General features: G+C 45.9%; 3 protein-coding genes across 4 annotated transcripts; 1 reads left to right on the forward strand and 2 right to left on the reverse strand.

The window, feature by feature from the left end:
* The first annotated feature begins 19,916 nt into the window (after positions 1-19,916).
* On the forward strand, positions 19,917-23,151 carry LOC136484964 (protein NRT1/ PTR FAMILY 1.1-like). Its single transcript, XM_066481920.1, has 5 exons — positions 19,917-19,998; positions 20,376-20,593; positions 20,706-21,256; positions 22,006-22,901; positions 23,026-23,151. The coding sequence occupies exons 1-4, from the start codon at positions 19,917-19,919 to the stop codon at positions 22,871-22,873; spliced, it is 1,719 nt and encodes a 572-aa protein (XP_066338017.1). The 3' UTR covers positions 22,874-22,901; positions 23,026-23,151.
* LOC136484965 (uncharacterized) lies at positions 23,042-24,003 on the reverse strand. Of its 2 annotated transcripts, XR_010766283.1 has the most exons (4): positions 23,850-24,003; positions 23,631-23,665; positions 23,278-23,469; positions 23,042-23,245 (listed from the first exon to the last, which is right to left on the reverse strand). XR_010766283.1 is itself a non-coding variant. In XM_066481921.1 (3 exons), exons 1-3 carry the CDS (start codon positions 23,920-23,922, stop codon positions 23,341-23,343), a joined length of 237 nt encoding a protein of 78 aa, XP_066338018.1. In that variant the 5' UTR covers positions 23,923-24,001; the 3' UTR covers positions 23,042-23,340. The 2 variants fall into 2 exon arrangements, 1 of the variants encoding a protein (XP_066338018.1); XM_066481921.1 differs by having other exon boundaries at positions 23,042-23,469; positions 23,850-24,001.
* Positions 24,004-26,192: 2,189 nt separating this feature from the next.
* LOC136484966 (small ribosomal subunit protein uS7) lies at positions 26,193-30,448 on the reverse strand. Its single transcript, XM_066481922.1, has 4 exons — positions 30,293-30,448; positions 28,511-28,782; positions 27,390-27,593; positions 26,193-26,551 (listed from the first exon to the last, which is right to left on the reverse strand). Exons 1-4 carry the CDS (start codon positions 30,359-30,361, stop codon positions 26,497-26,499), a joined length of 600 nt encoding a protein of 199 aa, XP_066338019.1. The 5' UTR covers positions 30,362-30,448; the 3' UTR covers positions 26,193-26,496.
* Between the last annotated feature and the right edge of the window lie 41,398 nt (positions 30,449-71,846).

Below are 71,846 nucleotides of genomic sequence, written 5' to 3' on the forward strand. Positions count from 1 at the left end.
AAAAAAGAGATTCATCCAGGACAACTTCATGCTTGTCCAACAGACGGCAAGGTTTCTCCAACACCAGAAACAGCCCCGGGTTCTCATTAAACTGGATATCATGAAAGCTTTTGATTCGGTGTCCTGGCCATTCCTCGTAGAAGTCATGAAGAAGATGGGTTTTGGTGTAATTTGGTGCCACATAATTTGTGGACTCCTAGCATCTTCATCAACACAGGTCATACTAAATGGTGTCCCCGGTGAGATAATTTCTCACAGGCGAGGACTACGACAAGGTGATCCATTGTCTCCCATGCTCTTTATATTGGTGATGGATGTACTTGCTCGTATGGTGGCAAAGGCCTCAACCGAGGGACTTCTGCAGACCCTTGCAACTCGGGCTTTGTCTCATCAGATTTCCTTGTACGCGGATGATGTTGTTTTATTCCTTCGACCCACTTCCAGTGACATCAATTTGATCCTAGACATTCTGCAACTTTTTAGTGAAGCATCTGGTCTTAAAACCAATTTATAGAAAAGCAGTGCTTATCCCATCCAATGCTCAGAGACAGATATTATGGTGCTGCAAGATAGCTTGCCGTGTGCAATTCTGGATTTCCCATGCAAGTATCTTGGTATACCCTTGTCTATGCATAAATTAACTAGAGCACAAATCCAGCCGATAATTGACAGAATTGCAGACTTGCTACCTGGCTGGAAAGCAGACTTGATCTCTCGAGCTGGGAGAAGAATACTGGTCCAATTTGTACTCACATCAACCTTGGTCTATTTGGCAATGGCCCTAGACCTTCCAACATGGGCTCTAAAGGCAATAGATAAAATAAGAAGGGGATTTCTCTGGAAGGGACGCAAAGATGTGAAAGGTGGGCATTGTCTTGTGGCATGGCCCAAGGTTTGCCGACCACCAGATCTTGGAGGGCTTGGAATCTCTGATTTGCAAAGGCTGGGATGGGCACTTAGAATGAGATGGCTGTGGCTACAGAAAACTGAGCCCAATAAACCATGGTCGGTCTTTCCTATATAGGTTCATCATTCAGTAAGAGCTCTCTTCTCTACGGCAATCATTTCAGAGGTGGGTGATGGTGCTTGCACATTATTCTGGAAAGATAGATGGATCAATGGACAATGAGTGGCTGACCTTGCTCCACAAATTTTTGCCATTGTTAGCAAAAGAAGAGCTAATAAGAGGACTGTCCTGGAAGCCCTTACTAACCATGGTTGGATTGCGGATATCCAAGGAGCTCATACTGTCGGAATCATCATTGAATTCTTAGCGCTATGGGATATTCTCTCGGAGGTGGTTTTGCAGCCTGGAGTGGAGGATGCTCATATTTGGCGTCTATCGACATCAGGACAATATTCGGTAAAATCTGCATATGAGGGTTTCTTCATTGGCTCCACTGTATTCAGGCCTCGGGAGCGTATTTGGAAAACTTGGGCCCCAGGAAAATGCCGCTTCTTTATGTGGTTGGTAGCACACAACAAATGTTGGACAGCAGACAGGCTGGCACGCCGAGGTCTCCCACATCCTGCTCGCTGCCCCCACTGTGAACAAGAAGAAGAAACTATCAATCATCTACTAGTCTCATGTGTGTTTGCACGCGAATTTTGGTTTGTTTTGCTGCGAAGAATGGGTCTACAGGCCCTTTTGCCACAAGATGAACCCTCCTTTGATGATTGGTGGGCCAAAGCAGAGTCTAGAATGGATGGTTCACACAAAAAAGGACTCAACTCGCTTATCATCCTTGGTGCATGGACAATTTGGAACCATCGCAACCGGTGTGTTTTCGATGGGACTCCTCCTAGCCTGGCTGGAGCATTGCTGCTCGCAAGTGAGGAACATCGTTTCAGGAAGCTTGCAAAGGCTCAGGGAAGCTCCTTCCCTTCTCTTGAGCCTGTAGATAGCCAGTAGGATCCTTTTGTGGAGGTGAAGTCGTTTCCTATATTAGTAAAAGGCACGTGTGTTTGTCTAAGAGCTTAGGAGTGTGAGTGTGTGTTGTAAGGGCTCTTGCCCCCCTTTTTTCTTCTTAATATAAAGATACGCAGTTCTCCTGCGTGTTCGAGAAAAATTTAGCACTGTTAGCAAGCATAGCTCGAAACAAGCCTTTGCATTTTAAAATTAATTGCAAAAGAAATATGCAGGCAAGAATAAGTCCAAATATATAGTCTTCAATCTGAGAACGATGAAGCACATCTCAAAAGTTGTGTTGCTGTTCACTCAGAGCCCCGGTGGCCTCTTTGCAAGTATCATCAAGAATTAAAGCCTGCAATGAAAGAGATTCCTTTTTTTAATAATAGTGCATTGCATAAAAGCTGACCTGATCTCTTCACTTGCCGGGTCAAGCTCCAGTGCCTCCATGAATGCATTAGCTGCTCCTTTCTAGTTCTCTGAATAAAAAAGAAGATACTGGTGAGATTCAATTTGAGTTTGCAAGGGGCTGTTCAGTGAAAGAATGGGCTGGTAAGTAACTGAAAATTTCCAAGCTACATGTATATGCAGCAGCGCAAGGCACTGAATCTTTTTTTCGAAAACCTGGCAGGAGCTCTGCCTCTCAATTAACTGCAAAGCACTGAATCACAATGCAGATCCATATAACACATCCGGTTTCTCTCTATTGTTCTCATTTTAGTTCTACAGATCTAATAATGAGTATAAGTAATTCCATGTCAGCCTACTCATCCATTGTTCCTACAGTTGTGTAGCCTTGGTGCTACACCCAAAAATAGTTATTTTTTTGCGACAGCCAGCATTGATGAAACATTCTGTAATTGCAAGTTTGTTCAGTGGAACAAAATCAAAGGCCCACCATTCCAAAAGAAAACAACCACAATCTATTGACTGAACCAAGCATCGGAGAGTTTTAAACTCGGTAGTAGGGAATTCCATCTAAAACCTTGCACGCATATGCCAACCGACCAAGAGACACAGTCACAGACATAGACGGGGCAGCATACTAACGTACCTGTTGGTGCGGCCAGCACATCCTTGTCCCATGAACATCCCATCGCCCTCCGCAACTTCAACCGCTGCCACCACCACATCTCCGCCCTGCACTCCGGCCTATGAGTAAGAGTGAGAGAGGCGCCGCCGGTGGTGTGGGGACGCGGCGCAACTGGTGGTGTGGAGGCACGGCGCCGCCGATTTAGGGGCGCTGCCATCACGGTTGGGAGGGCGAGGGCGCCGCTGTCGCAGCCGAGAGGGGTGAAGATGCGCTCCATGCTGGATCGAGCCGCTCGATGCCACCACCGCCGCCCCACGTAACCCTAGCCCCGTGACCTGCGGCCGGCGGCCTAGCGGCGTGGGGAGAGGAGTCGTGCCGCATGGGAGAGAGGAACACACGTGGGAAGAGGATCGCGCCTGGGGGAGAGGAGTCATGACGGGATGAGATGCGGGATCGGAGAGGAGTCACATGTGAAAAAGAGACGGAAAATAAGACAATCTGAGCAAGGATCGAACCATGACTGCATGGTGCGGGCTCAGGTGTGGGAGATGAGAGGGACGAAGAGGATGATACACGTGATCCTAGCCATTGGATTTGAGTGAGTAAGGAGAGAGAAGGTTTAGAATAAATCTGGACAGTCTATTTTAAAGATGTCAGGTGTGGGAAATGAGAGGAACGAAGAGGATGATACGCGTGATCCTGGCCATTGGATTTGAGTGAGTAAGGAGAGAAAAGGTTTAGAATAAATCTGGATAGTCTATTTTAAAGATTTAGGGGCGCTGCCATCACGGTTGGGAGGGCGAGGGCGCTGGCGTCGCAGCCGAGAGGGGTGAAGACGCGGTCCATGCTGGATCGAGCCGCTCGACCTGCGGCCGGCGGCCTGGCGGTGTGGGGAGAGGAGTCGTGCCGCGTGGGAGAGAGGAACATGCGTGGGGAGAGGATCGCGCCTGGGGGAGAGGAGTCGCAGCGGGATGAGGTGCGGGATCGGAGAGGAGTCACAGATGAAAAAGAGACGGAAAATAAGACAATCTGAGCAAGGATCGAAGCATGACTGCATGGTGCGGGCATAGGTGTGTGTAACACCCCGGTGTTATGCCTGCATTTAGGCACTACTAATCATACATATCGTGCATCATCAAGCATCCTAATCATACATGCATAATCTTGCATATAACAACTGAAACATTACTTCGAAACATACGAAACATGTTTGTGAAACGTAAATGATGCATACACTTATTAGAGTTGTTTTGCTCTGATTCTTGCTTGCTAGTTGAGTAGAAACTGTTGGTTATGCTTGTAAATCATCTAGAATTGTTTAGCACAATTTTTAGAGCAAGGTTTGTATTCAAAATTAATTCAAAATTTTGCTTCCAAAGTAATTTCCCAAAAATTAAGGTTTTGAGTTAAAATTTAACTTTGACTTTATAATTTAAAATCTAGATAGAATTGGACTTTGGTCATAAAAGCAAAGTTGTAAGGAATTAAATTCTAATCAACTTTCATTTTTGGTCCATTTTCAAAAAATGTCATTTTCTTGCTCAAAATGATATTTGAAAAAACTGGTATTGAAAATTTCTTGAAAATATAAATTGAAAATCTTCATTTTTCCTTAACGGGCCGCCGCCTCGCTTCTGGCCCGTCAGCCGAAGCCGGCCCAGCCAGCCTCCCGCGCGCGCGCCTCGCCTCGCTCGGCCCAGCCCCACGCGCCGGCTTTTTCTCCCGCTCGCCCGCACTCGCGCGCCCATCGCTGCGCCACGCCGCGACCGCGGCAGAGAAATCCCGCCGCGTGGCGACCACGCGCCGGCGTCGCCCGCCGCGCGGCAGCCACGGCCTGACACCGCGCCCACGCGCCCGCCTTCACCTGCTGGTGCCCGTGCGCTCTCTCACTCACGCCCGCGCTTCCTCTTCTCCCCCTCCAGAGCCGAGAGCCCGAGTTTCGCCCTCATCGCGCCCGCAGCTCCGCCGGCGTCGAGCTCCCGCACCACCGCGCCATTCCTCGATTGCTCGCGCCCACAACTCCGCCTCGCCCTCCTTCAAGCAGCGCTCGCGCTTGCGCCGCTTTCCGAGCCCGGGGTGAGCTTCCCCGCGCTTCGCCGCCGATGGCCATGGTGCCGCCGTGCTCGGCCGCCATGGAAGCCGTCTTCCTTCTCCCCTCCAGCCTCGCCTAGCTACCCTACCGCACTCGCCTTCTCCTCGCACATCTCCTGCGCTCGCTTGCTTGCACTGCCGTGGCCAGAGATGGCCGCCGGCCGCTGGCCGAGCCGCGCCGCCGCGCCAGCGCGCGCCCCGGCGAGGCACCCTGCCTCGGCTGGCCAGGCCGAGCCAGGCCGTGGGCTGACGCCCTGTTGGGCCATCTCCCCTCCCTCTCGCTCGGGCCGCGCAGGCCGGTTGTGGCCGTGGGCCAGCTGTTCCCCACGGGCCGGCCCAGTATTTCTTAAACGATTTGATTTCCATTTATTATTTGTTAATTGAAATCTGAAATGGTTTGAAAAATATTTGGGTGATCGAACTTGCTCCAAATTTGTTGAAACAAAATTTGCTAGGTTCCTTATCACCAGATCTACTTGGGAAAATTATTGCATGTCATTTTTGGGATACTTTTCTGTAGGATTTTATTTGATCATTGATATTGCTGATAACTTGAAAAATGTGTAGAAAAATCTATAGGCTTCAGAAAAATATGATCTCCAAGTTTGTTAATCTTCTTACGTCATGTACTTCCTAGGAAAAATATGTTTCATGCATGTGCTGTGGAAAACTTAGGAGGTGTAGTTCAAGTGTCTTTAATGGCTGATTTTTGTTATTTTTGCTAGAGAGCAAACTTTGTATAAAACATGCATGTGGTAATTTTTGGACAGTCATTATAGGCTATGAAGAACCTAGGAAAAATATTAATTCTGTTGTTTGACACTTTTCATAGTACAAAGTAATTTCATGCTCGTTTTTATGCTATAGCTTGTCATTTTTGTGTAGGATAGTTTACTTATCCAAATGCCATGAAATTTTTATGGTAGTCTGTTTAGAGTAGTACTATACTACTGTAATTTTCTCAGAATTTTATAAGCACCAGAAATATAGATTGCTGTTGTAGCCCTAATTTAAAAGGAAATAACACAATCATCTTTAATACAAGATTAGTTAATAATAATATCTTTGGTGTATCTTTGAAGCATTTGATAAGGGTGTTGACTTTAACATATTAGTAGTAGAAGAGAATGCAGTAGATGACATGTGCTTGTAGTATAGTTTCTTGGATGATGTTGACTACCTTGCATTTAAACATATCCATTGCATTCATCTCCTTCAATGCACCGTTTGCATAATCACTTACGCGCATTGCATCATATAGGATCGCAAACCGAGAACCCAGTCGTCATACCCGAGGAGCCCGAGGAGCAGCTCGAGGTGCAGCAGCAGGAAGTGCCAGAAGCCGACGAGGAGGACGTTGAGGAACTTCCGGAGTGCCCCGATCACTGTCCGAGCTCCTTCGAGAGAGGCAAGCCCCGGAGCATTTTTCTCCCGGTTTGCAATAATTTAATTAAATGTTTTACTTTAATTGATGCATTACGTTCAGGAGTTGTTTGCAACTGTTGCTGCATTATACCTTGCTTACCTTTGTTATACTACATCCTTGTTACCCAGGTATCCGCAGTCGAGTCAATGCTTAGCTGGCTTAGACCGGTAGAAGTCGGGTGATTTCCTGTCACCTGCGAGCTATAGGTGGTTACCTGGATCTGCTTGGATGACTATGAAGTCATGGTATAACTAAGTGTTAAATGAAGTGGAGACCGAACGGAGACTTGCAGAGTTTTGGACTGTAGTGTTTCCGTCTGTGTCGATTAAGGACCGACCGTTGTTGGGCCTCGAGTCATGTTGAACGTATGCCTCACATTTAGCTGGCCGGATAAAGTACCTTCCGACCGCGAAGCTGGGAGATTTTTCGGGCCGAGTGGATTGCCCGCAACGCACTGTGCCGGAGCAGGTGTAGTAGGACACGGGGACGGGATGATAAGGCCAAAGTGCAGTCGGTCGGCCCCCGGGTACATGTGGTTCCTGGCAAACTCGAGATTCCTAGAAAGTTGACTCGGTGATCAATATCTCACTTTAGCGGGTGAGTGAGGTTTGTGTAAGGAATAAATCACCAGCTGGTTAGGAATCGATTCGAATCGCCATCGCTCCTGGATAGTGAGCACTTGACTTGAGTTACTTCATCGTAGTAAATGCTATGGAACACTTGGACAGTTATAAGGAATATGACAGTATGGAAGTTGTTTAATGATCATTGGTTATCATTATCTGCTTAAGCACATGTTTACTTTAGTATAGGTGCAAATCTAGTTGACAGGTTAATAATAATTAACTTGGCAATAATGCTTTTAGAAAGGTTCTTGAAAGGCTAAAAATGCTTCTTTTTGCAAATGAGTCAGCTACCCTACTATAAAGCCCTTCATAATCCTTGGTGTCAATTATTTTCGGTTATGTCGGGTAAGTCTGGCTGAGTACCTTCTCGTACTCAGGGTTTTATTCCCACTTGTTGCAGATGGGCAGATGTATTACGGCTACTGTATCAACTGCCTTTATCCTGCGATGGGTGATGCTTAGGACCATGGGCATGGTCATTCCTTACGTCTCATCTGATGCTTTTGTTGGAGATGATCATTCGCTGGCACTATATTTAAACTCCGCGTGAGTGTGTGTGTGGTTTGAACAAATGACTTCCGCTACTTTTATTCGAACTGGTTTGTAATAACTATGTTGAAACTCTGATGTATCTGAGATTGTGAACTTTTATGTAATATGTGATGGTGACCGCTAAACTTATTACGATCTTGGCTGGAATGGAATTTGGTTTGAAATCCTTCATGATTTCATGGACTACCGGGTTATACGGGCTTAAGTTTGCTAAATTGTCTGCTCTGGCGGATGATTTTCTTACTTAATTTTGTATAATTGGTTGGTTCTGTTACAGCTGGCATCAGAGCATGGTTTAGCGTGTTACTGTTCACAAGTGTATTTAAAACAAAAAGGCATTTGGAAAACGTGATTTTAAAACTATGAAGGGTGCCAGTGATCATATCCTTTATGCCTAGTTAAGGACTTTAGGTGGCTTAATTAAGTACTGACTGGGGTTCTTGCATCATATTTCTCTTTCGTCGCTCATACGGCGTGCTATTGTATGAGTGCCACTTGGTTGAGTGGTAATGAATGGATCATTTGCCTCTACGCCTCGGTAAGTGTGAGTTGTGAGAGCATGATCGGATACACCGCCGATCTAGGGTGAATGCTTATTTGATGCTGGAGTAATTACATGTTCTACGCATGTTTTACAAAGGTATCTCATGTATGGGTCTTCCGTCTGTGGAGGCGATGCCGTCAATAGGACGATGGTTCGGGTAGTTACTACCGTTGTACATGTATCTGGGGATTCGTGTAGAGCGTGTAGATAAAACTTTACTGCTTTTATGCATTCATTGGAAATTGGGCTGAAATGAATCTTCTGCAGGTACATAACAACGCTATCATGTAGAACGTATTAGTTACGTATTTGAGAGATCGTTGTATGCCACCGAATTCATCGTTAGAAATTAATTATTTCCAAAGTTTGTGAGAACGTACGGCACGTACATACATCATGTTACTTGTGCATTTCATTCATCTCATGCATTCCTCCCCTTATAAATTGATTATCTCATTTTGATAAAAGATGTATCACCAAAAATATGTTTCCCCGAAGTAATAAAAGAACTTTTGCTACAGATGGCCTGCACGAAGCAGACCGCCCGTAAGTCCACCGGAGGAAGAGCACCTCGATGTCCGTTGGCCCTGAGGGAGCACCGCACCACGGACACCTTCTTGAGCGAGTTTGGCATGCCGACTTTGCTTTGGAGAGTGCTCCATGATGTGGGGTACCTAGAGGGTCAAGAGCTGGTGTACTCTTGGAATGAGAGCCAGTTAACAGAGGATGGACTCGCAGTGGTGGAGATCACGGTTCCTGCTCTCGGTGATGCTCCAGATTGGGATGGTTGGCATTTGGAGTTTGAGGGTCGCACTCCAGCTGAGGGTGCAGAGGGAGCAGCCTTCCGTGTCATCAGGGACATTATGAGCAGATTTCCTAGTGAGCTTGCAGCAGCTCTAGCTGGTACTTTTCCTAGGGATGATCCTCGTGATGCCATTTGGGTTCAGCCTCAAGGAAGTGCATTAGTCAGAGGTCCAGCTGAGGGACAGGCTAGTGACAACCAGGCAATGAGTGCTATGTTCGCCGCCATCAGAGCGTATGAGGGTCTCGAGAGTACCTACTGGACTTTGACTGGCTTGCGTAGTGAGGATAAGCTCAAAGGGAAGAAGCAGAAGAAGAGACAGGCACGAGCTATAGCTAGCTTGCAGGAGCAGTTGGCTAATATGAACTTACAGCGAGATCAGGCGGTTGAGAGAGGTGATAGGGCTATGCAGCGAGTGCATACGTTGACTCAAGCCAACAACAATGCAGACCGCATGATTGGACAGTTGGTTCAGGAAAGGAATGAAGCCTGGAACGCAAGAAACCTTCTGTTGCAGAGAGTCGATGAGCTAGAGGAATACAACAGCAACCTGCACGAGGAGTTTCACGCGCTCTACAATGGGGTTGGCCCATATGCTCCACCGAACGCCGCTGGCATGGACATCGACGACGACAACCAGAACGAGCCTGTAGTTTCACCTGGAGGCGATGGTGACGTCTCCGATCCCGACGATGGCCCCGAGGAGTAGGCTAGTTGCCTTGTGCTAGTATCTAGGTCTTGTCACGATGACCTTTCTTTTGTTGGCATGTAATCTATCGTATGTTGCTTCGAACGTATGAGACTTGGCATGTGGTTGGAACTTAATTTTCAAATGCGATATCTGAACGCATAAAAAGTCCAGTGTATGTATGCTGGCAATGTGATTGTATGGACGCGATGTTTGCCGTTGGAGTAATTTGATTAAGTGCTGTTGTTTTAATTGGGATGCGATTGTTGTGCCTCTGTTTTATTGTATGAATTTATTCTCTCCAGTAAATTCAGTACGGCATAATTTTTCCTTCACTCACAATTATTACAGCTTCACTCAATCGTTACTTGTTGCTGAAATATGCAGATGACAAACACTCGCCAAACCACGTATGAAGCCGCTGAGCCCGGTGCTAACGGTGCAGGGACTGGTGGTGGTGGTGGAAACCATGGCAACAACAATGAACCTCCCCATGAACCACATTTGCCACCTCCTCCCCCGTTTACCCCCGAGATGTTCCTCGCACAGCTGCTCGGGAGTCAGCGCAACACGGAACAATCCCAGAAAAACATGGAGGATTTTCTGCGCACCATCGCCAACAACGTTCAACGTGGTAATAATCAAGGTGGTGGTATGGGAGTGAACCAATATAGCAGCTTCAAAGATTTCATGGACACCAGGCCGCCAGTATTCAAGGAAGCAACAGAGCCACTCGATGCTGAGGAATGGATCAACACGATGGAAGATAAATTCCGTGTGTTGAGGATGACTGAGGTTCTAAAAACGGAGTATGCTGCACTTCAATTGCAGGGACCGGCGGGAATGTGGTGGAAGCACCATCGCACCACCTTCCCTCCAAATGCTCAGATTTCTTGGAGAGAGTTTGCTGAGGCCTTCCGTGGAGTCTATATTCCACCAGGGCTGACCGAAATGAAGCTGGGAGAGTTTCTGGCGTTGAACCAGGGCACCAAGACCGTGACGCAATACCTGCATGCCTTCAACAACTTGTGTCGCTATGCTCCCGACATGGTTGACACAGATGCTAAAAGAATAGCCAGCTTTAAGAGGGGTCTCAATCCAAAAATGATGAAGCATGTTGGTACCAACAACCGCGTCAGATTCAATGACTTCATCAGCGACTGTCTGAAGCAGGAGAAGAATAACAACGCTAGCACCACAGCTAAGACACGCAAGAGAGCCTTTGAAGGTGGGCCGTCTCAAGCTAGAGCACCTATGGGAGGTCATCCTCCTTATCGCCCATCGGCACCTGGCGCTAGGTTCAGGCCACCTCAGCCAAGAAGTCAGAATTTCCGTGGGCCTCAAAAGCCGTACAAGATGGCAGTACAATCCAACAAAGCAGCCGCAACTGCGGTACAAGGCAATTCTAAGGGAGCTGTGGGATCTGCCGGGACAGTAAGAGGACCCTGCTATAACTATGATCAACCCGGTCATTTCTCGAAGTTTTGTCCGTACCCGCCCAAGAAGAAGCAGCAGACTTATAACGCTAGAGTGCACAGTACAACAGTGGATGAAATTCCAGAGGGAGAGCCCATCACTGCTGGTAAGTTTCCTGTCAACGAAAACCCTGCAGTTGTTTTATTTGATTCTGGATCATCGCATTCTTTTATGAGTCAAGCATTTGCACAGAAACATGAACGACTATGCACAGAATTGGGTTATGGTTACCGTATAAGTTCAGCAGGGGCTGATGTTTTGACCAACCGGATGGTTCGAGGGGCAACCCTTGAATTAGGTAGCAGGAAGTTCCAAGTGAACTTGATAGTTATGCCTGGGTTAGTCTTGGATGTCATTATAGGGATGAATTGGATGAAGGATTGGGGGGCAATCATAGATACTGGAAGTCGAGTACTTACCCTTAAAGATCCACTAGGAGAGGGTACTTTCCAAGTACCATTGCCTCAAAGAACAGACCTTATAAGTGTTACATGTGCTATGGCAGTCATTCCTATTCATCAGACTCTGGTAGTGTGTGAATTTCCGGATGTATTCCCAGATGAGCTACCTGGTCTTCCGCCAGATAGGGAGATTGAGTTTGGAATTGAGTTAGTCCCCGGGACGGCTCCGATTTCAAGGAGACCCTATCGGATGCCTCTAGATGAGTTAGCTGAGCTAAAGAAGCAATTAGAAGATTTGTCAAAAAAGGGGTTTATTCGGCCAAGCAAGTCTGAGTGGGGATGTCCCGCTTTGTTTGTGAAGAAAAAGAAAGAGGGCACGTTGAGAATGTGCGTAGATTATAGGCCACTCAATGCTGTGACCATCAAGAATAAATATCCCTTGCCACATATTGATGTTCTGTTTGACCAATTATCCAAGGCCAAGGTGTTCTCAAAAATAGATTTGAGATCCGGTTATCATCAAATCAAGATTAGGCCACAGGATATACCGAAAACTGCATTTTCCACCAGATACGGGTTGTATGAGTATCTTGTCATGTCTTTTGGCTTGACAAATGCTCCCGCATACTTTATGTTTTTGATGAATATAGTTTTCATGCCAGAATTGGATAAGTTTGTGGTAGTGTTCATCGATGACATTCTGGTGTACTCCGAGAACGAGAAAGATCATGAAGAGCATCTGAGAACTGTCTTGACCAGACTTAGAGATCATCAATTGTATGCTAACTTTAGCAAATGCGAATTCTGGTTGAAGGAAGTTCCTTTCCTTGGTCACATTCTGTCAGAGAATGGAGTTTCAGTCGATCCAAGTAAGGTGCAAGAAGTTATGAATTGGAAAGCACCGACCACAGTTCCTGAGATTAGAAGTTTCTTAGGACTAGCGGGTTATTACCGTCGCTTTATACCAGATTTCTCGAAGATCGCCAATCCGATGACGAGTCTCCTACAGAAGGATCACAAGTTTGTGTGGACAGAGGAGTGTGAAGCAGCTTTCCACACTTTGCGGAAACTGTTGACCACTGCTCCTGTTCTAGCACAACCAGATATTGAGAAACCATTTGATGTGTTTTGCGACGCATCGAAGACTGGATTAGGCTGTGTTCTTATGCAAGAAAGGAGAGTCATTGCTTATGCATCACGACAATTGAGAAAGCACGAGGTCAACTATCCAACACATGATCTTGAACTTGCTGCAGTTGTGCACGCCCTAAAAATTTGGAGACATTACCTACTTGGTAATGTGTGCAATATTTTCACGGATCACAAGAGTCTTAAGTATATCTTTACCCAACCAGAGCTAAACATGAGACAGCGTAGATGGTTGGAATTGATCAAGGATTACAACTTGAATGTGCAATATCATCCTGGAAAAGCCAATGTAGTGGCAGATGCTTTGAGCAGAAAGTCACATTACTTGAATGTGCAGCCATTACTTGAAGATGGGTTCGATCTAATGCATCCTGCTGTGTTACATAGTATTCAGATTAGTTGTTCTTTGGAGAGTAAGATAATAGAAGGCTAGAAAACCGACAAGGGGATATTCCACATCAAAGAGAAAATAAAAGAAAAGCCGTCTCAACACTTTAAAGTGGATGAACAGGGCGTGTTGTGGTTTGACGACCGTCTTGTGGTTCCCAAAGATCGAGAGCTTAGAAATAAACTCATGGATGAAGCTTACCTTTCTAAGCTATCTATCCATCCCAGAAGTAGTAAGATGTATCAAGAATTAAGATCTCGCTATTGGTGGACCAAAATGAAGAAAGAAATTACAGCATATGTTGTCAGATGTGACACATGTTGTCGAGTGAAAGCAATTCACATGAAACCTGCCGGTATGTTGCAACCCTTATCAGTCCCTAGTTGGAAGTGGGACGATATCAGTATGGATTTTATCACGGGTTTGCCCACTACTCAAAAAGGACATGATTCGATTTGGGTAATTGTGGATCGTCTTACCAAGACCGCTCATTTCTTGCCGGTCAAAACAGATTATCGACCACCTCAATATGCCGATAAGTATATCGCCGAAATTGTGAGGTTGCATGGTATACCAAAGACCATAGTATCTGATAGAGGCTCGCAGTTCATGGCTCATTTTTGGGAACATTTACACAAAGGCTTAGGAACTAGTTTGATTCGCAGTACCGCTTATCATCCTCAGACAGATGGTCAGACTGAACGAGTGAATGCTGTTTTGGAAGATATGTTAAGAGCCTGTGTATTGTCTTCTAAGGGATCATGGGAGTCATGGTTACCGTTAGCTGAGTTTTCTTATAATAATAATTATCAAGAAAGCATCAAGATGGCCCCATTCGAAGCTTTATATGGCAGAAAATGTAGAACACCATTAAATTGGGTCGAGCCTGGGGATAGAAGGTATTATGGCATTGACTTTGTAGAAGAAGCTGAGAAGAAAGTTCATATTATTTAGCAGAATATGAAAGCTGCCCAATCACGTCAGAAAAGCTATGCAGACAAAAGAAGGAGACCCCTTGCATTTGAAGTTGGTGACTATGTTTATCTGAAAGTCACGCCGATGAAGAAGAAAAGGTTTGGAGTCCGAAGGAAGCTTGCCGCGAGATTCGTAGGACCATACCAGATCCTAGAACAAAGAGGTCCGGTAGCCTACAAGTTAGAGTTACCTAAGACAATGAGTACCGTTTTCCTAGTTTTCCATGTATCACATCTCAAGAAATGTTTGCGTGTTCCGGAGGAAAGAATAGAACCTCGAGGTATCCAACTCAAATCAGATTTGGTATATCGTGAACAACCAGTCCGGGTGTTAGACACTAAGGAACGTGCTACTCGGAATAGTGTGGTGAAAACATACAAGATACAGTGGGATCATCAAGATGAGGGAGATGCAACTTGGGAAACAGGAGAGTATCTACAAAAAGCTTATGAAGAAATTTATAACAAATGGTTCGTAACCCAAATCTCGGGACGAGATTTTTATAAGGGGGGAGGGCTGTAACACCCCGGTGTTATGCCTGCATTTAGGCACTACTAATCATACATATCGTGCATCATCAAGCATCCTAATCATACATGCATAATCTTGCATATAACAACTGAAACATTACTTCGAAACATACGAAACATGTTTGTGAAACGTAAATGATGCATACACTTATTAGAGTTGTTTTGCTCTGATTCTTGCTTGCTAGTTGAGTAGAAACTGTTGGTTATGCTTGTAAATCATCTAGAATTGTTTAGCACAATTTTTGGAGCAAGGTTTGTATTCAAAATTAATTCAAAATTTTGCTTCCAAAGTAATTTCCCAAAAATTAAGGTTTTGAGTTAAAATTTAACTTTGACTTTATAATTTAAAATCTAGATAGAATTGGACTTTGGTCATAAAAGCAAAGTTGTAAGGAATTAAATTCTAATCAACTTTCATTTTTGGTTCATTTTCAAAAAATGTCATTTTCCTGCTCAAAATGATATTTGAAAAAACTGGTATTGAAAATTTCTTGAAAATATAAATTGAAAATCTTCATTTTTCCTTAACGGGCCGCCGCCTCGCTTCTGGCCCGTCAGCCGAAGCCGGCCCAGCCAGCCTCCCGCGCGCGCGCCTCGCCTCGCTCGGCCCAGCCCCGCGCGCTGGCTTTTTCTCCCGCTCGCCCGCACTCGCGCGCCCGTCGCTGCGCCACGCCGCGACCGCGGCAGAGAAATCCCGCCGCGTGGCGACCACGCGCCGGCGTCGCCCGCCGCGTGGCAGCCGCGGCCTGACACCGCGCCCACGCGCCCGCCTTCACCTGCTGGTGCCCGTGCGCTCGCTCACTCGCGCCCGCGCTTCCTCTTCTCCCCCTCCAGAGCCGAGAGCCCGAGTTCCGCCCTCGTCGCGCCCGCAGCTCCGCCGGCGTCGAGCTCCCGCACCACCGCGCCATTCCTCGATTGCTCGCGCCCACAACTCCGCCTCGCCCTCCTTCAAGCAGCGCTCGCGCTTGCGCCGCTTTCCGAGCCCGGGGTGAGCTTCCCCGCGCTTCGCCGCCGATGGCCATGGCGCCGCCGTGCTCGGCCGCCATGGAAGCCGTCTTCCTTCTCCCCTCCAGCCTCGCCTAGCTACCCTACCACACTCGCCTTCTCCTCGCACATCTCCTGTGCTCGCTTGCTTGCACTGCCGTGGCCGGAGATGGCCGCCGGCCGCTGGCCGAGCCGCGCCACCGCGCCAGCGCGCGCCCCGGCGAGGCACCCTGCCTCGGCTGGCCAGGCCGAGCCAGGCCGTGGGCTGACGCCCTGTTGGGCCATCTCCCCTCCCTCTCGCTCGGGCCGCGCAGGCCGGTTGTGGCCGTGGGCCAGCTGTTCCCCACGGGCCGGCCCAGTATTTCTTAAACGATTTGATTTCCATTTATTATTTGTTAATTGAAATCTGAAATGGTTTGAAAAATATTTGGGTGATCAAACTTGCTCCAAATTTGTTGAAACAAAATTTGCTAGGTTCCTTATCACCAGATCTACTTGGGAAAATTATTGCATGTCATTTTTGGGATACTTTTCTATAGGATTTTATTTGATCATTGATATTGCTGATAACTTGAAAAATGTGTAGAAAAATCTATAAGCTTCAGAAAAATATGGTCTCCAAGTTTGTTAATCTTCTTACGTCATGTACTTCCTAGGAAAAATATGTTTCATGCATGTGCTGTGGAAAACTTAGGAGGTGTAGTTCAAGTGTCTTTAATGGCTGATTTTTGTTATTTTTGCTAGAGAGCAAACTTTGTATAAAACATGCATGTGGTAATTTTTGGACAGTCATTATAGGCTATGAAGAACCTAGGAAAAATATTAATTCTGTTGTTTGACACTTTTCATAGTACAAAGTAATTTCATGCTCGTTTTTATGCTATAGCTTGTCATTTTTGTGTAGGATAGTTTACTTATCCAAATGCCATGAAATTTTTATGGTAGTCTGTTTAGAGTAGTACTATACTACTGTAATTTTCTCAGAATTTTATAAGCACCAGAAATATAGATTGCTGTTGTAGCCCTAATTTAAAAGGAAATAACACAATCATCTTTAATACAAGATTAGTTAATAATAATATCTTTGGTGTATCTTTGAAGCATTTGATAAGGGTGTTGACTTTAACATATTAGTAGTAGAAGAGAATGCAGTAGATGACATGTGCTTGTAGTATAGTTTCTTGGATGATGTTGACTACCTTGCATTTAAACATATCCATTGCATTCATCTCCTTCAATGCACCGTTTGCATAATCACTTACGCGCATTGCATCATACAGGATCGCAAACCGAGAACCCAGTCGTCATACCCGAGGAGCCCGAGGAGCAGCTCGAGGTGCAGCAGCAGGAAGTGCCAGAAGCCGACGAGGAGGACGTTGAGGAACTTCCGGAGTGCCCCGATCACCGTCCGAGCTCCTTCGAGAGAGGCAAGCCCCGGAGCATTTTTCTCCCGGTTTGCAATGATTTAATTAAATGCTTTACTTTAATTGATGCATTACGTTCAGGAGTTGTTTGCAACCGTTGCTGCATTATACCTTGCTTACCTTTGTTATACTACATCCTTGTTACCCGGGTATCCGCAGTCGAGTCAATGCTTAGCTGGCTTAGACCGGTAGAAGTCGGGTGATTTCCTGTCACCTGCGAGCTATAGGTGGTTACCTGGATCTGCTTGGATGACTATGAAGTCATGGTATAACTAAGTGTTAAATGAAGTGGAGACCGGACGGAGACTTGCAGAGTTTTGGACTGTAGTGTTTCCGTCTGTGTCGATTAAGGACCGACCATTGTTGGGCCTCGAGTCATGTTGAACGTATGCCTCACATTTAGCTGGCCGGATAAAGTACCTTCCGACCGCGAAGCTGGGAGATTTTTCGGGCCGAGTGGATTGCCCGCAACGCACTGTGCCGGAGCAGGTGTGGTAGGACACGGGGGCGGGATGATAAGGCCAAAGTGCAGTCGGTCGGCCCCCGGGTACATGTGGTTCCTGGCAAACTCGAGATTCCTGGAAAGTTGACTCGGTGATCAATATCTCACTTTAGCGGGTGAGTGAGGTTTGTGTACGGAATAAATCACCAGCTGGTTAGGAATCGATTCGAATCGCTATCGCTCCTGGATAGTGAGCACTTGACTTGAGTTACTTCATCGTAGTAAATGCTATGGAACACTTGGACAGTTATAAGGAATATGACAGTATGGAAGTTGTTTAATGATCATTGGTTATCATTATCTGCTTAAGCACATGTTTACTTTAGTATAGGTGCAAATCTAGTTGACAGGTTAATAATAATTAACTTGGCAATAATGCTTTTAGAAAGGTTCTTGAAAGGCTAAAAATGCTTCTTTTTGCAAATGAGTCAGCTACCCTACTATAAAGCCCTTCATAATCCTTGGTGTCAATTATTTTTGGTTATGTCGGGTAAGTCTGGCTGAGTACCTTCTCGTACTAAGGGTTTTATTCCCACTTGTTGCAGATGGGCAGATGTATTACGGCTACTGTATCAACTGCCTTTATCCTGCGATGGGTGATGCTTAGGACCATGGGCATGGTCATTCCTTACGTCTCATCTGATGCTTTTGTTGGAGATGATCATTCGCTGGCACTATATTTAAACTCCGCGTGAGTGTGTGTGTGGTTTGAACAAATGACTTCCGCTACTTTTATTCGAACTGGTTTGTAATAACTATGTTGAAACTCTGATGTATCTGAGATTGTGAACTTTTATGTAATATGTGATGGTGACCGCTAAACTTATTACGATCTTGGCTGGAATGGAATTTGGTTTGAAATCCTTCGTGATTTCACAGACTACCGGGTTATACGGGCTTAAGTTTGCTAAATTGTCTGCTCTGGCGGATGATTTTCTTACTTAATTTCGTATAATTGGTCGGTTCTGTTACAGTGTGGGAGATGAGAGGGACGAAGAGGATGATACACGTGATCCTGGCCATTGGATTTGAGTGAGTAAGGAGAGAGAAGGTTTAGAATAAATCTGAACAGTATATTTTAAAGATGTTGTTTTTCTGGGTACAATTTTGTGGATGAATGGATGGGTGGCTTCTCAGCGGGGGGATGTTTTTTTGTGTGGATTTAGCAAAGAAAAAGATGGTGAATTAATAGGGTAGATTCAAGGTTGTTGGTACGTCATTCTTCGGTTCAGGTTAATTAATTCGGTTGTATCGGGCATATTAGGTCATCTATGGAATCCATGGTCAAATCTTTGTTATTTTAGTGAGAATTTAGAGAACTTATCTACTTTTTTCAAGTGTATCTCTTGAGGATAGATATGGATACTCTATTGGGGCCTGAACTATTAATAGTAAGATGGATAGTAGAGTCTACAAATTTGATAGCTAAATCTTTTTTGGGTGAATTGATGGGGGCCTTATCAGCGGGAGGACGTTTTTTTATGTGGATTTAGCAGAGAAAAAGATGGCAAATTAATAGGGTGGATTTAAGGCGGTTGGCATGCCATTCTTCAGTCTATGTTAATTAATTCGGTTGTATCCGGCATATTAGGTCATCTACGTGATCCATGGTCAAATCTTTATTATTTTAGTGAGAATTTAGAGAATTAATCTGTTTTTTTTTTCGAGCCTATATCTTGAGGATAGATATGGATACTCTATTGGGGCCTGAAGTATTAATAGTAAGATGGATAGTAGAGCCTACAAAATTAATAGCTAAATCTTTATGATTTTTGTAAGAACTTTTTCTGGCTTAATCCCTACACCCCAGAATGATGATCATATTTTTAAATAGAGAAAAGTCAACTTATATAAACTTTGATTAACAAGTATTCAAACTATATATGAGTTTACAACATAAAACTTGTATAAATGGATTTGTATTCAAAGTGATTGAGATGATATTGATTTCTGAACAAATCACAATATATAAGAAGAGAAACTAATGGTTAAAACATATTTTGTTTGACTTTTTAATAATGGTCAAAGGATGTAAGGAGTTTATTGTGAGCGTTAATGTAGACACTCCGTGGAAGCAAGTTAGGAAAACTTCTTTAAATAGTTTCCTTATAACCATGTAGTACTTGTAACAGAGTCAAAGATTATAAAACTAATGCAAGGATCTTAGAGATATACTAGAGATATCCTTTCTGTAATCTCCAATTTGAACCGTTGTCACTCAATTCATAGCTTGAAAAAAAAGCGACGTGCAGCAAGAGAGCCGAATGACAAACGGCACCTCCATATAAGGGAACATCTCCCTGTTCTGCGGCAAGATAGCTCGAAACCTGAATGCTCTAACAGCACATTTCTTCCCGGTGTGGTGCCGTGGTGGTGCTTCTAGTTCTGCAGAGTTTTAATTTGGAGACTGGAGACGATGGAAGGTGTTCACGAGGAACATCAGCAAACTCATGTATTGGGGAGGAAAGGTGGTATGCGACTGGTTCCAGTCATAATTGGTAATGGTCTTGCCTTAGAATTTGTACCTTGAAAATTATCTGATGAAAAACTTTATGGCCATGATTAGCTTGTTATGTCTTCGTAAAAATTTCTATCGTGTAATATTGGTGCCTACTTACGAAAACGCGCAGCGTTCCATCTGCGTCACCCGGAAACATTTTTTTCAAAACAAGTACTCGGCCAAAAAATTTACAATTAATCCATATTCTTGGTTAGGCGTCAAATGATGTCATCGAATAGCAGAGAGAGAGAGAACACAGAAAATAGTGTTAGGCTGAGACTAATTACTTCTTTCTATAAGCTCAGCAATTTCTTACGGAGTGTAGCAGAGACAGCGAAGTAATTTTGCTAAAAGAACTTCCCCATCTGTTTTCAGCCAATGAAGTATCTGAACGGATTGTGAGCTCATCTGTTGGCGCAAATCTTATAATCTATCTCACAACAAAGTATCACCTTGGCGCTGCAAGCAGCGCCATCATCATCTTCGTGTACATAGCGGCTGCAAATTTCTTGCCAGTGTGCGGAGCCATTGTGTCTGACGCACTGTTAGGTCGCTGCCTCATGGTTACACTGACACTTTTCTCCTGCACAATTGTAAGGGCACTGAACAATCCCTTGGCCCTTAAACAACTGAAATTCATCATTTTTCAATTTGATGTAAATTATGAAAAAAGGTATTTGATTCTTCTTTTCATGTTCCACTCAGGGGACTACACTTTTGTGCTTGACATCGGTGATTACACGCTTGACACCGCCGGATTGCATCCAACCAAACCAAGGCTGCGCATCACCTACTCCGATTCAGCTACTTGTGTTGTGCGCCTCCCTTGGTTTCATGGCGCTCGGAGCGAGTGGCGTCCGCCCCTGCTGTCTGGCATTTGCCGAGGATCAGATTGCGCACTGGGACACCACAAAGAAGGACCGTGCTCTCCGGGGTTTGTTCAACTGGTACTACGCATCCGTGGGGTTCTCGCAGATCGTGGCCGTGACTGTGCTCGTGTACTTCCAAGACAAGATGGGCTGGAAGGTTGGGTTCATGGTGTCGGCTGCCATCATGGCGTCTGTCACACTCCTGAACTTGGCGGCGTCATCACTCTACGTGAAGGTGAGGCCACAGAAGAGCATGTGGGTTGGCTTACTGAAGGTGGCTGTTGTTACTATCAAGAACCGTGACCTTGTGCTGCCAGAGGCAAATCATGGTGCTCAATTCCATTGTTTAACAGGTTCAGCACAGCTGGTTCCATCAGATAAAATGAGGTGATTGGCAACTTATCTCTGTTCCTAGTATCTTAATCATAATATTACTAATTGAGGCTTGTTTCGGTGGTTGGAAAGTACTACTTGTACTTTAGGGTACTTTCTATTCTTATTCTGACAAACAATTAATTTGAGAAAGAAAATTAGTAAAATTAAATTAATGGAGAGAAGGGTAGAGTAGTAATTAGAGGAGCTTTGACCGCACATGTCCACACCACATTCAGCCATTTCAGTTTCATGGAGAATCTTACCCTTTCCCGTTCACCTCGCACGGAAGCGCCGCCGGGAGGAGTACTGCCAAGCTGTATCTGTACAGGATGAGGAGAGGTAGAAATTGTATTTGTGCAGTATCTGTACGGATTGAGGAGGAAGTCAAATTACTAGAGTACCTTTTATTTTTAAATAATATCTAAAAATCATCTAAAAATTTATAGGTATGGTCCCATATGTTTGGTACTAGCCCCGCGTGTTTTGGTACTCGCCGGTACTTTTTTTTCTTGGTACTTCCTATTTTCTAACCGTCCGATCTAAATCGATGGACAGTCCACACTTTTTATAACCACCGTAAAGCTTGTGTTCCTATAATTCTATATATCACATTTTTTTTCCCGTGAAGTTTCTTGGTACCCGCATATAGTTTCGATTAGCATTTTTTCTCAAATGAGTTTATGCAACATCACATAGGTTCAGTTAAGGAATATGACTAGGGTTTTAACTTAATTTTATTCCAAACAAATACGATCATTCAGGTTTTTGAATAAAGCTTGCATGGTGAGGACCCGTCCAGGCAACAGCACAAACAACGACGGTCACGACAGCACGAGCTCAAGAAGCACCTGCACAGTGGAGCAAGTAGAGAACCTCAAGTCTGCTCTGAGCGTCATGCCCATGTGGTCAGCCATGGTGATGTCGTTCCTGCTGCAGAGCTCCTCGTTCGGGGTTCTGCAAGCAGCCACCATGGACCGTCGTATCGGTACCACGAGATTTCAGATACCAGCGGGCTCAATTTCTATCTTCGAGATCCTGACCTTCACGGTGTGGTCAGGCTGCTACGACTCCTACATCCTCCCGGTCCTCCGGAGGATCACTGGGCGACAGCGCGTGCTCACGCTCAAGCAACGCATGGGCATCGGCGTGTTCCTGGCCGTCGCCTCCATGGCGGTGGCATCGGCGGTGGAGACTCGTAGGAGGGAGGCCGCGGCGAGGCATGGAACCCCGCCCCTGTCTGCCCTGTGGCTGGCGCCCCAGTACGTTCTCATGGGGCTGTCGGGCGCGTTCGGCGCCATCGCGCAGATCGAGTTCTACTATGCAGTGCTCCCCAAGTCCATGGGCAGTTTCGCGCTGGCGCTGCTTTTCTTCGGAGGCGGCGTTGCGAGCATCATGTCGACCACGATCGTCAAGCTCGTGAACGTGGTCACCAGCAAGGGTGGAGGTGCGCCTTGGATTTCTGACGACCTGAACCAGGGCCGATACGACTTCTACTATGGACTGCTCGCGGTTCTTGGTGCCGTCGACCTGGTCTACCTCGTCATTTGCGCTAATGTTTTCCATGAGTCGACGCAAAACATGACACTGGAAACTGGCGCTGATGGTGAAGCCGAAGAGTTTCGAGGCTAGCTCATGCAAGTGTTTGTTTCACATGTTGGTATGTCGGGCTGCAGCTAAAAGCATTTTAGCAATATATCTTCCCTGTTGTGACCAATAGGTCAGATTCATATATATTGGAAATAAGGATCCTTGATTCCTTATAAATAACCTGGTGTTGTTAGATAAAGAAGAACCAACTTTATGGCATTCCGATCAAAGATCCAACACCAGAACACAACGGAAGCCGAGTACATTCAGTAGAGGCACCAACGCCAGATACTACACAAGTTATATACATTCTGTACGCGACTATTTCTATATGTGCCATCGATCCATATACTAAGCATGTAGCATCACACCTCAATCCTCATATGTCATCTATCTATCTATCTATCTATCTATCTATCTATCTATATATATACACACACACACACACACACACACTATTAATTAATAAGTTTAACCTTCGGGGTACAAAGAAGCCAAGCAGCAGTGAGTCAGTTGGGTATAAGCTTGAAGCGAGGCTTGGAAAACGCCGGAGTCGGATCGTAGCGCCCATAATCATTTGTCTTGACCATATCTCCTGAAGCCGTTGCTCCCTTTTCAGAAGCAGCAGTGGAATGCTCCTGGATTAGACAAAATGAATATAATTATTCTCTATTCGAAGAAGAGTCCCCTTGAGTTTGGAAGATCGTTCTCAAACTTAATAATAATGGATTCGTAGATCAATATAAGCTATCAGGAAATTCCATGACAGAACTCTGCTATTCTCCAGTCTACGACATACCTTATGATCCTTTTCATCCGCCAACTTCCTTCCTCCTGCAAAAGCAAATTATAGAAGACTATAATGAATCAAATCATTCACTTTTGCATGCCTGAAAAAAATGTTACATACTTCCGATAGTACATGTTGATTATATTTTGAATTTAAAGGAAAATAAGAAATGTATAGGAAATAAAGATAACAATCGATTGAACAGGGAAATCAACCTGCGGTGCATACCGATCGAAAGCGCAGGCAAAACAATAAGCAGAAGAACAAGTACCAAAACCCTGTTTGCTTTCTTGGAACTCATCTTGTTCCTTGTCCCCCTCTAATCCTTCTGGTCCTTGAGCACTGCATCAGAACAGTGTATATCCAGATTTATATAGCTCAGCTGTGCCCCACTGTCCAATCATAGGATTATTGGTGCGCCCGAATTGTCCATATAATAACAGAAAGCAAAAGGTAAGGTGGAGATAATGCTGAGCACTTTGCCTTCATGGTTTCTGAGTGTGCAGTCAGTTGCTAGTGCGGTGCTAACATGCTAACTCCCTCGAGGCCTCCAGAAAAGCAAAAGGAACAATGCGTTAGTGGAGCGCCTGATTGCTCCGTTTCTTTAAGCTGGTGTATCCCTTCTCTACCGCTGGAGGAAGGGACATGGAGGAGGCTACTTAAGGCTATATACGCAAGCACCGTGGAAAAGGGTGTGCCAAAAAATGCACTGTGGTTTCCGAGTCATTGAGCAGGATCAGTTATTAATCACACTTCATTGCGTTCTCGTGTCAAAAGGCTGGACCGAGTCTCATGCACTAGCCAGGCCCCATTGGGAACAGAGAACTGCGTTTTTCATGTGAAATTGAAATGATTTCTATGAAATTTCTCCAGCGTTCCAAACAGGCCCCTAGTTTGTGCCTAATAAAGATGGAATCAGATCGAACACGCATGAAATCAGATTCAGATAGCATCTTTTACCATATTTTAATTCGAATTCGGATACGAAATCACTGCTATAGAAACGATTTTCAGCAACGGAACCATTTTTAGGCAGAGCCGGCTCAATCAGCAGCAGCCTCTATAATGGACGGCAAAACAAGCCACCTCTGAAGATGCATTTATAAAGGTGGCTTCAAAGCCAGCCACCTCTACAAATAAATCTTCATACGCGGCTAGTATTCTCGGCTGTCTTTGAAAACGCACCATTTTCATAGGTGGTTGGTAATAACGACCGTCTAAAGATACATTTGTAGAGACGACTGTATAATGCTCTACGGTATAAGTAGCAGCTCCCCTTCTTCCTCGTCGAGAACAATATTGCAATCCGAAGAGGAAGGAAGGTGGGCCTCAGGCTACCTCCCAAAAATTGTAAATCTAAGGGCATAAGGTTTTGCTTTTGATTTCTTTGGTGGAGGAGACGCGGAAGGGAATGCGAGCGTGCGCTCCCTTCTATTACGTGGGTGGGGATAGCGCTTTCATTCCGTTCTATTACGCGGACGAGCTGAGATAGGATGGTTCCTGTAGGTGGAATGGATGGTTGGGAGCTGCGTCCGGATGCGTCCTGGGACTGGATGTCTGGACGCTAGCTGCGTCGTAAAATAAATTATATATTTAGAATTTTGTAGAAGGGATAGATATGCATCATTATAGAAAGGTTTTGTTCGAGATGAGATAAAGAAAATAGTTTAGAGACGACAAAAAATTTCGAAGGGTTTTTCTTTTGAAGTTTGTCAATCAAAATTAGCTAACTTAAGTCATGAGTATAAATGAAATTTGTTTTTCCTTTTTTTAAGAAAATTAATGCAAGACATAATCGAATTTCTATCTATTTGCATTGTAGATAGAAATTCGAATCATTTTCTCGAGCCATACGAAGAGAAAACCTCCTATACGTTTCTAGGGGTTGTTTGTCTACCTCTATCCCAATAAGCTATCTATCGAATCGATGTAATTGATGTTCGGAAGAGGAGGAAGAGATCTAAAAAAACAACCAATATCTTTGCTAGTCTATGCTAAAATCAAAACAGCATAAAAATGAGATATTTCCAATTAAAGACAGGATACCGAAAATACGGACAGGATACAACCTCAACCGTTTTCGGTCCTGCACCTGATGAATCACGTCCTGGTTACCGTACGTTTCCGGGAAAACTTTTCCGGAAAAACAAAAAGTCAGGATGAGCGTGACTGTACGGCCGTCTGTTTTCATCCCTAGAGGATGTTTTGATGCCTAGCTACATCCTAGTGGAACATCCCAGAAGGCTACATAGACTCGCTCGTCCCAGATATGAACAAATACAGACGGTTAAAACTGTTTTCGGTCCCGCAACCGTATTTTTCGTTTCAGGGAAAACAAAAATAGAGATGAGCTCGACTGTACGCGATCACCTCTCAGGCTGCTAACACAAACTTTTGGTGGAACAAGACAAACTCCAGAGCATCCTAAACTCCCATATATTTTAAATGCTTCACATGAATCCATATGTTATATATATTATTGTGTTTAAATTTATATAAATTATTTGATACCATTACTGCATTATCTACCTTATCAACTTTATACGATCGTAAAATCCCAAAACTAGCATGTGTAAAGCAGACTTGCCAAATATAAGCTCAATGTCACATCACGCCACAACGGGGAGATCATAGTCACTGTCATACAAACGAGTCTCATGTATCTCATAGTTCACATGCAACTATTACATCTACGGCAAAAATTTAATTCATATTGCTGCTAACTCTTTTCAGCTCAAGACAAGTACAAAAGGACAGGGACACAGATTCTGAGACTTCGCCAGAGCTAAATTCACAGATAAACAGGGTAGATGGATATATTATTAAAAACATTCTTCACCCAAAACCTCGCTTCTCCTGCTTCCCATTTGGATGCTCAGCGGTTGGCCTTTGCGACACGCTCAATCTCGTCCTTCTTCTTGATGGCGTAGCTGCGAGGCAAAAAAAAAGAGAAAAAGTGCCATGTCATGTTTAACAAAGCATTAAATAGTGTACGACATAAAATTAGGACCAATTCAACAACCATGGCAAGCTGGGGCAACAAAGAACACAGGAAAGATGGGGATTAGGAATTCTGTGCTTCTGTGCTAGTGGCAGCAATACGGCCAGGTAATAGAGCACACAAGGTTTGGTGAAAGAACCATGGGATTCATTCAAATAAATCAAGGGAGAGGTGAAAAGACTTGTGGTTACCTCATTAATACTTGTGAAAATGGAATGCATGCTACAGTAGCATTTACAGGTTATGTCACACTGAAGGATACCGATATAAGATGAGAATAAATCATACTCCCTCCATCACAAAATGCTTACGTTGTATGATTTTAGGACAAATTAGTTATCAATGCAAAGTTACCCATGTACCCCTATTTAATTAATTGAAGGTGATCCACGCTAATTTAAAGGCATGCAAAGCCTAGGGGTGAAAGTGAACGGGACAAATCCCATACCAACCATTTTTGTTCTTTATATTATGATACCGTTTTCGAATTTATCCAAACATAAAAAAAATTCATTTTCAATTGGTTTCACAACCATTTTTTGTGCTCATTTATTACCAAAATGTAGAAAAAATCCTGTACCAGCCGTTTTCTTTTTCTATATTGTAATACTGTTTTTACTGTTTCCGACCGTTTTCACCCCTATGCAAGCCGACCGTTTTCACCTCTATGCACGCTGCAGTCTTAGGCTGATATGGGCCCAACCTAGGTTTTCTGGAACAAATATTGAATCTTAATAAAGTATCAGATTTTCTGGGACAGGGAGGACCTGTTAGAAGAACCTTTAGCTGCATTGATAAGCTCATCGGCAAGGCACTCTGCAATGGTCTTGATGTTCCTGAAAGCACTTTCCCTAGCACCGGTGGTAAGAAGGTAGATTGCCTGGTTCACACGCCTCAAAGGAGATATATCAACTGCCTGCCTTCTAACAACACCAGCAGATCCAATACGAGTTGCATCTTCCCTTGGACCACTAAATTAGACAAAAATATTACCCCATTAGAGAGAACAAAAGCCAAAAATACAGATGCTAAGCTGCATAATAGCAAACAAAAGTATCAGCAAGGTATCCATTCGTTGCCAATTGGGCAGATTCGGTCATTGGGTGACAAGATAAGTGCAACATGTGTTGTTGGCAAAATGACAGGAGAATCATAGGCATTCATTCAGTCTCATTAGATAATGCCATAAAACTAATGAAAGTCTATGCATGTAGAGATACTTTAAGCAAAATGATAGAAGGATGACAAGGCAGTTAGTCTCATAGACAATGCCATAAAACCAATGAAGTGTATGCAAGTGGACACATTAGTTTTCCTTTCCCAAAAGATCATTAATCATCCAATTGCATACATGCCATGATCCTGATTTGTGTCACATAATAATATGATCAGAAATTACAACAATATACATAACCTATGGCAGAGAACATTTCAGGTGCTCGCATGCTCCAGTTAAAAAGGCATGGAAATGTGTGCAAAAGTTTCCACCAACAATATGATGCAAAGATTTGAGATGGCAACAAAAATATGTGCAATAAGAAAAAAGTGAAATCAGCACTTGAATAGTTGGGGGTTGTACTGTTCATGTCTGATCCGCAACCCACAACTATTCCAGTGCTGATAGACCTTCATCTTCTATATCCAATATCCATTCATATTTTTGGTCAAAATTTTCTTGCATATTTTGATGCCTTTTCTCAATATAAGAGAACAGGACTTCAAGGTGCAGTGGCACTGGAGACATTCTCCCCAACAGTAATATGGAGAAGTAACGTGATTGATAAAAACATTAAACTCCTAAGATTAAACAAGAGCAATAAATAAAACCATGTTGCCGGGAAATACGAATAGCTGATATTAAAGAGAACACTCTATTTAGAATAGTTACCTGTTTATGATGGCATCAACAATAATTTGGATAGGGTTTGCATCAGTTAGCAGGTGAATAATCTCCATAGCATGCTTCACAATGCGAACAGCCATGACCTTCTTGCCATTGTTGCGACCGTGCATCATCAGAGAGTTTGTCAGCCTCTCAACAATTGGGCACTGAGCCTTGCGGAACCTCTTAGCCGAATACCTTCCAGCAGTGTGGGGAAGATAAATGGCATGCTTTGTAGGGTTGACGGCAAGGTAATCAGCCAGTGAAATATCATTGACCTGCACAAAAATATTCAAAAAGAATAGTTTAAAAATCATAAACCAAATGCACCACATCTAGTAGGTAGCAAGGGCAGCTTAAACTAAAAAGTTTAATGGGAACAAGCGCTAGTAAAGAAACAGTGTAGCATTTCAACCATACTAGATTCACTGGAAACCAGAAATAAATACCCAATAACATATTTGAAACCTTCAGCACAAACTAGTTGGTAAGAATAGTTGCAATGATTGAAGACAATGTAGCAGGATACAAGGACAACAACCTTCAGTATAATTTTTAACTCCTATGTATTTCAAAAGTATAGCAACAGTTAGTAACTAAGTATACAGTAATAATAAAACAGCTTTATCTATATTTTCTAGACCAAAGTATAGCAACAGTTAGTAACTAGGTATACAGTAATAATAAGATAGCTTTATCTATATTTTCTAGACCATTGAAACTAAGTACAATGGTGATATACTCAAGATAGACCAATACACCCAGATTAATAAATAATACCCTGGTCAAAAAACGTGTTTAAGAAAATATTTGGTCAAACCTTAATAAAAACTACAAACATCAATAACTTTTAAATCTTATAGTTTGGAGATATAATAAGTGTAATAATGTGTAAATTTATATTGGAGAACACTTGTAAAATCTCAATCTAAAAAAATTTAAAGTTTTAAGAATACATCCTACTCCCTCCATCTCACAAAGAATGTAATTCTCATCTTGAGATGACAATCGAGTGAACTGAAATCATGCATGTACCCCTATTCTTTTTATTCTCCTCATGTGTTGATTGGAACAAGGCAACTGATTCCATATACAAACTTTATACTTCATTGCCATCATACATTATGACACTTCTTTTTAGGGCCTCATAAGCTAGTCCTAAGTTAGATTTGCATTCTTTTTGGGACAATATTTGATGCTAGAATTGCAGATGGAGTATAAGATATTAGCAGTCAGATATGTACATCACTGACCGTGCAAAGTAAAATGTGATCAGAGATAGGAATTATAGTCCAGTGTCCACAAACCTATTTTTTTCCCTGAGTTATTCTTAAGCCTAACAAAGAAAATCACCATATATAAAAACACAAATACAATCAATCATCTAAACATCAAGCCTTCTTCACCAATAATACCAGTATATCCACTATTTAATCATCAAATCGTATTATCAATTACAGCCAATACGTAACATCTAACCCACCAGAACTAACGAACCAGCTCACTTGGCACCGCAATACTTAATCTGCATCGCCTCAGCATATAAGCTAAAACGATGAGACGAGGATGGGGGAGGGGGGAAGGTATGGAGAAGATGGCGTACCTTGACGTCCTCGAAGTATCAGCGGCCGAACAGCCTAAGAAAATCACTTCTAACCCACCAGATCTAACAAACTAGCTCGCTTGGCACCGCAATACTCAAAAGCCAAATCGCCGCAGCATGAGAGATAAAACGATGAGACGAGGGTGGGTGAGGGAGAAAGTGGAGGGATGGAAATGATGGGGTACCTGTACGTCCTCGAAGGACCAGCGACCGAAGAGCTTGACCTCCTGCGTCGGAGCCTCAACTTCCGCCATGAGTGCAGTGAGAAGAAAAGCGGAGGAGGGCGCGCGAGAACGAAGATAGGAAACGCGCGTGACGGCGGTGGGGAGTAAACCCTAACAGGAGCACGACGCTTATATAAATAAGAATTCGTGAGGAGCTTTGAGATTCGGGAAAATGCTGACGTTCAACGTTATCACCTGAAGTGGAAAACTGTGTTGGTTTTCTCGTGAAGAGAGCAACTCCAGTAGACCCCACTTATACGAGGGGTTACATAAAAAAAAACATACTTTAGCGTAGCCCTTACTTGTCCTAATTCTCTCCATTTTTCTCCTTGAACTCATATTCTTTGTAATACACGTAGCAAACCACAGTACCTCCCTTATTAAGCTTCTTCACTCCCTTGATGGTGTTATCTTGATAAGGTTAGGCTTGCTCCGTCCTACCTTTCACTTAAATCAAGTTCTTGGTGAGGCAAGTCACTTCTTGCTTAAGTTGCTCATTCCCCATTGTGACTTGTGTACATGTATCTACAATTACAGTCTTAAAACAACTTGGTCGTAAAGGGGTGAGTCCAATTTAAATAAACTATCGTAAGAAGTAGAGGCATCCTTTCTAGGCATGTCTAAGATTGAGCTTTTCATTTTACATGCCTCGATGGGGTTGTACTGATGGCTTCAAGATTAGTAACATTATTAGTTAGCTCATCACAATGTTTGCTAAGGAATTTTTATTTTAGTAAGCAAACTTCTATAAGTTTCTTGTGAACTAGCTAACTTAGCTTTTAATTTATCATTTTTTCTTCATTAGTTGCGCATCGATTATTGTGCTTTCTTTGTGTTTGTACTAGTTTCAAGTTGCTTAATTTTAGTACATAGCTCCACATTAAGATTGGTAAAAGCTTCATATTGTTCAAGCAACATATTATAAGCTTGTTGTGAGCTATCTACATTTGCTTTTAAATCTTTTTATTTTCTTTTGTTGGCTACCGCAAAGCTTAGCAAATTCAATATTATTTTGCACAATTTTATCATAAGAAGGTAGCTCATCATCACCATCACTATCACTAGAGCTAGAACTTTCGTTACCTCATGCCGTAAGGCACATGCGTGAAGACTGAAGAGTGTGATGATGAGTGCTTGTGGTCACACCTCTTATTTTGGGCTTCATCTCCACTCGATGAATCATGCCAAGTCTTGATTGTTGTGAGAGCTTGGCCTTTAGCATTTCTTGCCTTCTTCTTTGCCTTGGGTGTGGGCTTGTTTGGACAATCTTTCATAAAGTGCGCCTTCTTGCCGTATTCATAGCAACCTTTCTTTGTTTGTTCTTTTCTTTGGTTGGTGAAAAGGCAATCTTCAATTTGGATGGGCACATCCTTGAGGACATCAATGTGCTTTGTTCTTCTTGTTGAACTAGGTTGTTGGTGAGCTTGATAGCACTCTTATTGTCACATAACAACGGCATTTGTTTGAACTTGATTCCAAAATCATTCAAAGTGGCCTTCATCCAAAGAATTTATGCACAACAACTACCGGCGGATATGTATTTGGCTTTGGCGGTTGAAAGTGCCATACTATTTTGTTTCTTTTATGACCAAGATACAAGTGACATTCCCAACAATTAACATGTGCTCGATGTGCTCTTTCTCTCTACCTTGCATCCCGCATAATCTAAGTTGGAATAACCAACTAGCTCAAACTTAGCTCCTTTGGGATACCACAAACCAACATTTTGTGTATGCATTAAGTACCTCAATATTCTCTTTAATGCCTTCAAATGACTTTCTCTTGGTGAGGCTTGAAATCTTGCACACATGCATACACTAAACATGACATCCGGTCTTGATGCAATCACATAGAGTAGGCTTCCAATCATAGACCGATATAACTTGTGATCCACCATGTTGCTACTTGCATCATTCACTACTACACTCGCACCTTTCACAGCCGCGTCGTAACCCACATTGCAGTCCAATTTTGGTCTCGCCAGTAAGCTGTCGGCAGTGATACTCATAGCCATCACCATCGGTATCGGAGACCGACTGGGGTGTACACTATACCGCCGTATTGACTTATCATCCGTTCATGATAAGGTCCTTACTTCCGTCGCATTGGAGCATGACCCGCGTGTGTGGGTATGCACTAACACCACCGCATAGCTTATGATCCGTCCATGATCAGATCCTTATTTTGTCGCATTGGAGCGTGACCCGCCTGTGTTGAGGCGAACATCACCGTCGCTTCAATGTTTGAACCGTCTGGTCATAGGGCATAGTCACTGTCGCGTTGCAGTATGATCCGCCCGTGATGATCCTTTAGTCAGTGTCGGGTTACTAAACGATTCGGCAATGATGCACTATTGACCCCTGCCGCATCAAATGAATAGCGGTGGTGATGGCCGTCTGCTTCACCAAAGGCGAGTGGTACGGCGGTGATGACAAAACAACCAACGGCCCTTACATCTGACGGTGACAGAATTGCATCCGGTTTTCACAAAGTATTTACTAAATTCAGCTAGACCTTAATAACTTACTGAACACACACCATACAAATATAATCATTACACATTATTCATCATGTCCACAACGAAGAGTACTTGTTATAATAACAATGATCGACACCTAACATAACAACTATGTCAACTAATGAATTAACACAAGTGGTACATAGATAGCATAATAAAGGTTCTGCTCCCTACAGACTTACATAACTAAAACGAGGTAGATATGCTCCGCTCCTTCAAATTGACACTCCTTGATCAGCTTGGCAGCCAATGCAGCATGGAACCCCTCTTCTTCCTCCTATAGCCATTGTAGAAAAATCGTTCAAAAGCACAGAGACTCTAAAACCTACACACTGCAAAGCAGCAAAATTAATAATATTTAACATACCATTGGTTTAGTTAGCAACCCAAAATTGGACTATATATAGACTCAAAACAACTATGCACCTGAACAAAGACATGTCCTAACAACAAAATACAGCATATTGAAAGCCCTAGTTTGGTTTTGGATAGTTGATGAAACCTAGCACTAACCTTTGTCATGAGTTGTGATATGAGCTAGGTTAGTGGAATCCAAGTGTTAGAGCAAGATGAGGTCCATGGTGATGAAGGTGGACATGAAATGATGATGATCAAGCTCAACTTGAAAAAGAAGAAAGAGAAAAATAAAAACCAAGAAGATCAAGGCAAAGGTATATGATAGGTTTTGTTTTGGCACTTAAGACACCATAAAGGGTGTATGTGCACTTAGGATCGATAGCCGTACTATAAAGAGAAGAAATCTTTGGCTAAACGGTTTATCAAGTGCCACTAGATGACATGATTCTTGCATATGTGTCGAGGACCTAATACCGGGGTACCCAATAAGGTGAAACTAATAACCATCGAATGTTGACACTTCCGGTCAGACAAGAGCACTATTGCGCTTCTTGCCCGAATGACGGAAGGCTAGACTCCGTCTCGCCCGACCCTCGAGGGCTAGATTCCACCTCGCCTGACCCCCGAGGGCTAGGCTCCGCCTCGCCTGACCCCTGAGGGCTAGGCTCCGCCTCGCCCAATATCCGAGGGCGGGCTCCGCCTCGCCCAACGTCCGAGGGTTAGGCCCCGCCTCACCTGATGGCTAAGGGCGGGCTCCGCCTCGCTCGATGCCTGAGGGTGGGCTCGACCTCGCCCGACGACTGAGGGCTAGCTCCGTCTCGCCCCACGACCGCACCCTGATCCTTCATAAAGACGAGCACAGGGTACAACAGACCGTTCGAGTCAACCATGATATTGAGGGCCATGCCTGTACGCCTGTAGGAAGGTACCATCAGAATACGATGGGACAGACGCTTTAAGCCCTTTCAATCATAACAGTGCCCGAATAGTGTTGTGGGCGCCGACTTTTGTCCCACAGTGTAGTAGGCGCCGCCTTCAGCCCTCGGGCGCGGATACTAACACAGGCATACGACAGCCACTACAGTCTAAGATAGAACTCACATCATCTATAGTGACAGACATATGATCACTTCCCCGATGACTCCCCGAGGGGTCACAGCTCGGCTCTCCGGCACACCGCATCGTCCACCGACGTAGGATGGGACGCAACCATTTGCTAAATGGGACTAGGGCATGGCCTACGAGGGTCAGCGAACATGCCACCTCTGACATGGTCTGCCATGTTAAAGCAGGGCAGGCACAGGGAAAAAGGAAGACTCAGCTCCCTCGAAGGACCTGCTATACCTTTGGTATTTTCTTCTTTCTCCCATCTGTAACCCCTACTCCCCCCTTGGTCTATAAAAGAGAGGGCAGGGCCCCCACTAAGGGGACCGACTTTTGACGGATCAGTTCAACACACAACACATCACGCATATAGCCAAGCAGCGACCGAGCTCTTGGCGTCCTTTCGACCATTCCATCAGAGACATGGGACCTCTCCCTCTCTCGACCATTTATACCCCCTACTACAAACCTTTTTTGGTACTGATAACACGAGCAGCGGTAGAGTGGACGTAGGGACATTCGGCCCGAACCAGTATAAACCTTGTGTCCTTTAGTGCACCACCCGGGCCTAACGCGCAACAATTATAAATTTACTAGCCAGTGTTTGTTCGAAACACTGACAGTTGGCGCGCCAGGTAGGGGCCTTTGCGCATTCCAAATCAGGCCTCGGATGGCTAACCACGCAATCAGCTGGGTCTCGGGCTCACACGTGCATTTCGGTGACCTGGACTTCATCGTCACGATGGGAGGAGAGTTGGCGTTAGCCCATCTCACCATCCAGTCTCTCCCCTCCATCGGCTCCGGCTACAGGTGGCTTGATAGCCCGCCCGGTGCCTCCCTCGGACCCTAGCCGTCCAGGGAGGACCCGTGTTGCCTCACCCTCTCTCCAGAACACTCCTGACAGAGCACCCCGACGGCATTTTCGTTTGGTCTCCGCAACGCCGCGGCGACCGTTAGCCACCTTGTGGCACAACGCACGATCCCGTCATCCACGAACGATGAGTTCATGGGGATGATCGAAAGCATCACACAATCCCTCCATGGCCTCCTCGTGGAAGGTCCGGGGTCGGACTTTGGCTCTGACTCTAGCAGGGGGAGCCATCATCCCTCCTGGGAATGTTTCATGGCGGAAACCTTCGAGGGACACGTTGAAAGCGTCTCCGCAGAGGAGACTACCCCAACAGGCAACCTCGGCGGCACAACCAAAAGGGGGACAGTGGCCCCACCTCACATAGGGGTGGAGCAGCTAAGAGCCTAAAAGTGGGAAATAGACGAAGCCGGACAACAACTTGTTCGAGAGTACGTGGAGGTCGAAGGATCATCGCCGATGGTGAAACCCTTCCTCACTTCATTTGGGCAAGCCAGAACATCACCGCCACAACGACCGTACTTCATGGCCTTCTAGAGGCCGCGACGCCCGAGGATCGTCGGGTCCACCATGAAATTCGTAAGCTACTTGAGTGTGTGGCAGCACAGTAGGTGGAGAGCTCGTTGTCTCGGCGACACAAGCCTGACACTAGCCAGCGTATGCCCTCGGTGCGCCCTGCTAGGGACGCATCGGTCCACCAAGCGCCGCAAGGCAGCGAACAGCGTGCTGCAATCCTGGTACATCAACGTCTCAGCCACAACCGCGACGCACGCAGCACCCTCGACACCCACAGACACACCTACAGCGACCCGAGGGAAGGAGCCCACTGCGGCTATCATCCTTGACGTGGCAGATGCTACGACAATGGTGAGGACCGAAGCTCAAGCCCCGGCCTCCTAGGGCCTCAGGCCTTCGGCCGGCACATCCTCAATGCTGCATTCCCACCAAGGTATCGACCACCTATCAATATCCCTAAATACTCTAGGGAGACAAACCCTGGACTTTGGCTTGAAGACTATCGGCTTGCCTATCAAGCCGGTGGTGCGGACAATGACAACTTCATTATCTGCAACCTTCCACTGTTCTTGGCCGATTTGGCCCTGGCATGGTTGGAACACCTGCCATCCAACGCAATCCAGAGCTGGGCGGATCTAAAGGAGATCTTTGTGGGAAACTTCCAGGGCACGTACAAACGCCCTAGGAACCCATGGGACCTCAAGAACTACCGATAGAAGGCCAATGAGACCATCCGTGGGTACATCCAGCGCTTCTCCCGGTAGTGCAATGAGCTCCCTAACGTCACCGATGCCAACGTGATAGGAGCCTTCCTATCCGGGATGACCTGCGAGTCCTTGGTTCATAAGCTGGGATGCAAGGGCCTACGGACCACCGAGGAGCTCCTAGACATTGCTACCAGCCACGCCTCAGAAGAAGAGGTGGTCGGAGCAATCTTCGATCGCCTCGAGGGCAAGGCAAGGCGGGAAGAGGGTATCGGCGAAGGCACCTCCAATCGTTCCACCAAAAGAAAAAATAAGAAGCAACGGTGCGAGGACCTGCTCGTGCTACTGCTGATCGCAAGGGTGGTCGGAAGCCCGCGTAGGGCGCTCCGAACCACTTCAAAAAATGCTCGAGGGGCCGTGCCCGAACCACGCCTTTCCTGTAAAGCATCTGCTCAAGGACTGCAGCCTCATGCGGAAGTTCTTGTCTGGAGGCTCCAACAAAGGGGAGCAGGGGAAGGAACCTGCCCCGCTATGCATGACGCCGAGGAGAAGGACGATGGGTTTACAACGTTAGACGGCTGCCTCATGATCTTCGAGGGATCAACGGCCTATGACTCCAAATGTCGTCAGAAGGTCGCACGCCGCCAAGTCTACATGGCCCAACCGGCCACACCTCCCTTTCTCCGGTGGTCGGAGTCCGCCATAACCTTCAATCGGACCGACCATCCAGATGCTGTCCCACACCCAGGAAGGTATTCGCTTGTGGTCGACCCGATCATCGGCCCAAAGCGCCTCACCAAAGTTCTGATGGACGGAGGCAGCGACCTCAACATCATGTACGCAAAGACGCTCGACGTAATGGGCATCAACCAAACACACCTCTGCCCAATCCGAGCGCCTTTCCACGGCGTTGTGCCCAGGAAGTAGGCCATGCCACTCGGACAGATCGATCTGCCCATTATCTTTGGGGATCAGTTCAATTATAGGACTAAGACCCTCACCTTCGAGGTGGTTGGGTTCCCCGGAACCTTCCATGCCATCCTGGGACGTCCATGCTATGCGAAGTTCATGGCCATCCCTAACTACACGTACCTCAAGCTGAAGATGCCGGGCCCCCACGAGGTCATCACTGTCGGCACCTCCTTCCAGCGTGCCTACGAGTGCGAGGTCGGGCAATCGTCGCCTCCGGGGAACTCGCCGCCCTCAAGGAGGAGGTCGCTGAAGGAGCACCCAACGCAAAGAAGTCGACTGGGTCATTCGAATCGGCAGAGGGCTCCAAGGAGGTCCTCATCCCAGCAGCTTTGAGGGTAAAACAGTATGCATTGGTACCATGCTCTCCTCTTAAATAGGAAAGCACGCTCGTCGACTTCCTCCGCGACAACAAAGACATCTTTGCATGGAAACCCTCGGATATGCTAGGCAATCTGAGGGAGGTCGCCGAGCATACCTTGAAAATCCATCTAGGCTCCAAGCTGGTGAAGCAACGCCTGTGCCGCTTTGATGAGGAAAAGCGCAGGGCCATCGGTGAGGAGATAGCAAAATTGTCGGCCACTGGATTCATCAGGGAAGTACACCACCCTGAGTGGTTAGCCAATCCCATCCTTGTACGAAAGAAGAGCGAGAAATGGAGGATGTGTGTTGACTATACGAGCCTCAACAAGGCGTGCCCAAAGGATCTATTTCCTTTGCCACACATAGACCAAATAGTTGACTCTACATCAGGGTGCGAAACCCTCTGCTTCCTTGATGCGTACTCCGGCTACCATCAAATCATGATGAAAAAGTCCAACCAACTCACGACGTCTTTCATCACCCCCTTCGGATCGTTCTGCTACGTTTCGATGCCATTCGGTCTGAAGAACGCTGGGGCAACATACTAGCGATGTATGCTCAGATGCTTCAGGGACCTCATCAGGCGAACCATTGAGGCCTACATTGACGACATCATAGTTAAGTCCAAATGGGCTGACCACCTCATTGCCGATCTTGAGCAAACCTTTGCGAAACTCCAGGCGAATGGCATCAAACTCAATCTCGAGAAATGTGTTTTCAGGGTCCCGAGGGGTATGCTGCTCGGCTTCATCATCTCCGAGCATAGCATCGAAGCCAACCTAGAGAAAATCTCAGCCATCACAAGGATAGGCCCAATTCAGAACATAAAGGGGGTTCAACGAATCATAGGGTGCCTCACTGCCCTCAGCCGATTCATCTCGCGCATCGGCGAATGAGGACTCCCCCTTTATCGGCTCCTAAAGAAAGCCGACTGCTTCAAGTGGACATCCGAGGCCCAGGAGGCGCTTTGACATGGTCAAACTACTTTTGACAAGGCCCCTGACCCTAGTTCCTCCAAGTGACGAAGAATCCCTCCTGCTATACATAGCGGCCACCACGCAAGTGGTCAGCGCCACCTTGGTAGTAGAGCGGGTGGAAGAGGGGCATGCCCTTAAGGTCCAGCGCCCTATGTACTTCATCAACGAGGTACTATCCGACTCCAAAACCCGCTACTCCCAAATCCAGAAGCTCCTTTACACCGTCCTCATCATCAAGAGGAAGTTGTGCCACTACCTTGAGTCACATCCTGTGACGGTTGTGACGTCGTTCCCCTCGGCGAGGTTGTTCCCCCTTGGCGAGGTCGTCTAGAGCTAGGACACCACGGGAAGAACTGCAAAGTGGGCACTCAAGCTGATGGATCAAGGCATCACATATGCCTCTCGAATGGTGATCAAATCCCAGGTATTGGCTGACTTCATCGTTGAATGGACCGAGGTCCAGACACCACCAGCGGTCGTCGATCAAGAGTACTAGACAATGTACTTCGATGGATCGCTAATGAAAAAGGGCGCTGGTGTGGGGCTGGTCTTCGTATGACCCCTTGGGGTCCGCATGAGGTACATGGTTCGGCTCCATTTCCCCACATCAAATAATGTGGCCGAATACGAAGCACTCATCAATGGCCTATGCATCGCCATCGAGTTAGGCATCCAACGCCTCGACATTCAGGGTGACTCTCAGCTGGTCGTTAACCAAGTCATGAAGGAGTCAAGTTGCCACGACACCAAGATGGCTGCATACTGCTAAGAAGTCCAATGACTGGAAGACAAGTTCGACGACCTCGAACTCAATCACATCCCAAGTCGCCTCAATGAGGCGGGCGACGCACTTACGAAGGCAGCGTCTGAACAAGAATCGGTGCCAACGGGCGTCTTTGCCAACGACCAACACAAACCCTCGGTGCGCTATGAAGGGTCAGAGTGGGCCGACGATGGCCCATCTGATCTAGCTCCGGGGGCTGACCAACCGACGGCTCCACTCATCCCTGATGTCATGGAGCTTGAAGAAGATCCAACGATAGAGCCCGACCCTCTGGATGACTGGAGAACGCTCTACCTCGACTACCTCCTCCACGACACGCTGCCGATGGACAAGATGGAGGCTCGACGGCTCGCACGTCACGCCAAATCCTTTGTTCTTGTAGAGGGTGAACTCCACAAACGGAGCCACACCGGGATCCTACAGCTCTATATCCCCATCCAACAGGGGAAGGTTCTGCTAAGCGGTATCCACGGTGGGGTCTGCGGTCACCACGCCACGCCTAGAACCTTGGTTGGGAACGCATTCCGACAGGGCTTCTACTGGCCCACTGTAGTAGCTGACGCAGAGCAAATCATACGCACCTGCGAAGGGTGCCAGTACTACGCTCGGCAAACTCACCTCCCGGCCCAGGCACTCTAGATGATCCCCATCACATGGCCCTTCGTGGTCTGGTGGCTCGATCTGGTTGGGCCTCTCAAAAAGGCGCCCGGGGGCTACACCCACTTGCTTGTCACCATAGACAAGTTCACAAAATGGATCAAAGCTTGGCCGATCTCAGCGATCAAGTCCGAGCAAGTTGTGCTGTTCTTCCTCGACATCATCCATCGCTTTGGAGTATCAAACTCCATCATCATAGATAACAACACGCAGTTCACCGGCATGAAATTCATTCGATTCTGCGATGAACAACACATCCAAGTCGATTGGGTTGCCGTCGCGCACCCCCGAACGAACGGGCAGGTCGAGCGCACAAACGGCATACTCCTACAGGGGCTCAAGCCCAGGATCTTCAATCGGTTGAACAAGTTCGACGCACGCTGGGTTGCTGAGCTCCCTACAGTGTTCTGGAGCCTAAGGACAACTCCCAGCTAGGCCATCGGCTACACACATTTCTTCATGGTCTATGGTTTTGAGGCTATCCTCTCGATGAACCTCGACTATGGAGCACCAAGAATCAGAGCATACGACAAACAGGGAGCCAAGGCATCCCACGAAGACGCCATGGACCAACTAGACGAAGCCCACGACATCGCCCTCCTCCATTCGGCCAAGTACCAGCAGGTGTTGCGATGGTACCATGGCCGATGGGTGCGGGACCAGGCCTTTGACATCAGGGACCTTGTTCTCCACCTCATACAGAGCAACAAGGACCGCCACAAGCTCTCCTCACCCTAGGAGGGGCCATACGTCATCGTGGAAGTACTCTGGCCAGGCGCCTACAAGTTAAAAACCATGGATGGTGAGGTCTTCACCAACGCCTGGAACATTGAGCAGCTACATCATTTTTACCCTTAAATAAACACATACTTTTTCCTATCAGTTTTTATCTTTAGAAATCCCCGATCTTTAGCGACATCCGACCCCTACAAAAAGTGAGGGGTCGGACCTCACTCAAGGGCTGATATAAATACATTTATCTAACAAAACACTCTCTGTGTTATCTTTGCAAACATTCTCTAAGTCTTCCCTCTTTTCTCATGACAAGTCCTAAAGGCTAGGACTTCGGGAGACAAAATCTGAGCGTAACTGGTAGGACTGCGGGAAACCCACGCCCCAGCGACTATGGCCTCCTTGCTCACCAGTATAATTAGAATTGGCTCGTCCGCACTCCTAGTTTTTTGTGACTTTAGCTATGAGAAGTGTCGGAAGGCACCAAAATCTCTTTTACTAAAAGAGGGAGAAAAACCGAAAGGCTGTTTGCCGTAGCGAAAGTTGAAAACTTATTCATTTTTTCACACAAAATTCATTGCTTACAAAGTGATCCCCTCACAAAAAGGACTAATGTATTCATAAATACAAAAGACTGTTCACTCAGGGGCTCCCCCACAAACTTATTCGATTATAGTTTCTAACCAGCCCTACTACGAGTACTCCACGCTCTCCATCGATGACGCCCTACCGCTCCGTGGGATCCTCGAAGGCACCGTCATCTGCAACGTCGAGCACCACGTCGGTGACTATGGTGCCCTCCCCAGGGCGTCCAGGGACTGTGCCATCGTGATCAGCTACCACCCCGACAACGGTGCCTCCGCCAGGGCGTCCAGGGACTACGCCATCATCATCAGCCGCAACCCTAACAGCGGCATCTGGGCAGGGGGTGTCTCTCGCCGAAGAAAGGCCGCAACGAACGACGGCAAAGTCAACGACACTCGGCACCCTCTAGTGCCCCTCCTCCTTCGGCAGCAGTGGCCCTTGTTAGCAAAGGTGGCCTGCACCATCTCATCTACATTGGATGACCTCTAGCTCGACATCACGCTCTGGATTCATGAGCGGATCTATGAGTTTTTCTCTCCCTGGCATTACCCTCTCTCACGTAGGACCCCGCCACGATGCATGAATGCATTCGGTGGAAAGGAAGGAGAAGAGGTAGCAGCTCAGAGGCAGGCGAGGGAGTGGGACGAGAACTCCCCTCCCCCTCCCTATTTAAGGAAGAGGCGCAGCAGCTGAGGAAAGGCAAAAGGTGGGAACAAAAAACTCTCTGCATACCCCTATTCAATGCAGATGGGAAACCAATGCTGACGGGAATCCGAGGGGATGCGCCTGGACCAACGGGACGTGCTCTGATCAATGAGATGTCGCCTAGTCAAAATAGGACGTTGCTTGGGCATGGCCCACCACTACCACGCGCCGGGCACGAGAATCAGGGTGCACCCGCATGTAGGTGACTCTCCGCTTCCCCAGGCAAGACCATGGAATGACCCAACAACCGAACCCCCATCCAGGGGGCCAACGGGCCTCCTGGATCGATCGGATGACATAGGTAAAACAACGAACAAACGAACCACTGAAAGATAAGCACCTCTGCCTTCTTACTTTGCGAGTTAATTTCATTACTGAGTCTCCGACCCCAGCAACGGCAGGGGCACGGACATCGCTCGGGGGCTGCCGAGAGTGTCTACCTATTTAGACATCCTCCTCGCTCGACCCCTCCTTACGTTTAAAACTAGAAGCACAACATGTGGGTATAAAACTTTGAATACAACTGAACAAACCGCCAGATCCTACGCTCCGATGGCTATGGTGTTTTTGTTCACCAGCATAATCGAATTCATAGCTCCCTGCACCACAAGCTTTAGCTCCTGCCTTCCCAAGAAGGGTTTGGGGGGGTCCTCCTGTAGAATCTCCTTTGAGGAGAAGCTGTTAGGTCGCCTAAATCAATCGAACGGCTCGGATCGCCGCTGAGAGACAGAAACGAAAAATGGCAATGCTTATGCAGGTTACACAGACCTTGTCACAAATGTCGAACCCGAACCCCGCACTGACATATTTAGTAAGAGCTTCCCATCGCTCACACCACCAGGGTAACGTTACCAACCCCCCGCTTTCGTTTCAATTTAGTTATACATTGAATCCATACATCCAAATGTTGCATATGCAAATCGCTGCATCCCACGCTTCATGTTGCGTCACGAAGTGGCAACCGCCTCATTCAATATGAGCGGCGACTGACCGAGGTTTGAAGGTCGGCCCACAAAGGGCTCGAGGCCGCCTCACGTCAAATAGAGCCAGGGGAGAAAAACCGAGATGAGCCCCAGCGGCCTTGCCCGGCCCTGCTACGAAGCGAACCGAGACATCTCGACCTTTCTCGTTCGATTCTAGCCCTGAGCTAAACCCACAGAATCTCCATTGAGGGGAGGCCAACGGGCCACCTGAGCCTATTGAACGGCTCGTGCATCTGCCGACCTCGTCAGCGAATGATGGACCCAGATTTCACACGAACATACCCGTTAGCGAGCTCATTGAGCATGACACTCGAGCCATCGAGGCAAGTGTCATCAACTCAGCCCCTCTGGTTGCAAAAACCAAGGACGGGGTAACGCGTGAAAGACGGCCGACCCCTATCAGACCCTAAGGGGCTCGGGGGCTTGAGCTGCTCAATCCATGATCGAGAGACCAAGGTTCGAAGGCTGACCCACGAAGGGTCTAAGGCCGCCTCGTGTCCAACAAGTGCTAGTGGAGAAAAACGCAGATGAGCCTCAGCATCCTTTGCCCAACCCGCATTAAGGCAGAAAGGGTCATCTCAACCTTCTAGTTCAATCCAGCCTCTAGCCGAGCCCATAGAATCTCCATTGAGGGGGAATCTATTGGAAGGCGGGTCAAGGAGCAACGGAACGCCACCCGAGGGCTTTGCCGACCCTATCACAAAGCAAACGGGGTCGGATTCCGTCAGAACATCCCCGTTAGCAAGCTCATAAAGCACGTCACTCGAGCCGTCGAGGCAAGTGACGTCTCCTTAACCCCTCCTGTTATGGAAACCGCGGACGGGGTGACAGTCACAAAATGAGCCGGCCCTTGACCGAATCCCCACCACGCGCGGGGGCTCGAGGAAGGTCGGGCCAGCGATAAGACCAATTGCACGGTCATGCAGCGATCGCCAAAATCCTAAGTAAGGGGTACGTGCAAATGCAAGACTAAGTTCGTGTCCCTCGCTCTGGTCTCCAGTAACATCTGGCCCCAGCGACCGCAAGGGGTTGGATGTCACTCGAGGGCCGACAAAGGTATGAGTACCTCCTTTCTTTTTTTCGAAATAGTCATTACATCAGACCTTTTCCTCACGTCGAGACTAGCAGCAAGGTTTAGGGGAACAGATAGGTAGGACCACAAAAGCCCACGCCCAGATGGCTACGGTAATTTTGCTCACCAGCACAATCAAAATTTCCCCTGAACACCTCGGGCCATACAGTCTTAACGAGTGGAAGGGTCGGATCGCATAAATCTTTTTTCATCGCAAAAAGGGAAAAAGGTAAGATCAAACAAACGAAACGAAATTGCGAAACAAAGTCACGAATCTATTTTTGGACACAAAAGTACCAATGCTTGTCCACATATTATATATAAATGTTTATCAAACTTATTCGACTAACTACTTCCTCAAAGGGAGAACCATGTCTTTCAGCCTGTTTGCTAGGTTCCGTGCAAGGGGAGTCACCGCCTTCTCGATCTCATCCAGCTCAGGGTCTTCATAGCCAGGCGCAAAGCCTTGGCTCATTACCTCCAAGTTGATCTCCTGATTGTAATGAGAACGGGCAACAGAGAAGGCTTGGGTGATCCCGGCGTGAAAGGCATCCTCCTCAAGCTGGCCCACCCACGCCGTGATACCAGCGGCACGAGTCATAAGGGAGCTGGTCCCCTCCTCTTGCGCCACCTTGATGATCACTTTTGACCTGAAGGATACCCCACACCTCGGTGAGTTCCGTGCCCAGCTCAACAGAAAATTCCTCGGCCTCCAGCCTTCGAGCCACCGCATCTCCAAGATCCACCCGGAGGGCCTTGGCCTCCCAACGCGCCTCATCGCGCTCTCGGACGTCCCGGTCGTGCTCCTCACGGGCCGTGCTACTCTCTGAGCAATGTCTTTCTTTGGTCTGGCGTAGCTCGTCCCGCTCCTTGTGTAGCCGGGCGATCACCTCGGCATCCTAGTTCGCTCTCTGCTGCAGCGCCGTGGACCTGTCCTCGGCTTTTAGCTTGAGATCCCGCTCCGTCTCTAGCTTCACCAGGAGCTCAATGGCCCGCTGGCTAGCATCGGCGTCCTTATGGAGTAGCTCGTCCCACTCCTTTTAGACCCAAGCGGCCACCTCCTCGTCCTACTTCACCCTCGCCGATAGGTCCTCGAACATCCCATGGATCTCCTCTGCGTCCCGACACGTTTCGGTTTCCCGCTGCTAGGCGGCGGTGAGCTGGGTGCTCAAATCTCCACGCAGCCGGGCCTCCTCGGTGAGGCAGTCCCATTCCACCTTCTGCTCATGGAGGAACCAGGATTTCTCCCGGCTACGAGCAATGAGGGACTGAAAAGAAGACTAGTGTCAAAAATACAAAAATACATGATGACAAGAAGAAAGCAAGACGAAAGATCAAGCGGATACCAGGCCATTGGGAACAATGACATCGCGTACGACGACCCAAGCCTGATCTAGGACACCCATCATCACCGAGATCCCTTCGTCAAGACTCCCCTCCTCTATGCTCTCGGTAGCATCATCGAGCGAGAAGAGAGTCGACGTTGGGTCTTGGGGATCCATCCAATGGAGCGGCGGCTCACCCCACGTGGGCGAGCGGCTGCCCCCGGCACCAGGCCAGAGGGCAACCCCCCACTAGTCCTCTCCACCACCGCCACGATGTCCGTAGTCCCTCCAGCTATGTCCTCCTCTATCCAGCTCGCCTCAGGCGCTGTAACCTAGGCCACCGGTGTCGCAGATTGCGCCGCCCCCTTGGACGCCACCGTGGCGACATCCAACTGCATCAAGCTTGTTGCGGTCGTGGTCACCTCCGCTTGGGCTGCCGAAAGCATAGATTATGCCGCCCCCTCGGAAACCACCGTGGCTGCGTCCGGCTGCTCCTGGCTTGGTGCGGTCGCGGCCACCTCCACCGGTGACGCCAGACCCTCGGCTTGCGATGCCGCGCCCGCCACGGAAGACACCACCAGCACGGGTGGTGGCTCCATTTGCTTCGACGTGGATGGTGGAGTCACCGCCGCCACCACCTACTCGGCAACCACAAAGGGTGCGGGCACCACCATGGGCGTGGCTAGATCAGCCAACGAGGCCGCAACATCAGTGCCGCTCCTACCCAAAACACGAGCGACATCAGGTGGCGGCATCCGTCCTGCCTGAAGGGCAAGGCTCTTCTTGGTTGCTAGCCCTAGAGAGCGGCCCCGTCACAAGAATCTACAAGAGTTAAAAGGCATAAGGTCAAAACAGAAAAATAAAAGGGGGGAAAACATGGGAATCAGTGGCCTACTCTAGCGCCTTTGGGTGGCAGCAATGTTTTGGGGATAAACCAACAGACCCCTGCTCTGACTCATCTGGGTGGGACCACTTTGAGCCTGTCCCCTGCTCCCGGGTAGGGGGGCTGGTCTCCCTTATCTCTGAGGGCACGACAATAGAGCCGCCCCTCTCCATCGATGCCTTGAGCGTGGTGATAGATCCACCCACCCCCATCAGCTCGTGGGGTGTGGTAGCAAAGCCACCCCGTCCATCAGCACCTTGGGGGCAGTGGCAGATCTGCCTCCCCCCATCCATTGATCCTCTGCCGGCACCCCGAGTGATGCGGTGGATTCTCCGGCTCCCACCGGCCCCGAGGACGGGCCGATGGTTTGGCCCACCTTCGCTGACCTCATGGACTCGCTTCCCTCCGCGTGGAATGGGAAGGGTCTCTACATGGACTGGTGGGCGTCTATTAGTGTATCCTCATCCTCCAGGACATCCCAATCCACATCGGCAGCTACCTCATCATCGTCGTCGTCGTCATCACTACCTATTTCCTCTCCTCGATCACACGCTTGCTGCTTGCATAGCAGCTTCTTCTTTCTGAGCTCCCTCGTCCTTTTGTCCCACTTGGCCACAATACGGTTCGCTTTCGCCAGTGTCCGATCCTTCGGTAATGGAGCCAGGCTTTCCTTGAAGAATAGTACCCTTGGCTGGTCCTGCCATCCCAAGGTCAGCTTCAAGGGGTTGGAAATTCAAGTAAAAAAGGAGTACGGAGGAAGAAAAACTTAAGAAGTCAATAAACCCCGGTTCCAGCCGCATCGGGGGATGCCTCGGTAGCAGAAACACAAAATCAAGGACGACACCAGCAGTGTCCTTCGAAGGCTCCATCGCCTCCTTGATGCGCTGTGCCAGTTCGGAGGGAGGGAGCGCTTCATCGACAAGCATCGTCCCTTCGAATGATGCTCTAGGCGCCATCTGGTACTGGGGAAGCGCGCGCGCCATCAGCGGCGCCACCCTCCTCACATGGTAGGCACCGATGATCCCCGATCCCTTCATGCTCTGGTCTTTTAGAGTTTGGAGGGCAACAAGAAGTTCGTTAATGTTCTTCTTTTCCTTGACCGGGATGCCCCACTTCCATGACCCTGGGGCCTCCTTGATGACGCACCAGGAGAAAACTAGCAGGGGGCGGTGGCGTCATCCTTGACATAGAACCATTACGAATGCCACCCCTTGTTGGAGGTCGATAGACGCATTAACGGGTATGCTTCTGCTCAGTTGTTGCAGAGGTGAATGCTGGCGCATCCCACCGGTGCGTGCAGCTCTTGCTTCCCGACCCGCTTCTTCAGAAGATTGACGGCGAAGAGATGCCACCATAGGTCGAAGTGAGGATCAATCCCCAAGAACCCCTCACATAGGGCAACGAACGCCGCCATGTGTTAGATCCCATTGGGGGTGAGGTGCTGTAGCTCTACCTGGTAGTAATCCAACAACCCCCAAAGGAACTTGTGAGCAGGTATGGCGAATCCCCGCTCATGGAAGTGAGCGAAGGACACGACATACCCTTCGAGGGGGTGATGGCACATCCTCATTACCGGGCAGCCACCACTCCTCGGCGGTGGTCAGTGGGAGAAGGAGGCCACGGCGAACGAGGCCCTCTAGGCGATGAGGGGTGATGCTGGATCCACACCATGGCTCCATTAAAACGATTGGGAGGGGGTGGATGCGAGTTCAAACAGTGGCTACGAGCTTAACGACGGCCGCGATGCGAGTGTGGGAGGCTCTAGCGATTGGCGGTGGAGGTTGACAATGCGAAGGCAAAAAGGCAAAGTACGAAACCCTGGGGGCGAACCCCGTGGTTTTATAGGGGTGACTGATGCGAGAAGAGCAACCGTCTGCCTCAATCTATGAGCCTGCCACGACGCACCACCAAGTCTTTGTGTTTGTACTAGCTTCAAGTTGCTTAATTTTCGTACATAGCTCCACATTAAGATTGGTAAAAGCTTCATATTGTTCAAGCAACACATTATAAGCTTGTTGTGAGCTATCTACATTTGCTTTTAAATCTTTTTATTTTCTTTTGTTGGCTAGTGCAAAGCTTAGCAAATTCAAGATTATTTTGCACAATTTTATCATAAGAAGGTAGCTCATCATCACCATCACTATCACTAGAGCTAGAACTTTCGTTACCTCATGCCGTAAGGCACATGCGTGAAGACTGAAGACTGTGATGATGAGTGCTTGTGGTCACGCCTCTTATTTTGGGCTTCATCTCCACTCGATGAATCATCCCAAGTCTTGATTGTTGTGAGAGCTTGGCCTTTAGCATTTCTTGCCTTCTTCTTTGCCTTGGGTGTGGGCTTGTTTGGACAATCTTCCATAAAGTGCGCCTTCTTGCCGTATTCATAGCAACCTTTCTTTGTTTGTTCTTTTCTTTGGTTGGTGAAAAGGCAATCTTCAATTTGGATGGGCACACCCTCGAGGACATCAATGTGCTTTGTTCTTGCTTGTTGAACTAGGTTGTTGGTGAGCTTGATAGCACTCTTATTGTCACATAGCAACGGCATTTGTTTGAACTTGATTCCAAAATCATTCAAAGTGGCCTTCATCCAAAGAATTTGTGCACAACAACTACCGACAGATATGTATTTGGCTTTGGCGGTTGAAATTACCACACTATTTTGTTTCTTTTATCACCAAGATACAAGTGACATTCCCAACAATTGACATGTGCTCGATGTGCTCTTTCTCTCTACCTTGCATCCCGCATAATCTAAGTTGGAATAACCAACTAGCTCAAAATTAGCTCCTTTGGGATACCACAAACCAACATTTTGTGTATGCATTAAGTACCTCAATATTCTCTTTAATGCCTTCAAATGACTTTCTCTTGGTGAGGCTTGAAATCTTGCACACATGTATACACTAAACATGACATCTGGTCTTGATGCAATCATATAGAGTAGGCTTCCAATCATAGACCGATATAACTTGTGATCCACCATGTTGTCACTTGCATCATTCACTACTACACTCGCACCTTTCACAGTCGCGTCGTAACCCACATCGTAGTCCAATTTCGGTCTCGCCAGTAAGCTGTCAGCAGTGATACTCATAGCCATCACCATCGGTATTGGAGACCGACTGGGGTGTACACTATACCGCCATATTGGCTTATCATCCATTCATGATAAGGTCCTTACTTCCGTCGCATTGGAGCATGACCCGCGTGTGTGGGTATGCACTAACACCACCGCATAGCTTATGATCCATCCATGATCAGATCCTTATTTTGTCGCATTGGAGCGTGACCCGCCTGTGTTGAGGCAAACATCACCATCGCTTCAACATATGAACCGTCTAGTCATAGGGCATAGTCACCGTCGCGTTGCAGTATGATCCACCCATGATGATCCTTTAGTCGGTGTCGGGTTACTAAACGATTCGGCAATGATGCACTATTGACCCCAGCTGCATCAGATGAATAGCGGTGGTGATGGCTGTCTGCTTCACCAAAGGCGAGTGGTATGGCGGTGATGACAAAACAACCAACAGCCCTTACATCCAATGGTGACAGAATTGCATCCGGTTTTCACAAAGTATTTACTAAATTCAGCTAGACCTTAATAACTTACTGAACACATACCATACAAATATAATCATTACACATTATTCATCATGTCCACTAATGAATTAACAATGCTCCCTACAAACTATGTCAACTAATGAATTAACACAAGTGGTACATAGATAACAATGCTCGACACCTAACATAACAACTATGTCAACTAATGAATTAACACAAGTGGTACATAGATAGCATAATAAAGGTTATGCTCCCTACAAACTTACATAACTAAAATGAGGTAGATATGCTTCGCTCCTTCAAATTGACACTCCTTGATCAGCTTGGCAACCAATGCAGCATGGAACCCCTCTTCTTCCTCCCATAACCATTGTAGAAAAATCGTTCAAAAGCACAGAGACTCCAAAACCTACACAATGCAAAGCAGCAGAATTAATAATATTTAACATACCATTGGTTTAGTTAGCAAGCCAAAATTGGACTATATATAGACTCAAAACAACTATGCACCTAAACAAAGACATGTCCTAACAACAAAGTACAGCATATTGAAAGCCCTAGTTTGGTTTTGGATAGTTGATGAAACCTAGCACTAACCTTTGTCATGAGTTGTGATATGAGCTAGGTTAGTGCAATCCAAGTGTTAGAGCAAGATGAGGTCCATGGTGATGAAGGTGGACATGAAATGATGATGATCAAGCTCAACTTGAAAAAGAAGAAAGAGAAAAAAACCGAGAGGATCAAGGCAAATGTATATGATAGGTTTTTGGTTTGGCACTTAAGACACCATAAAAGGTGTATGTGCACTTAGGATCGATAGCCATACTATAAAGTAAGGAAATCTTTGGCTAAACGGTTTATCAAGTGCCACTAGGTGATATGATTCTTGCATATGTGTCGGGGACCTAATACCAGGGTACCCAATGAGGTGAAACTAATAACCATCGAACGTTGACACTTCCGGTCAGACAAGAGCACTACTGTGCTTCTTGCCCGAATGACAGAAGGCTAGACTCTATCTCGCCTGACCCCCGAGGGCTAGGCTATGCCTTGCCCGATGTCCGAGGGCGGGCTCTGCCTCGCCCAACGTCCAGGGGCGGGCTCCGCCTCACCCAACGTCCGAGGGTTAGGCCCTGCCTCGCCCAATGGCTAAGGGTGGGCTCCACCTCGCCTGACGGCTAAAGGCAAGACTCCGCCTCGCTCGACAACTGAGGGCTAGCATCGCCTTGCCCCACGACCGCACCCTGGTCATTCATAATGACGAGCATAGGGTATGATAGGACGTTCGAGTCAACCATGATATCGAGGGCCATGCCCTGTGCGCCTGCAGGAAGGTACTGTCAGAATACGATGGGACGGGCGCTTTAAGCCCTTTCCATCATAATAGTGCCTGAATAGTGTTGTGGGCACTGACTTTTGTCCCACAGTGTAGTAGGCGCCGCCTTCAGCCCTCGGGCGTGGATACTAACATAGGCATACGATAGCCACTACGGTCCAAGATAGAACTCACATCGTCTATAGTGATAGACGTATGATCACTTCCCTGATTACTCCCCGAGGGGTCATGGCTCGGCTCTCCGGCACGCCGCACCATTCGCCGGCATAGGATGGGACGCACCCATTTGCTAAATGGGACCAGGGCATGGCCTACGAGGGTCAGCGAACATGCCACCTCTGACACGGTCTGCTATGTTAAAGCAGGGCAGGCACAGAGAAAAAGGAAGACCCGGCTCCCTCGAAGGACCCGCTATACCTTTGGTATTTTCCTCTTTCTCCCATCTATAACCCCTGCTCCCCCTTGGTCTATAAAAGAGAGGGTAGGGCCCCCCACTAAGGGGACTGACTTTTGATGGATCAGTTCAACACACAACACATCACACATACAGCCAAACAGTGACCGAGCTCTTGGCGTCCTTTTGACCATTCCATTAGAGACCTGGGACCTCTCCCTCTCTCGACCATTTGTACCCCCTACTATGAACCTTTTTTGGTACTGATAACACGAGCAGCGGCAAACTGGACGTAGGGACATTCAGCTCGAACCAGTATAAACCTTATGTCCTTTAGTGCACCACCCAGGCCTAACGCGCAACAATTATAAATTTACTAGCCGGTGTTTGTTCGAAACACCGACAATATGCATTTAGGAACATAGTGTGCTAGCCTTGACCCTTGTAAAATGCTTTGAAAAATGCTAACACACGTGCACACAAGTTCTACACTTTGTGGTTAGCAAGTTGGAAGCAAGGGTGAAGTGATTGTGGACTTAGAAAAAGAGAAGGAGGAGGAAGTCCATGACCGGATGCTGGCCACGAGGTGACCGGACTCACCCCTGGCACATCCGGTCATTTTTAGTCGAGGGTGTGCAGTGGCCAAGAAGGGTGAGGAATGATCAGACGCTGCCATCGGTGCGTCCGGTCTCTTTTTTGATCGAGCGGACTCTGGCGCCAGCGCGCGACTAAACACGCAGGGGCCGCATTAGGTCAAGTGCTGATGTACGCTGACATCAGCTCACAGGCACGTGGAGAGGAACGTTGAACTGACTGGACGTTGGGGCACGTCAGGTCGCTTGTGACCGGATGCGTCTGGAATAGAAAAATCCTCTGTGGATGCTTACTAGAGTTGACCGGACTCTATTGGCACGACGTCTGGTCGTTTCCATCAGCAAGTTCGGTCACAACTTAACACACGAGCAATCGAATTTTGACCATTGAGATTGGGCTGCTTTGGTTCAAACAGGGGACGTGTGGCAGCCATCGGGTGACCGGACTCACCCAACCGGACGTCGGGCGGCATCTGGTCAGCCCGCGGCAGAGCTAACAACTCTATTTTCTTGGGACGTCTATAAATAGTTGGTGGCTAGCTTGGGGCTATCTCTCTTGGTGCTTGACATCCTTGTGAGTCTAAACAAACACCTCCCACTCATCTCCATCATTGATTCATCATCATAGTGAGAATAGGAGTGATTCCAAGTGCATTTACTTGAGTGATTGCATCTAGTGGCACTTGGGGATCGTTGTGGCTACGGATTTCTTGTTACTCTTGGTGGTTGCCGCCACCTAGATGGCTTGGAGCAGCGGTGGAGGTCCAGCACATGTTGGTGATTGTTCATGGTCAGCTCCGGTGATCTTGTGAGGGGTATTGCACCTTCCCCGATGAAGCGCCGCAAGGTAGCTTTAGTGGATTGCTCTTGTCATTGAGTTACCTCACCTGGGGGTAGGTTCTTACGGTGTCCAATTGTGTGGACGAGGTTCATGCAACACCTCTTAGCCGCCGAACCACCAAGTGTTGGTTGAAATAATGGGGACTTGCGTGCTGGCAAGCACATGAACCTTGGGAGAAAAATCATTTGTCTCTTGCCATTGGATTTCTCCCGGTATTCATAGTGTTGATTGATTGATTGGTTCATCTCATCTATGTGGCGGTATAATCATCTTGCTCGCTCATTTATATTCCTGCAAACTAGTTGTAACAAGCTCTTTAGTGTAACTAGTTTTGAGAGCTTGTCTTACCTTTGGTAGTTTAGCTTCTCACCTACTTGAGCTCTTTAGTGTAATTCACTTTGAGAGCTCTTAGTAACATAGCCATTGTTTGTGCCTAGTGATCATAGTAACTAGAATTGTTGGATAGGTGGCTTGCAACCCTTATAGAGCTAGAGCAAGTTTGCATTTCACTATTTGTCATACTAATCAAATTGCTCCAGTTGGTTTGTAGATTTTTAAATAGGCAATTCACCCCCCTCTAGCCATATTAGGACCTTCCAAGTGGTATCAGAGCCATAATCACCATTTGATTCAAGGGTTAACAACCTTTGGTGCAAAATATGGCTCAAATTGTGTTCAACCATGTTGGGGGCAAACCACCGTTCTTTGATGGCACATCTTTTGATTATTGGAATAGAAAGATGAAGATGTACATTGGTTCAATCAATGACAAGGTGTGGGATGTGGTAGAGAATGAGTTTGTGATTCTTGACCCTGCCAATCTCACTGACAATGACCAGATCAACAAGCAATGTAATACCATGGCACTCAACACAATATACAATGGCATTGATTCAAAGGTGTTTGAGCAAATCAAAGATCTTGAGAAGGCAAGTGAAGTTTGGGTGAGACTAGAAGAAACATATGAGGGCACTTCAATGGTAAAAAGTGCCAAGCTATACATGCTCAAAGACAAGCTATCAAACTTCAAGATGAAGGATGATGAGTCCATTCCAGAGATATTCTATAGGCTACAAGTCATCATCAATGATCTCAAGAGTTTGGGTGAGAAGGTGAAGGATGAGGACTTCTCTCACAAGTTCTTGATGTGTTTGCCAAAGAGATTCAAGACATTGAGAACTATCATCTTTAGAGGTAGATTGAAGGATGTCACTCCAAATGAGGTGCTTGGTGATGTGATGACCGAGGACCAATACAATAGTGATGGTGAAGAGCTTGTGAAGGAGGAAGACAAGAAGAAGAAGAGTATGGCATTCAAGGCTAGCTCATCATCCAAGAACAGGGGCAAGTCTAAGAAAGAGTCAAGTGATGATGAAGATCTTAGTGACATTGATGATGAAGCTATGGCTCTCTTTGTGCGCAAGATAGGCAAGTTCATGAAGAAGAAGGGCTATGGCGCAAGAAAGAGAAGATATTACACCAAGAGCAAAGAATATGTGAGAAGATGCTACAATTGCAAGAGCCCCAATCACGTTGTAGCAGATTGTCCCTACAATAGTGACAATGATGAGGATGAGAAGAAGAAGCACAAGAAGGACAAGAAGGAAAGGAAGGAGAAGAAGGAGAAGAAGATGACCTTCCAAAAGAAGAAGAAGGGTGGAGGCTATGTGGTCACTTGGGATAGTGATGGCTCTTCAGATAGTGATGGCTCTATTGATGATGACAAGAAATCCATCAAGAAAGCACTAGCAAGCATTGCCATCAATGACAAGCCTTCCATCTTTGACACTCCATCAACATGCCTCATGGTAAAGCCTAACAAGGTAAAATATGATGTGAGTGATGATGATGAATGTGAAAGTGATGCTTGTAGGAGTGATGATGATGATGATGATGATGAGGAATACTCCAAGGAGGAGGTCTTGGACATATGTGAGCAAGTGCACACTTGCTTTGAGATGAAGAGAAAGGAGTGCAAAGAATTACATAAGAAAGTCAAATTTCTTGAGCAATCCTTTGATGAGCTCAATTCCACTCATGAGAGGCTAATGGAAGCCCATGAGAAGCTTGGTAAAGCTCACTCTAAGCTTGAAAAGGCTCACTCCTCTCTCATCGAGAAAGCCAAGGAGGAAGCCAAGAAGGAGCAAGTGATTGTTACATGTGATATTATTGATGAATCTTTTTATAAGCCCATTGTTGTTGCTCCCACTAACCCTTCTTGTAGCACTACCACTTCTACTTCACCTTTGAGTGATGGTTTCACTTGTGATGCCTCACTAATGGTGGAAAATGAGACCCTCAAGAAGGAGGTGAATAAGCTCACTCGTGCCTTAAGCAATGCCTATGGTGGAGATGCCCGCTTGCTAAAGTGCTTAGGTAGCCAAAGGTTTTCTCTCAACAAAGAGGGACTAGGCTATACCCCCAAGAAAGGGTCCCAAAGCTAGCTTTGTGAAGGGCAATGGTCAGTTTTGCAATAGATGCAAATAAATTGGGCATATAGAGCAATATTGCAAGACTAACAAGAATAATCAACCTAATGTATCCTCAATTAGATTTGATTCTTGTTACTTGCTTGTTAAGGGTGCCAATGGTGTGAAGGTTAAGTTCATTGGTACACCAATTGTAGGCCCAAAGAAGAAGGCCATTTGGGTACCAAAGACCTTGGTAACTAACCTTTAAGAACCCAAGCAAGTTTGGGTACCTAAAAAGAATTGATCTTTTGTAGGTCAATTATAAAGCTGGAGGAAGGCATTGGGTGCTTGATAGTGGGTGCATACAACACATGACCGATGATTCAAGAATGTTCAATTCAATCAATGAAAATGAGAGCAATGGGATTGATAGTATCACATTTATGACAATGGTAAAGGCAAGGTCAAAGGTCTTGGTAAGATGGCAATATCCAATGACTTGAGCATCTCCAATATGCTACTAGTAGAGAGCTTGAACTTTAACCTATTGTTGGTAGCTCAATTGTGTGATCTTGGTTTCAAGTGCATATTTGGTGTGGATGATGCAGAGATCATAAGTGTAGATGGCTCTAACTTGATATTAAGAGGATTTAGATATGAGAATCTATACTTGGTTGATTTCAATGCTATAGAATCTCAATTGTCAACATGTTTGCTCACTAAGTCTAGCATGGGTTGGTTATGGCATAGAAGGCTTGGTCATGTTGGAATGAAACAATTGAACAAGTTGATTAAGCATGATCTAGTTAGAGGCTTGAAAGATGTCACATTTGAGAAGGATAAGCTATGTAGTGCATGTCAAGCCTGAAAGCAAGTTGGTAATACACATCATAATAAGAGCATGATGAGCACATCTAAGGCATTTGAGTTGTTGCATATGGATTTATTTGGACCAACCACATACACTAGTATTGGTGAAAACAATATTGATTTATGATAGTGGATGATTTTACTAGATATACATAGGTGTTCTTTCTTGTTGACAAGAGTGATGTGTTTGCAACCTTCAAGACATTCATCAAGAGAATTCACAATGAGTTTGAAACAACCATCAAGAAAGTGAGAAGTGACCATGGAAGTGAGTTCAAGAATACAAGAATTGATGAGCTTTGTAATGAGTTTGGAATTAGGCATCAATTCTCGGCCAAGTACACTCCTCAATCAAATGGCCTAGTTGAGAGGAAGAATAGAACTTTGATTGACATGGCAAGATCAATGTTGAGTGAGTATAATGTGAGTCATTCATTTTGGGCCAAAGCAATCAACATGACTTGCTATTATAGCAACCGCCTCTATTGTCATCCCATGATGGAGAAGACACCAAATGAGCTCTTGAATGGAAGAAAGCCCAATATTGCATACTTTCAGGGTTTTGGTTGCTCTTGAGGAGGTTCATGATGTGGAATTTGATGAAACCAATGGTTTCCAAGAGGAAGATGAGAATCTAGATGATGTGAGACGCACTCAATTGGTCACTGCAATGAAGAACTTGGATGTTGGTGATATAAGGCCTAGAGAGGTGATTGATGTTGAAAATGACAAAGATCAAGTGCTCTCTAACTCAAATGTGCAAGTTGATACAAATCAAGCTAGTTCATCATCTCAAGTGCAAAATCAATAAGTGGCTAGTTCATCATCTCAACCAAATGATCAATCAAATGTAAGCAATCAAGTGCAAGTGCTCCAACCAACCAATGTTGCATGAGATCATCCATTGGATTCTATTATTGGTGATATCTCAAGAGGTGTGCAAACAAGTTCAAGATTGGTATCATTTTGTGAACACTTCTCATTTGTATCATCCATTGAACATAAGAAGATAGATGAAGCTTTGAAGGATGTTGATTGGGTAAATGTTATGCATGAAGAGCTAAATAATTTCACAAGAAACCAAGTATGGGAGTTAGTTGAGAGGCCTAAGGATTATAATGTGATTGGAACCAAGTGGGTTTTTCGCAACAAGCAAGATCAAGATGGGATAGTTGTAAGGAACAAAGCAAGATTAGTGGCTTAAGGTTACACTCAAGTTGAAGGTCTTGACTTTGGAGAAACATATGCCCCGGTTGCAAGATTGGAAGCAATTAGGATCTTGTTAGCCTATGCTTGTGCCCACAACATCAAGCTGTACTAAATAGATGTGAAAAGTGCATTTCTCAATGGGTACATCAATGAGCTTGTATATATTGAGCAACCTCCCGGTTTTGAAGATGAGAAGAAACCCAACCATGTCTATAAGTTAAGAAAGGCTTTGTATGGATTGAAACAAGCACCAAGAGCATGGTATGAGAGATTGAGAGATTTTCTACTCTCCAAGGGATTTAAGATGGGAAAGGTTGACACCACTCTCTTCACCAAGAAGCTAGGCAATGACTTGTTTGTGTTGCAAATCTATGTTGATGATATCATATTTGGATCAAACAATCAAGATTTTTGTGAGGAGTTTGGAAAGATGATGGCAAGTGAGTTTGAGATGTCTATGATTGGAGAGCTTAGTTACTTCCTTGGTCTTCAAATCAAGCAAATGAAGAATGGCACATTTGTGAGTCAAGGCAAGTACATCAAAGACATGCTAAAGAAGTTTGGAATGGATGATGCTAAAGCTATTAGTACACTAATGGGGACAAATGGAAGCTTGGATAGTGATGCTAGTGGCAATATGGTGGATCAAAAGATGTATCGGTCTATGATTGGAAGTCTACTCTATGTGACCGCATCAAGGCTAGATGTGATGTTTAGTGTATGCATGAGTGCTAGATTTCAAGCCTCACCAAGAGAGAGTCATTTGAAGGCAATAAAGAGAATATTGAGGTACTTGAAGCATACACAAAATGTTGGATTGTGGTATTCCAAAGGAGCTAGATTTGAGTTGATTGGATATTCGGACTCCGATTATGTGGGATGCAAAGTTGAGAGAAAGAGCACATCGGGCACATGTCAACTATTGGGAAGATCACTTGTGTCTTGGTCATCAAAGAAGCAAAATAGTATAGCACTTTCAACCGCCGAAGCGGAGTATATTTTGGCTGGTAGTTGTTGTGCTCAATTACTTTAGATAAAGGCTACTTTGAGTGACTTTGGAATCAAATTCAAACAAGTGCCATTGCTATGTGACAATGAGAGTGTTATCAAGCTCACCAACAATCTGGTTCAACATGCAAGAACAAAGCACATAGATGTTCGTCATCACTTCATAAGAGATCACCAACAAAAAGAGGATATTTGCATTGAGAGTGTCGGCACTGATGATCAACTTGCTGATATCTTCACCAAGCCACTTGATGAGAAGAGGTTTTGCAAGCTAAGGAATGAATTGAACATACTTGACTTCTTAAATATGTCTTGATGCACCCCCATTATATGACATGCCTCTCCTTTGAGCAAAGCAAGGTAAAGTTGATTGACATTGTAAGGAAAATGGACCTTAGGCCCATTTACTTTGGATTTTGGTGTTTGATGACCAACACAACCAAATTGGACTAATAAATTTGCAAGTGATTGTTTTGTAGTTCAATAGGGTACAAGACATGACTTGGACGAAGGCGATGTGATGATCTGATGATCAACAGTTTAAGCAAGACCCTAGAAGCATAAGAGAAGACTCAAGATATTAAGCAAAGTCCAAGCATGAAGATAGGAACCAAGCCGGACACAAGATCATGAAGATATGAGCTCACAAAAGTGACCGGATGCTGGACCAGATGCTGGAAGGTGATCGACCAGACACTCCGATCTATGACTCGGCTACAGCAGGCATCAGCAGCAGCGACCGAACGCTGGACCAAACGCTGGCGGCAAATTGACCGGACATAGGGCAGCAGCGTCCGGTCGAGTACAGAGAAGTTCTAGAGTGGCAAAATTGCGATCGGACGCGTCCAGTGGCAAGTGACCGGACGCTGGCAGCGTCCGATCAATTGATCATGGCTCTAACGGTCGAGACGACCGGATGCATCCGATCAGGATGACCTGAGCGTCCGGTTAGTAGCAGAAAAGCAGGATTTCATCCCCAACGGCTACTTTCTCAGTGGGGCTTATAAATACAACCCCAATCGGCAAAATGAGTTAAGTGAAGCTGAGGAAACATATCAAGGGTGTTGATACACCATTTTAGTGATCTCCACTTGCATAGTGCTTAATGATTCATTAGGTGATTAGCGTAAGTGCTTTGTGAAATGCTTAGGTTAATTAGACCACCGCTTATGCGCTTGCTCTAGGTTTAGGCCTAGTGTTTAGTGAGGTTTACATACCTCTTACCACTTGGTGCTTGCATGCACCATTGTTGTACATCGGAGGGGCATGTAGTCTTGTGAGATCACACCAACCGCGGTTGTGGTGTGGTCGGCACCGTGTACCGGAGGGAACAAGGCCTGCGGCGTTTCGGCCGAAAGCGTGATAGTGAAGATGGCGGGGAGTATCTGGGAGAGGCTTGCTAGAAGGCACGTTGGAGACCCACTTGCGCATGGGGAAGGCCCGAGGCTATCCATGGAGTTACCCGACCAGGAGCTTGGCCCTTGTAAAGGATTCCTTGCGAGGGGCTCCAACGAGGACTAGGGGAAGCTTGAGCGCTTCTCGATACCTCGATAAAAATACTAGAGTCATCGGTGGGAGTTGCATATCTCTACCTTGCTCTTTAGCTTTTGCATTTACATTGATTGTATTACTCCTTTTGCGGTAGAGATAACAACACACTAGCAAAACCATAGTTGCACTTTTAGATAGTTTATCTTTTTCATATGTTTTGCTAAGGATAGAAAAAGAGGCCATAGTTTAGAGTTAGAATTTTAAGTTACCTAATTCACCCCCCTCTTAGGCATCATGGTCCCCTACAAGTGGTATCAGAACCGTTTGGCTCAATTTGGACCTTTGGCTTAACCACCGTTGAGCCAACGCTATTTAGAGTGGTTGGGATGGATACCTATAGGCCTCCGCACTTTGACGGCACTAACTTCCTCTATTATAAAGCTAGAATGGCTTGCCACCTTGAGGCGGTTGATTTGGGTGTTTGGAGAGTCACTCGTGACAGGATGAAACCCATTAAAAATCCCAATAAACCCACGAAGAGTGAAGAAAAGGAAATTCATTTCAATGCTAGAGCTAAAAATTGCTTGTTTGAATCATTTAGTATGGATGTGTTTAACCAAGTGTTCACTTTAAATATGACACATGAAATTTGGTTAAAACTTCAAGAGCTCCATGACGGCACATCTAATGTCCATGAGCAAAAACATTGTCTAGCTAAACAAAATTATGATTCCTTTACAATGAATGATGATGAGCTTGTTCATGATATGTATTCTCATTTGAATCTAATTATCAATGAGCTCCATTAAATAGAATTAACAAAGCTAGATGATGCGGACATCGTGAGGAAGATCATCTCCATGCTACCACAAAAGAAATATGCAAGCATCATCACCATCCTTCACAACATGGAGAACTTGAGCACCATGACCCCGGGCATAGTCATTGGCAAGATAGTGGCATTTGAAATGTCACGTAAGATGGGTCAAGACGAAGCCTCTTCATCGAGCAAAAGCAAAGCTCTTGCATGTAGCAAGAAAAAGAAGATGAAGGGCAAGTAAGTTGAGACAAGCTCAAGCTCAAGCTCCTCAAGTGAAGATGAGGACGATGATGATGATGAAGATTAAAGTGAAGATGATCAATCTTCCTCCTCCACCTCTAACCTTGATGAAGAATCAATCAAACTAATAAACAAGGTGGAGAAGATGATCCAAAGGCTCAATGTCAAGGGTGTGCCCATCCAAATCCAAGATCTCATTTTCACCAATCAAAGAAATGAGCAAAGAAAGAGAGGATGCTATGGATGCGGCGAGTTATGGCATTTTGTGGAAGCTTGTCCAAACAAGCCCACACCAAGACAAAGAAGAATGCAGGCAAGAACCAAGCCCTTACATCAATAAGGTCATGGGATGATTCTTCATGTGAAGAAGAACACCATCATAAGAGGCGAGGGCGCAAGCACTCATCATCAAGCTCTTCTCGTATGTGCCTTATGGCACGAGGTAATGAAAGCTCTAGTGAGAGTGATAGTGATGATGAAATGCCTTCTTATGATGAAATTGTGCAACAAAATCTTAATTATGCTAAAGTTTGCACTAGTCAACAAAAGAAGCTCGAAAAATTAAAAGAAAAGCTAGATAGTTCACAAGAAGCATATAAAACTTTGCTTGAACAATATGAGAACTTTGCTAATCTCAATGTTGAAGTATCTACTAAAATTGAGCAACTTGAGGCTAGTGCAACAACAAATGCATGCACAATCAATGATGAGCAACTTGTAAAGAAAAATAAAAAATTAAAAGAAAAGTTAGCTAGCTCACAAGATGCTTATAAAAGTTTGCTTGCTAAAATGGCAACCATGTGCAAACATTGTGATGAGCTAACTAATAAAGTTGCTAATCTTGAAGCCGTTAATACAACCCCCACCAAGGCATCTAAAACAAAAAGTTCTATCTTTAACATGTCTAAAAAGGATGCCTCTACTTCTTGTAATAATTTATGTTTAGACTCATCTTTGTGCAACCAAGTTTGTGTTGAGAAAGTTGTTGTAGATACATGCACACAAGTGGTTGCAAAGGAGAATGAGCAACTCAAGCAAGAAGTAGCTCGCCTCACCAAGGACTTAACTCAAGTGAAAGGCAAGGCAAGGCAAGCCCAACTTCATCAAGATAACACCATAAAGGGAGTGAAGAAGCTTGATGAAGGACATACCATGGTTTGCTACGTATGCCACAAGGAAGGTCACAAGTCCTATGAGTGCAAGGTGAAGAATGGGGGAGGAGCAAAAAAGAAAGAGAAGAAGCAAACAAGCAAGCTCTCCAACACCTACACCAACAAGGTGGACAAGAAGGCCTCCACATCATACTTGTTAAAGAAGAAGAAAAATGACAAGGTGGTGGCCATCAAGGTGAACAAGAAAGCCAACAATGGGGTCAAACGCTTTTGGGTGCCAAAGGAAATCATTTCCAACATGAAGAGCACCAAGAAGGTTTGGATCCCGAAAGGGAAGTGAGAAGTCCAATAGACTTTGGGGAATTTGGAGACTTGGCAAAGTATGGATGCATTTCATGGGGTGCATCATGATGGACAAGATCATTGCCAAGTGGGTTAGTGAATACTATGGGCCTAAATTCCCCTTCCCATGTTAGGTAACTAGATTCAATTTCCTTCAAGTAGTATCAATTTGCATTTGCTACAAGTGGTATTTCTTACAAATTAGTATCTTTAAGCATCTAGTTACTTTTCATGCCTATGTTTGCATTTGCATGCTTATATCTTTTGTCATGCATACACTAGGTATATCTTATGGTAGGCTTGCTTGGTTTCATTCTTAACCCTTGGAGCAAACCTACATGGTTTAAAATTGTTTAGGAGCACGACATATAGCTTGTCTTTTGATTGTTCATCTAATATGTGCCAAAGTCCAAATTGTAGATAATTTCTCCCGAATATCACCTTCAAAAATGACTCTCATATTCATGTGATGTCATCTTTCAAGTGGTATTTTTTTAAAAAATCAATGTGCATGTTTCCTACAAGTATTCCATACTTGTGTGCACAAATTTAGGGGGAGGTTACTCTACAAGTTGGATGCTTTGAGACTAACACCTTTTCAAGTTTATCATGTGTGTAGTAGTCTCATTGCAAGGAAAATGAAGTCCCCGGAGTTAAGCATCATACTTCAAATATCCACCACCTATTGCAAGTGGTAGAAATCAAATTGGTTTCCACATATGGTATTTCTAAACTGATATCATCGTGTTGATTTCATTTTGATATTTATATGCTTTCTCCATGCATTATATAGATTAAATTCCCTTGAGCAAAAATTTGCCAATTATGCATATGCTTTGCCTTCTACCATATGTATGCATATATTTAGGGGGAGCTTAGTCTATATAATGTGAGAGTCAAATTTTGTGACCTATTCCACTCTACATACAAAGGATCACAAAGTTTGACCCTCCCTTGTGCTACTAATGTCTTCCTTTTCGGTGTTTGATTCCAAAGGGGTAGAATTTAGAGGACCAAAAGCAAGCATTAATTGGTAGGACCAAAAGCTAGATCATAATAATTTAGAAGTGGTAATGGTCTACAAGTGGTAATGGTCCGAGAAAGGGAGGATAGTGGATTATGGATTAGTTAATGTAATGGGGAGAATTTGTAGGTAACAAGGCTTAAATCCATAATGCCACATGGGGACATTTTCAAGGGCAAGATAAGTTTTTATGTGGTATCCTTTAGTTTTACAAGTAGTATCTTTTAGTATCATATAACCTTGCCCCTTGCATTGCATCCTAGCAAGTAGATAGTTTTCAACTTTCAAAATTCTATTATTTGCTTGCTTTGGTCGTGTTGTCATCAATCACCAAAAAGGGGGAGATTGTAAGGAAAATGGACCTTAGGCCCATTTACTTTGGATTTTGGTGTTTGATGACCAACACAACCAAATTGGACTACTGAATTTGCAAGTGATTGTTTTGTAGTTCAATAGGGTGCAAGACATGACTTGGATGAAGGCGATGTGATGATCCGATGATCAACACTTTAAGCAAGACCCTAGAAGCACAAGAGAAGACTCAAGATATTAAGCAAAGTCCAAGCATGAAGATAGGAACCAAGCCAGACGCAAGATCGCGAAGATACGAGCTCACAAAAGTGACCAGACGTTGGACCGGACGCTGGAAGGTGATCGACCAAACGCTCTGATCAGTGACTCGGCTACAACAAGCGTTAGTAGTAGCGATCGGACGCTGGACCAAACGTTGGTGGCAAATCGACCGGACGTAGGGCAGCAGCGCCCGATCGAGTATAGAGAGGTTCCAGAGCGGTGAAATTGCGACCGGATACGTCCAGTGGCAAGTGACCGAACGCTGGCAGCGTCCAATCAATTGATCGTGGCTCTAACGGTCAGGACAACTAGACGCGTCCGATTAGGACGACCTGAGCATCCGGTCAGTAGCAGAAAATGGGATTTTGTCCCCAACGGCTACTTTCTCAGTGGGGCTTATAAATACAACCCCCAACCGGCCAAATGAGTTAAGCGAAGCTGAGGAATCATATCAAAGGTGGTGATCCACCATTTTAGTGATTTCCACTTGCATAGTGCTTAATGATTCATTGGGTGATTAGCGTAGGTGCTTTGCGAAGTACTTATGCGCTTGCTCTAGGTTTAGGCCTAGTGTTTAGTGAGGTTTGCATACCTCTTACCACTCGGTGCTTGCGCGCACCATTGTTGTACATCGGAGGAGCTTGTAGTCTTATGAGATCACACCAACCATGGTTGTGGTGTGGCCGCCACCGTGTATCGGAGGGAATAAGGCTCGTGGCGTTTCGGCCGAAAGCTTGATAGTGAAGACGGCGGAGAGCATCCGGGAGAGGCTTGCCGGAAGGCACGTCAGAGACCCACTTGTGTGTGGAGATGGCCCGAGGCTATCCACGGAGTTACCCGACCGGGAGCTTGGCCCTTGCGAGGGATTCCTTGCGAGGGGCTCCAATGAGGACTAGGGGAAGCTTGAGCACTTCTCGATACCTTGGTAAAAATACCGGAGTCATCGACGGGAGTTTGCATATCTCTACCTTGCTCTTTAGCTTCCGCATTTACATTGATTGTATTACTCCTTTTGCGGTAGAGATAGCAACACACTAGCAAAACCATAGTTGCACATTTAGATAGTTTATCTTTTGCATAGGTTTTGCTAAGGATAGAAAAAGAGGCCATAGTTTGGAGTTAGAATTTTAAGTTGCCTAGTTCACCCCCCTCTTAGGCGTCACGGTCCCGTACGGACATGTCATTCATCCATTGCTAAGGACTTGTTTAGTGCATCTAGTCATTCCTCACATGTCTTAGGCTCATTCATGAAAACCAAATGAATTTGATGCTTGTATGGTACCACTATTGCTTGTATGCTTGAAATGATCTAGTGGTAGCATATGACATGTTTGTGGGCCTGTGAACCTAGTATTTAATCTAGAAAGTGAGCTATAGGTATTTAACTCAACATGGTGCATGATAACCCTTATTTGGAGGTGTGAAGAAGCTTGCCCTTGGATCAAACCGAGTTAAATATCTTTTGCAAGTGATCTAGATTGAACCAAATTAGGAAAATGATCCTCACTTCATATGGTTTCACCCCAACCTATCTAAAATTTGAGCTCACCTTTTGTGCTAATTGTTGACAAAGGGGGAGAGAATTCACAAAGATAGTAAGATAGGGGGAGCAAACAAATGAAATGACATTGTAAGGGGATCAATTAAAATTTGAAGCACACAAGTAGGGGGAGCAAGCTCATAAACTTGTATGTTGCATTTGTATGTGCATTACATATGTTACATATGTTTGTTTGCATGGCACAAGTTTTAAAATTCTATATCCGTGCTTGTGTGGTGTATGCTAGTAGTAACTTGAATGATGAATGAAAAACTAGCATGCATAGGAAAGGTAACTAGACTTGTGCTTATCATGTAAAAACTAGACCCTTTCTTATAATGTTGATCTCACGGGGTTTTCTAGTTTTTGTGAATGTCTAGTTACTAATGGTGCTAAGGATGGTGTATATTGACAACTACGATTGGTATCACGCTTCAAAAATCCATTCTTTACACCTTAGCATCATTTGGTAGCTATTACTCTCCCAAACTTCCAATTCAAGCATATGTGCAAGCTTTCAAATCCAAACCCTTAGCACATATGTAGGAGGAGCTAATACTACCAATTTGGGTTGATGAAACTTGTCCAAAATCTTTTACACATGGTAATATGCTTGGGGAAGCAACATGAATCCAAGAAAATTATATTGAAATTCTTTGTAAATAGGTTGTCATCAATTACCAAAAAGGGGGAGATTGAAAGCCCTAGTTTGGTTTTGGATAATTGATGAAACCTAGCACCAACCTTTGTCATGAGTGGTGATATGAGCTAGGTTGGTGCAATTCAAGTGTTAGAGTAAGATGAGGTCCATGGTGATGAAGGTGGACATGAAATGATGATGATCAAGCTCAACTTGGAAAAGAAGAAAGGGAAAAACAAAAACCGAGAAGATCAAGGCAAAGGTATATGATAGGTTTTTGTTTTGGCACTTAAGACACCATAGAGGGTGTAAGTGCACTTAGGATCGATAGTCGTACTATAAAGAGGGATAATCTTTGGCTAAATGGTTTATCGAGTGCCACTAGGTGACATAATTCTTGCATATGCATTTAGGAACCTAGTGTGCTAACCTTGACCCTTGTAAAATGCTTTGAAAAATGCTAACACACATGCACACAAGTTCTACAATTTGTGGTTAGCAAGTGGGAAGCAAGGGTGAAGTGGTTGTGGACTTAGAAAAAGAAAAGGAGGAGGAAGTCCACGAACGGACGCTGGCTGCGCACTGACCGGACTCACCTTGGGTGGGTTTGGTCATTTTGAGCCGAGGGCGTGCTGCGGCCGAGAAGGGCGAGGAAGGACTAGACGCTGCGATCAGCACGTCCAGTCACTTTTTCGATCGAGCGGACTTTGGTGCCAGCGCACGACCGGACGCGCAGGAGTCGTGTCAGGTCAAGTGCTGACATATGCTGATATCAGCTTGTAGGCACGCAGAGAGGAACATTGAACTGACTGGACGCTAGGGCGCATCAGGTCGCTTGTGACTAGACGTGTCCTATCTAGAAAAATCCTCTCTGGATGCTTAGTGGAGTTGACCGGACTCTATTGGCGCGGCATCTGGTCATTTCCATCAGCGAGTCTGGTCACAACTTAACACACGAGCGATCGAGTTTTGATCATTGAGATCAGGCGGCTCTAGTTCAAATGAGGGACACATGGCAGCCATCGGGTGACCAGACTCACCCAACCGAACATAGGGCGGCGTCCGGTCATAGCATCTGGTCAGCACGTGATAGAGCTAACGGCTCTATTTTCTTGGGACGTCTATAAATAGTTGGTGGCCGGCTTGGGGCTCTCTCTCTTGGCGCTTTGACATACTTGACATCCTTGTGATTCTAAACAAACACCTCCCACTCATCTCCATCATTGATTCATCATCATAGTGAGATTAGGAGTGATTGCAAGTGCATTTGCTTGAGTGATTGCATCTAGTGGCACTTGGGGATCGTTGTGGCTGCGGATTTCTTGTTACTCTTGGTGGTTGCTAACACCTAGATGGCTCGGAGCAGCGGTGGAGGTCCGGCCCATGTTGGTGATTGTTCATGGTTAGCTCTGGTGATCTTGTGAGGGGTATTGCACCTTCTCGGCGAAGCGCCGCAAGGTAGCTCTAGTGGATTACTCGTGTCATTGAGTTACCTCACTTGTGGATAGGTTCTTGCGGTGTCTAATTGTGTGGACGAGGTTCGTGCAACACCTCTTAGTCGCCGAACCACCAAGTGTTTGTCGACACAACGGGGACTAGCGTGCCGGCAAGCATGTGAACCTTGGGAGAAAAATCACTTGTCTCTTGCCATTGGATTTCTCCCGATATTCATATTGTGTTGATTGGTTCATCTCATCTACGCGGTGGTATAATCATCTTGTTCACTCATTTACATTCCCGCAAACTAGTTGTAACAAGCTCTTTAGTGTAACTAGTTTTGAGAGCTTGTCTTACCTTTGCTAGTTTAGCTTCTCACCTAGTTGAGCTCTTTAGTGTAGTTAGCTTTGAGAGCTCTTAGTAACATAGCCATTGTTTGTGCCTAGTGATCATTGTAACTAGAATTGTTGGATAGGTGGCTTGCAACCCTTGTGGAGCTAGAGCAAGTTTGCATTTTGCTATTTGTCATACTAATCAAATTGCTCTAGTTGGTTTGTAGATTTTTAAATAGGCTATTCACCCCCCTTTGGCCATATTAGGACCTTCCACATATGCACCTTTACTACTCTGCTAATGACTCCATGAACAAGGGAACATAATGCAGATAGTGAGGTCCGTTTAAATAAATACTCCAGGTACTTTTAGGATAGTGGACGACCCAGGCAGGGAGGACATGAACTTTTCTACGGGTCATGTCATATGCTATCAGTGTTCTATCCTCCCCAACAAGGAAAATCAAATTCCATTCTAGGTGAACTGCAATCACTCTGTAGTTCTCATTGGTAGCCTCAGAACCGAGTCCATTATTGTTCAGTCCAAATAGGCGCAGCATGTTCATCGTATGCTTCAATGTCCATTTACTAGTACCATAGTCTTCAAGGATACAGATTGAAAGGTCAGATGTATTGAAAATATTAGCAATACATAGACACAACTGACCCTGATCTCCATGGATGGACATTGTAGGACCTAGTGGCCTAAGAATTTTCCTCCATGTCTTTCCCTTCATATTAATAGCAACTATGTGGGACACCTCCAACATGTGCATAAAACCATTAAGAAACATAGTTCCTAAAAATTTGCATACTAGAATATCCTCTCCCCATTCAGATTCTTTACACATCCATGCTCTAGTTTTGGATGAGTAGATGCTAACAACTAACACCCCTAGTGACCTTACCCACAGTTCTACCACATGGAAGTGCGAGGAGATTGTGGGATCGAACCCCAAGCGAGCTGAACCATAACAAAGGTTGCTATGCGGCAGTACCACTAATTTTCTAGTCACCGGATTGCAGACAACATAGCAAAGCCCAACGCACCAGTAGAGGAAGAGGCCTATGCAGCAATCTGAGATGACTAAATCCTAAATGGGGAGGGCAAGAAGGAAAAGGAGGGGTATTCATCAGTGAAGCTGGCGAATCAGCATTTGCCTTTCCAGTTGCCGTACATGAATCCAACGATAAACTAGGGCAGCTCCTTACGGTGCTCGGATTCAGAGATGAGGCAATACCAGGAGCGACACACACACTTGTAGCTACACAAGGTGTGGGCGGTGAGGTGGCAGAGGATAAGGACCAAGACATCATCTATGAGGATGTCTACTTCATTCCTCTTGTTGGTGGCCTCCTCCATCTAGACGAGGATGTGGTCGAGCGAGGCCGGCGATGTAAGCGACAGCGCTGTCACCTGAATTAGAGTAGGAGCACCTATGGGGATGTGCTCGTGAGCTTCTTAATGATCAGATGCAAGCTTGATTCATACTCAGATGAGATAAGAGGGGAATAAGAATAAAAAGCAAAGAAACATGGATAAGGGAAGTGCGATAAAGCATTACCCTTGCCTTTGGATCTTGCGGCAGTGAGCTCGAGCAGCCATGGTGGTGATGAATACCAGCCTGGTCATTGGTGGATCTGTGCGGGCATGTCGGTGAGGCGTATCTACGTGGAGCACTAGCTTGTCAGTAGTGAGTGGTGGCTTGCACGCTGATGAGTAGGTGAGGAATAGCAGCACTTGAGGAGGAGACGAATAGGGGTGGTTGTTGGGTGGGTAGCGGTCTTTGTAAGCTAACTACAAATGCGCCAAAAATTCTAAAAACACATGAGTCTCGTGCTGGCTTGCAAATTTTGACGATATCGACGGTGAAGGCTACCGAATGTGATACAATTTTTTCAACGACGCTTATATCCGACGGTGACAGAATTGTACAATGTTGATACTAATTCAAGTGGGCCTTAGTAGCGTACTGAACACACAATGTACATTTTACAATAACAATGGACGCTAACATGACAAAGTTCATCAGCTGATGTTGCATAATAAAGGTAGTGATCTCTACAATGACAATGGACGTGATTACAAAGCCATACCATACGGCGGTTTTCACATACAAAGCAACACCCCACTAGTATCACAATGAGGTAACAGTGTTCAAAATCAACAAAAGACATTCTTTTTCGATTAACTCTGTTACACTTTTCATTCACCAGGCTTACAATGACAAAGTTCTATCAGCAACTACAGTTATGATGATAAAAACCTTGGCCCTATTCTTTAACAATACTTTTCAGTGAACAAACAGTGTTTTTCTCTCACAACAAATCAGCATAAGCATCGGCATAAGCCAAATTTTAGCGATGATCGTAGGTTTATCCCCGCACTGAGCGATGGACATCTCATGAAGTGTAGAAGCTGGACAAAGGTGTAACTAACCTTCACCGCACCTCCGAATCTTTGCCATGAGCAGGGACAATGCCTGGAAGAAGCCTAGGGAAGAACCACCTCACGGAACTCCCTCTAACATCTGAGAGGATGAGGAGCCCAGCGAGGAGCCTTGCCCACACCATCTTCATCAACGTCAGTGAGGAACGCATGCCATGGTGTCGAGAGATCCAAGGTCGAGATCTGTGGGCTCAAAAGGTTTCCTGACAACAGCAAGGCACCCTCCGATAGCTAGGATTTCCTATAGATATTCTGACCTAGAAGTCTCCCGCACGCCGACCATCAACGAGCCTAGGCCACAAAAGATGGTATTGTTCTTCCCCATCTCTTCATGGAACTTCCTCTAACACCTAAGACTAACGGCCACCAACAGGCCGCTGTAGAACCTGATCTTGAAAACCTTCTCCCAGCAACGGCGGAGCCGTCGAAGTATGCCATGAACCATGGTGGACGAAAGGAGTTTCCTCTCTCTCACTCAGTCTAATGCTAAGGGATTTGGAGGGAAGGGAAGGGATGGGAGGGGAGGGGCGAGAGACTCAGTGCACCTAGACGCGGCTTAAATAGGCTAGCCATGAAGATGCACCTAGACACAGTGTGGTTAAGATGCGTGATCTAGGGAGCACGCATCAGGAAAGACGAGGTGTGGGGGGTATGACCCTGGATACCCATGGCAGACCACATGGGCTGCACCCCTAGGGGTGGCCCAGCCCACAAGAAGAAGCCTTGTGAGGCACGACTCTGCTCGGCGCCTTCTGCAAGACATTGGGAAGATATCTTGAAGATACTACGAGATCTGTTAGGATATGTATGATCCCAAGATTCCTATAATCAGTTATTACTTTTTGGTTATCTCTCAGATCTAACCGACTTGTAACCCTGCCTCCCGGACTATATAAGGCGGGCAGGGACCCCCTCTAAAATCACGGCATATCATACGATAGCTAATACAAACCAGCATACCATAGGAGTAGGGTATTACGTCATACTGATGGCCTGAACCTGTCTAACTCGTGTGTCTCTGTTGCTTTCTTGTTCTTGATCTCGCACTCCTTTACCGATCAATCTACCTTCGTGGGATACCCCTCGGAGGACTGCCGACAATATTCTATCGACAGTTGGTGCGCCAGGTAGGGGTGTGCATGCTGTTTCCTTGTTGAACAAGATGGCTTTTTCCGCAGGCTCTTCAT

This window comes from Miscanthus floridulus, chromosome 10 (genome assembly GCF_019320115.1).
Source record: "Miscanthus floridulus cultivar M001 chromosome 10, ASM1932011v1, whole genome shotgun sequence".
NCBI classification, from domain to species: domain Eukaryota; kingdom Viridiplantae; phylum Streptophyta; class Magnoliopsida; order Poales; family Poaceae; genus Miscanthus; species Miscanthus floridulus.

Bases quoted from the DNA above. Each gene is read 5' to 3' on its own strand.
- LOC136484964 (XM_066481920.1), top strand. From the start codon at position 19,917: ATGGAAGGTGTTCACGAGGAACATCAGCAAACTCATGTATTGGGGAGG. The intron at 19,999-20,375 runs GTAATGGTCTTG...ATCTGTTTTCAG, and splicing joins ACTGGTTCCAGTCATAATTG to CCAATGAAGTATCTGAACGG. The intron at 20,594-20,705 runs GTAAGGGCACTG...TGTTCCACTCAG, and splicing joins CACTTTTCTCCTGCACAATT to GGGACTACACTTTTGTGCTT.
- LOC136484966 (XM_066481922.1), bottom strand. From the start codon at position 30,361: ATGGCGGAAGTTGAGGCTCCGACGCAGGAGGTCAAGCTCTTCGGTCGC. The intron at 28,783-30,292 runs GTACCCCATCAT...ATTTTTGTGCAG, and splicing joins GGTCCTTCGAGGACGTACAG to GTCAATGATATTTCACTGGC. The intron at 26,552-27,389 runs GTCCTCCCTGTC...TTTGCCTCGCAG, and splicing joins GCTAAAGGTTCTTCTAACAG to CTACGCCATCAAGAAGAAGG.
- LOC136484965 (XM_066481921.1), bottom strand. From the start codon at position 23,922: ATGAGTTCCAAGAAAGCAAACAGGGTTTTGGTACTTGTTCTTCTGCTT. The intron at 23,666-23,849 runs GTATGCACCGCA...TTGCTTTTGCAG, and splicing joins TTTGCCTGCGCTTTCGATCG to GAGGAAGGAAGTTGGCGGAT. The intron at 23,470-23,630 runs GTATGTCGTAGA...TGTCTAATCCAG, and splicing joins CGGATGAAAAGGATCATAAG to GAGCATTCCACTGCTGCTTC.